The sequence below is a fragment of the Canis lupus genome, chromosome 25 (assembly GCF_048164855.1).
Source record: "Canis lupus baileyi chromosome 25, mCanLup2.hap1, whole genome shotgun sequence".
Lineage (NCBI taxonomy): Eukaryota > Metazoa > Chordata > Mammalia > Carnivora > Canidae > Canis > Canis lupus.
Genome location: NC_132862.1, coordinates 41,229,009 through 41,301,097, shown reverse-complemented (window position 1 = coordinate 41,301,097; position 72,089 = coordinate 41,229,009). Strand labels below are relative to the sequence as shown.

The following is a 72,089-nucleotide window of genomic DNA, read 5'->3' as shown; positions in this document are numbered from 1 at the left end:
GCAAGCAAGACCCTAGGAGACACCTCTTCATTCTTTAAAAGCTTAATGTGTCATCACTCACCTATGGTTAGCTTCTAAGGAGTAATTCCTGGAGCCAAGAGGGTCTGTGAAATGATCTTATAGAGTTTCCTCAGGCCTCAAAGTGTCATAGTTGGAGGCCTCCTCCAACCAGGAGAAGAAAATGAAGGATAGCTACAAAAGTTCACCAGAGGGAGGATAACATCCAACAGCACGTGAATGAATAGCCAGGTTAGATGGGGATGTTATGGATGAGTCTTCTCTTTGTCCCAAATGTTCTTTAAGAATGTCCTCTCATCATGCCCACCCCTCCAAGCCCTAATAGTAAGGAAAAATGAAATGAATGGGATCCTGAGAGAAGAGAGGTTTTCTTGCAGTGTGGCCTAGACCCCTATCTCTGATCCTTGCACCACAAGATGATGCTACTAAAAGCTGATGTCCATCTGCACTGTGGGTGTGGCTCTAGGCACAGATAAGGCAGCCCTGATGTTTTCAGACCAGGCTGCCCTGTGTGGCATGGGCTCTGCCCGCCACTCTCAGGGCCAGCAAAAGTCTTTTCCCCAAAAGACAGCCCCTCACTCTCAGGCCCCTTTCCTACTTGCTAAAGAGTTACCTTGTAGAAGCCAGGGTTCACAACAATGTTCTGGCATGTGCAGATGTCTTCCCAACTGTTACTACAACTTAGAGTTTGTCTTTCTGGTATGTTTACTGCACCCCCCTCACACACCCTATCCACCCCTCACTCCTCCTGGTCTGCTTACCCGCCCACCACCCTAAAGAAAAAAGCCTGGGTCTTGTCCAACACGGCCCCCTGTCCCCTTTAACAAGCAAAGTGTGCTGGCATTGCAATTGGTGGTCTTCTCCCTGAAGGTCGTTAATTAGTACAGAATGTAGACTTCAGTTGTCCTGCCAGCCCCGATGAAAACGCAGCTGGCAGGTGGCCGAGACGGAGGAATTTGTCATAGGTTAGATCAGCTCAGGCTCTGAGAACCAAGTGTACAGCTTATGCAAATAGTTTTGCTTAGCATGGATCCTGTGTTCTTATTCCCCCTCCCTCTCCCCACAACTTGTTTTTAAACTGAAGGGCGGGGAGGGAGTGGGGAAACAAGGGAAGGAGGGAGAGCAAGCACTTACTTGCCAGATCTCATTCTAAATCAGAAAGGAGCAAATTGCTTTCCCTAAAAAAGAAAAAGCCAGGGGGAAAAAGAAGACAAAACACCCATCCTTTGGTCTAATGTACTGAGCATTTGAAAGCTGAATTGCTCAATAAGAAAGGCTAGCAGTGAGTGTATTTGGAGCGAGACTATTATCCCCATCAAAACCCATTCATACTCTCTGGGAGGCCTGCAGAGCACCTGGGTGGGGACTTGGAACATTGGGTTCTATTCCTCTCTTGCCACTCATAGTGTCACTTCCTCGACCCTGCCTCAGTTTCCTAAACTTTGGGATGCAGATGATAGCTAGGCTCAGTTAGCCAGAGCATCTGGGCACCCACAACTCCCAGAAGAAAGAAGGCAATGGTGGCTTCTCTCAGCACATGTATTTGACTGACAATCCAATTCTGAGCTATATGATGGGTTGCATCAGTTAACTTCTCTGAGCTTCAGATTCCTTATTTATAAAAAAAAAAAACAGGGAAAACACGCCTTCTCTCATGTTGAAGCAGTGTAGCTCCATTTATCAAGGGCTTAATTAATATTTAATGAAAATGAATGAAGCAAGATATTAAGACAAAGTAATAAGTGTGTTGCCTGATGGGTCACTGATACTCAGTTCAATGTTGGCTGAATCTTGACCGACACCCTAATAATGGTGACAAGACCAAACACCAGTCAATAGAATAGTTGAACGTCAAGGAATCAAGTTGGTTCAACACTGATTTTATTGAAGATGAAGATGAGGTGGAAGTAGGGGAAGAAAATTTCAGGGTTAACCTAGGACAAGATTTCTCGATCTCACTTATTGATATTTGGGACTGGATAATTCTTTTTTGGGGGGTGCTATCCTACTCAATGAAGAATGGTTAGTAGCATCCTCCACCTACTAGTTGCCTATAGCAGCCTCTCCCATTATGGCAACCAAAAATGTGACATTTCCAAATATTCTCTGGAGGGCAAAATCTCTCTTGAATGAGAACTACCCCTGAACTAAGCTAATTTCCTCCAGGCAAGCAGATTTGTAACCCGGTGAGCTCCATGGACTGTGGGCATGTGATTCTTACATTTCAGCTGCTACCTAACACTAAAGCAGAATAAGAATAGCAGTTCCTTTCTTAAGGGCTACTGTAAAAACCAAAAGAGAATGTGATCCAGATCTTTGTGCATATGAAGAATGGAAATGATATCTTAGACTTCTGGTTTCTGATCTGGCACATAAAGAGTTTAGAAGTCATTACTCCATCCCTACAACTAGTAAAAGACTAAACAGACTAAAAACAGATCTTCGTAGATCCATCAGAGAAGTGAAGTCACAAGGCAAACCACTCTCCCAAAATTGGAGGGATGGACAGGCAAATACAGAAAATCACAACTTATTAGAGCAGAAACCTCCATGGAAGCTAGTATCAGAGTTGGAGAACCTAAACTGTAACTAACAAATTGCTAGGGGCTCAGGATGGACACTTTTGTTAGTTTTACTTCCAGGATCGTGACCAGGTACTCACAATGACTATCAGAGAAAAATCTCCTAGTGCTTCTGGCAGGGGAAGGGAAAAAGGAATCATTTCGAAATGCACCAGAGAATTCTGTTCTTCCAGGACTATTTTCAAGAAAAATTACTTTACCAGAGTCTAACGTACTAAGGTCTTATGAGAGGTGAACCAATAGGGGAAGGGAAATATCTAACTACAACCTGTTCTGGACCTCTATGTGGGGAAGGAGAATAACCAACTCCACCTACACTAACCTTCCTCATGGGGGAAGGAAAGTACTAAACTCCAGCTACTCCAGACATCCTGTCTCATCTAAGGCATGGGATTTGGGGAGGAGTGAAAGGCACTTGTGAAGTTCACAGTCCAGGGGCACAGGCTCACTAAAAGACAGACCTAACCATAGGACTATAGAAGCCTTCCCCTCCCCCCCACACCTCACCACTGACCACCACATTATTAAAAACTTGTGTACTACAGTTCCTTTTATCCAGGATATCATGCCCAACCAGCAAGAAAATATTACAAGACACACTAAAAAGCAAAAAACAAAGTTTAAAGAGATGGATCAAGCATCAAAACCAGATGTGGCAGAGACATTAGAATTATCAGAACTAAAAAAAAAAAAAAAAAGAATTATCAGACTAGGAATTTAAAACAACTACAATTAATATTCTAATGACCCTAATGAATAAAGTAGATCAGCAATGTGTGCAGAGAAATGCAAATTTTAAGAAAGAAGAAAAAAGAAAGGCTAGAGATTGAAAACACTTTAACAGAAATGAATAATGCCTTTGATGGGCTCATTAGTAGATTGGACACAGCTGAGGAAACAGTTTCTGAGCTTGAGGATATCTCAATAGAAAAAATTTCCAAACAGAAAAGAGAAGAGAAAAAAAGAGTAAAAAAGAAAAGAGAGAGAGAGATTTTCCAAGTCCTGTGGGACAACCAGAAAAGGTGTAATGTATGTCTAATGAGAATACCAAAAGGAGAAGAAGAAAAACCAGAACAAAGAAATATTTGAAGAAATAATGACTGAGAATTTCCCCCAAAATTAATTTCAAACATCCAGCCACAGATCCAGGAAGCTTAGAGAATACCCAGCAGGATAAATGCCACAAGAACTACACCTAGGCATATCATATTCAAACTGCAGAAAATAAAAAATAAAGGAAAAAAGGGAGGAAACACCTTATCTATACAGAAACAAAGATAAGAATGACATCTCAGAAACCACACAAATAAGAAGAGTAGAATAAACATTTCAAGTGTTAAGAGAGAAAATCCCAACCTAGAATTCTGTATACTTTGAAATTATCCTTCAAAAGTGAATAAAAAATAAAAACTTTCTCAAATAAATATTAAGGAAATTAATTGCCAGTGGAGCTACATTGGAAGAAATGTTAAAAGAAGAACTTCAGAGAAAAGGAAAATTATGCAGAGCAGAAACCTGAATCTTTGAAAAGATTTTTTTCTTTATAAAGAAAGAGCATTAGAGAAAGTAAGATAAAGGCTTTTATTTTTCTTATTCTTAATTAATCTAAAAAATAACAGTTTGTTCAAAATAATAATAGCAACACTGTATTAGGTACATCACTTACATCTAAGTGAAATGAATTACAGGAATAAAAAAAGAATGGGAGGTAGGAATTAGGATTGTTTTGCTATTATGAGGTATTTGCATTCCAGGTGAAGTGGTATAGTGTTATTTGAAAATAGACTTAGGTTAATTGTAAATGTATATTGCAAACTCTAGGACAACCACTAAACAAACAAAAACCAAGTATGATATTGTAAGAAAGGAGAGAAAATAGAATAATATAAAATGCTCAATTTAAATCGCAAAAGGAAATGAATTTGATACCAAAACCACAGGTAACAAAACAAAGATAGATAGGTGGACAACATCAAACTAAAAAACAAAGAAAATAATTAACAAATTTAAAAGGGAATTTATGGAATGGGAGAAAATATTTGCAAACCATTTAAATGATAAGGTATTAATTTCCAAAGGAACTCTTACAACTAAGTAGGAAACAATATAAAACAAAACAAAATAACCTAATTTTTAAAAGAGCAAAAAACTTGACTAGGTATTTGTCCAAAGAAGGATACACATGATTAATAGATATATAAAAAGATGCTTAACATCACTATCAGAGAAATGTACATCAAAACCACAATGAGGTATTTCCTCATACCCATCAGGATGGCTATGATAAAAAGAAAAGAACAAGTGTGACTGGATGTGGAGAAATTGGAAATCTCTTGCACTGTTGATTGGATTGTAAGATGGTGTAACTGGTATTGAAAACAGTTTGGAAGATTCTTTAAAAAATTAAAAATAGAACTCGCTCTATGATCCAGGAATCCTACTTCTGTGTATTTATCCAAAAGAATTGAAAGTAGAGTCTTGAACAGGTATTTGCAATGTTGATTACAGCATTACTCACAATATGCAGGAGGTGGATGTGTTAAAAAAAAAAAAATGTCGTATACACATACTATGTAACATTAGCTAGCCTCATAAAAGAGGAAAGTCCTATCATATGGATGACATGGATGACTACTGAGATATTTGCTTAGTGAAATAAGCTAGTCACAGAAAAATTGCTGCATGGTGCTACTTATATGAGGTATCTAAAGGTGTTAAACCCATAGAAGCAGAAAGCAGAATAGTGGTTGCCAGGGTCTGGGGGACGGTGAAATAGGGCTTTGCTGTTTAATGGGTCTATGCTTTTAATTACTCAAGGTGAAAAAGTTCTAGAGATCTTCTGCTCAATGATGTGCATATAGATAACACTACTGTACACTTACAAAAGTAAGAGGATGGATTTCACATTATGTGTTTTTTTACCACAAAAAAGGCAGAAAAAAAGTGGAAGACAAAAATAGACAAAGAACAAGGACAATGTATAGAAAGTAGAAATATATCCAGTTGTATCAATAATCATTTTAAACCTCAGTTTTCCAAATGGATGCAGAAGGATATACCTTGCTAACACTAACCAAAAGAAAGCAGGAGTAGCTATATTAATTTCAGACAGAGCAAACTTCAGAGCAAGGAAAGTTATCAGCAATAATGAGGAGCATTACATAATGAAAAAAGGGTCAATTCTCCGTAACACAGAACAAATCTTAAAGTGCATGCATCTAACAACAGAGCATCGAAATTCATGAAGCCAGAACTGACAGACTGCAAGGATAAATAGATAAATTCACTATCAGAGTTGAAGACTTCACCACTCCTTTCTTGACAATGAACAGATCCAGAAGACAAAATCAGGAAGGACATAATTGCACTCAACACTATCAGTTGGCTGGATATAATGAACATCTATAGACTACTTCATCCAATAACACTGAATACACATTCTTCTTAAAGTCACATGGAACATTCACCAAGATAGACCACATTCTTTGCCATAAAAATACACCTTAAGAAATATAAAAGGGGGTACCTGGGTGGCTCAGTGGTTGAGCGTCTGCCTTCAGCTCAGATCATGATCCCCGGGTCCTGGGATTGATTCCCCCATTGGGCTCCCTGCAAGGGAGTCTGCTTCTTCCTCTGCCTATGTATTTGCCTCTCTCTCTGTGTCTCTGATGAATAAAGAAATAAAGTCTTTAAAAAAAAGGAAATATAAAGGAATAGAAATAACAATGTCTAGTCTCAGACCACAATGGAATTAGACTAGAAATTGATAACAGATAGGTAGAAAATCCCCAATACTTGGAGATCAAACAACACATTTCTAAAGAGGAAATCTGAAGAAAAAATTTAAAAAAAATTTTTGAACTAAATGAAAATGAAAATAAAACAGTCAAAATTTGAAGGATGCTGCAAAAACAGAGCCTAAAGGGAAATTTATAGCAGTGAATGCATATATTAGACCAAAAAATGAAGAAAGATCTAAGATTAGTAATCTAAGCTTCTACCTTAGAAAACTAGAAAAAGACAAATTAAACCCCAAGTAAACAGAAGTAAAGAAAAAATAAAAATCAGAGGAGAAATCATTGAAATTAAAACAGGAAGTCAATAAAGAAATAAAATCAGAAGCTAGTTCTTTGAAAAGATCAATAAAGTTATCTTCTTAGAAGGGCTAACTCAGAAAAATAAGAAGACTCAAATTTCTGCTATAAGAAATGAAAAAGAAGACATCACTACAGACAGTAGGGGCTTTAAAACAATAAGGGAGTATCATGAACCACTCTATGACCACAAACGTGAAAACCTAGATGAAATGGGCCAATTCCTTGAAAGACACAATCTGCCAAAGCTCACACAAGAAGAAATAGACAATCTGAATAGACCTACATCTATGAAAGAAAATAAATCAATAATTAATCTTCCAAAACTGAAAATACTAGGCTCAGATGGGGTCACTGGTAAATTTTTCCAAGTATCTAAGGAAGAAATTATACCAATTCTCTGCAATCCCTTCAGAAGAAAGAAGCAGAGGGAATACTTCCTAATTCATTCTATGAGGCCAGCATTACTCTAATAGAAAAACCAGACAAACACATTATAAGAAAAGAAACCTATAGGTCAATCTATCTCATGAACACAGATATTAAAATGTCTATAAAATATTAACAAATTTATTCTAATGTATTAAAAGAAATTACATACCATGACCAAATGGGATTTATCCCAAGTATGCAAGCTGGTTCCATACTAGAAAATCAATTAACAGAATCCTTCACAACCACAGGCTAAAAAAGAAAAATCACATGATCATATCAATAGATACAGAAAAAGAATTTGAGAAAATCCAACACCCATTCGTGATTTAAATGATCAATAAGCCAGAAATAGAGGAGAACTTCCTTAACTTGATAAAGAGCATCTGTGAAAACCCTACAGCTAAAACCATATTTTAATGGTGGGAAAATGGAAGCTTTTCTTCTAAAATCAGGAAAAAGGCAAGAATGTCTCCTCTTATCACTCCTTTCAACAGCATAATGGAAATCCTAGTTAAAACAATATGACAAGAAAAGGAAATAAAATGTATAAAGATTAGGAAGGAAGAAATAAAACTGTCTTTGCAAGTAACAAATTGCCTATGTAAGAAGTCTGAATGAATACACTAAAAACTCCTGGGGGAAAAAAAGTGATTTTAGCAAGGTCACAGGATACAAAGTTAACATGCAAAAGTCAATCACTGTCATATACACCAGCAATAAACAAGTGGAATTTGAAATTAAAAGTATAATACCATTTACATCAGCACCCCAACAATGAAAAAGTAGCATAATATTCCTATTCAATATTCCTATCAGAGAAATGCCTATTCAAGTTCTTTGCCCATTTTTTAATCGGATTATTTGATGTTTTTGGCTCCCTACTTCTGTTCTAGGAGTTCTTTATGTATTCTGGATATTAACTACTTATAAAATATATTATTTGAAAAATTTTCCGCATTCCATAGATTGCCTTTTCTTTCTGTTGACTGTGTTCCTTGAGGTACAAAAGCTTTTAATTTTGACGTGGTCTCATTCGACTATTTTTGCTTTTGATGCCTATGGATTTTCTCCTTTTTTTTTTTTTTTTTTTTACAACTTTTTGTCTCAGGGCAGATCTCAGTCAGTACCTACACCGAGTGGCTAAAACTAGGATTAAAAGCTTGTAGTCTAACTAGCTTAAAATACCAAAAGACAGAATTTTGGGAATCCATTGCATCTGGAAATTGAAGAGAGAAATCCAGGAATGGAGAGAGCCGCAAATGAAGAGCCCAAAAATCTGCATATAAATGCTGACTGGTTCCTGATTTACAAATCTATGTAGCAGACTCCAAGGAGTCCTGCTAAAAGTGAAATAATTTATCAGTGGTTTTGGCGGATACTCAGAGGACACAGATCATAGAGTACAAGTCCACCTAAATTAATTGCCCACTAAAACAAAATAATAAACCTTCTTCAGAGGAATACAGGATCTCTACCACATATCAATAACAATGTCCAGGGTATAATATAAAATAAATAGAAATACAAAGAAATGTGAAAATGTGACCCCTTTTCCAAAGAAAAGGCAATCAATGGAGGTAAACCTCAAAATAAGGTTGTACTTGGCAGATAAGTATTTTAAAGCCACCATTATGGAGCACCTGGGTGGCTTAGTGGTTGAGCATCTGCCTTTGGCTCAGATCATGATCCCAGAGTCCTGGGATCCAGTCTTACTTAGGGCTCCCCAGGGGAGCCTGCCTCTCCCTCTGCCTATGTCTCTGCCTCTCTGTGTCTCTCATGAATAAATAAATAAAACCTTTTTTTTAAAACAAAAGCCACTACTATACCTATATTCTAATATATAAAGGAAAATATGCTAATATGAAAGTTAATAGAGAATAGAAACTATGTAAAATAACCAAATTGAAATATATATTTAATAAACATACACAAATTTTTAAATTTACTAGATGCGATTAATAGTTCTCATCACATTTATTTAACATTCTACTAGAAGTCCTAGCCAGAGCAATGAAGCAAGAAAAAGAAATAAAGGGCATGAAGTTTGGCCAAAAAAGAAAATTATTTATCTTTCTAGAAGGCATGTTTGTTTACATAGAAAATACTCTACTATATAAAAAACAGTATAACACTAAAAGTATGAAAAAAATTGATAAGTTGGACTTAATAAAGTTAAATTTTTCTGCTTTGTAGAGGACATTGTTGAGTCAAAAGACAAGTGACAGTGCAGCATAAGGAATATAGTCAATGATGTTATAATAGTAATGTATCAAGACCAATGATAGCCACACTTGTGGTGAATATAGCATAATATAAGACTTGTTCAATCACTATGTTGTACACCTGCAACTAATATAATATTGTGTGTCAATTATCCTCAAATATATACAAGCCACACACTAGAAGGAAAATGTTTGCAAAACATGTAACTGATAAAGAACTTATATGCAAAATATACAAAGAACACTTAAAACTCAACAATAAGAAAAGAAGCTACCCAATTAAAAAGAGGCAAAAGGTTTGTACAGATACTCATTAAAGAACACACACAGATGGTAAATAAGCATATTAAAAATGCTACATATTATTTATCATTAGAGAATTCCAGCCAAAAGAATGAGAAACCACTGCACACGTACTTGAAGGCCTTAAAAGTGAAATCACAATAACAGCTGCTGGTGAAAATGTGGCACAATAAGAACTCTCATTCATTGCTGGTGGGGATGCGAAACGGTACAAACACTTAGGAAGACAGTTTGGCAGTTTCTTATAAAACTAAACATTTATGCTACTAGATATTTACCCAAACGATTTGAAATTTATGCTCACACCAAAACTCTCACACAAATATTTATAGCAGCTTCACTCATAATCACCAAAACCTGGAAGCACCAACGTGTCCTTTAATAGGTGAATGATTTGACCAAACTGGATATGCAATAGAATATTAACCAGTGACAGAAATGAAACAAAAAGTGGCAAAAATACATGGATGAACCTTAGTAACATGTGGATAAATGAAAGCCAGTTTGAAAAGGCAAAACTATAGCAATGGTTACCAAAAAAAAAAAAAAAAAAATCAATGGCTACCGAGGCTTTGGGGGAAATGAAAGGGGTCAAATAGATAAAGCCCAGGTTTGGCTTTGTTTTGTTTAAGGCAGTAAAACTATTCCATATAACACTAATTGTGGATGCAAGACTATGTATTTGTCAAATCCTATAGCTCTTTATAGCAAAAAAGAATAAATCTTAATGTGTGCAAATTTAATCATTTGAGAGGCTGGAGAACGCCAAATGTGATAAAAATAATATAACTGTAACAAATGAATGAAACAACCTTACTGAAGAGAGTAGGTAATGTACTACCTTAAATAAATTTGGAAATAAATGGAGTCTGTAAGACTAAAGGAAAAAGAAACTGTACATAACCACTGTACTCTGATTCTGCTATACATCTATCCTGGTACTAAGCAACTAAGTAAATGAAAAGTGAGTTGTGGGGGGCCAGGTTTTTACTATTGGCGTGGGAGATTACAGATAAGCAAGAAGAGGAGGCTAAATAAACCATGTTGTAATGGATGAGAGTTGGAGACGTTCGTATGAACTCATGTTCCCAAGCAGCTATGCATAAAAGTATTTATAGATACGTATACATGCATAGGCCAGGATATGCACATGTATCTCCTTGGTCTGCCTGAAAGTAATGGCACTTCAGTAGCAATGGGCAGGCACACCTTGCACCCACACCTTTGCTTCTAACACCATTCTCCAATAAAAGGAACCAGGCTTCTTGAAGAAATAACTGACTTTTGTATTGGGTCAGAAAATACACAAAATGAGCATGGCAGTTTTTAAGGGATTATAACTTATAAGAATTATACATCAATAAGAATAAATGGATCTGAGCAACATCCATGAGTTTTAGTGCATAGTCAGTATGATGACTATTTTGAATGCTCTGAAATATTCTTGATTCTAGGCTGTAGAAGTTGCAGAATAAGTAATTCTGAGTAAGACAGATATCAACGTACTTAAAGAAAAACAAGCCCTTGCTTTTATAAATGTCTCTCTTAGAACACAAGTTGTCCCATTTTCTACTGAGACAGAGATGAATAGCTGCTCTTCCTGAATGTGCATGTTTTGGATTTATCAGAGTTATGAAGCCTGGATCCTAAATTCTAAGAGGTCTATCCTGGAAGGCAATAAGAACCATTGGCCCTCTGAGAGGAGGGGCTTCTTGCATTCTAAATACTATGTGTTTTCTTTCTTGAAAATGAAACCAGGGACGCCTGGGTGGCTCAGTTGAGTGTCTGCCCTTGGCTCAGGCCGTGATCCCTGGGTCCTGGAATGGAGTCCCACATGAGGCTCCCTGTAGGGAGCCTGCTTCTCCTTCTGCCTGTTTCTGTCTCTCTGTGTTTGTCTCTCGTGGATAAACAATAAAAACTTTAGAATATTAAAAAAAATGAAACAGATTCATTGCCCTCAGTCTCATCTAATCTGCTCCACATAAAACTACATAAAAATGTACAATCATTTTATTCTTTCATCTCTCTACTTCAGTTTGCTTATCAGTAAAATGAGGATAATAAAACTCACATGATGCTGTTTGGTACTTAGTAAGTGCACAATAAATATAAGTCTCTGTTAATTTTTTACATTAGCCTTTGACACAGCCCTACAGAACTGCTTAGTAGTCTCCAAACAAATTATGTTCTTCAGAGCATCTGTATTTTGGATATGCATTTTCTTCTACCTAAAACCTCTTGTCCCCTCTTTTTCTTTTACTGCCTGGCAAACTCGTAGTCATCCTTCAAAGCCCATCCCAAATATCTCCTTTGTGATGTTCTCCTAGTTTTCAAAGCCAAAGATAATTTCTTATTTTCTATATTTTTATAGTACTCAATACATACCTCCATCATGGCTTTACTACATAGTACTGAGAGTTTATTAAGCCCAGCAATGAACTATGCATCCACATAACCATGAGTTCTTACATCTGGAAGCCATGCAAACAATGTTTATTGGGGAAAATGAAGTGACAAAAGGATAGAAAGCAAAATGATCTGGTTGCAAACTGAGAAAGACTTAAATTTAGACTTTATTGTAAAGAAATGCCCACAAGAGGGCAAGAGGTACTCAAGAATGATAAAAAGAGGTCTCAGTTGGAAGGGCACACTGAAAGTTTTAGCCCTGGAATTATGACTCAGTGGCAACCCAGAAAGGACTGCACTCCCACTAGCTTGCAGAATCCACAGAAAAGCCATGAGATCAGTGGTTCTTGGCTTCACTGCCTTCCTTCTTGGGAGATGTCTCTCAGGGTTTCAGCATACCCAAATACCCAATACTCAATACGCACATTTCCTGCGTCTGTTCAGGGATCCCTACCCAGTAGGCTTGCCATTCTCAATATTGCTCTGAACTGGATCCATCACCTTACTTGTTTGATAACCCATCTACTCAAAGCTTTAAAAAGATCTATCCATGGGTTTAAACAACTCTATTGAGATATTGTTGACATATAAGAATTGTATATATTTAAGATGTACAATTTGAGGTTTTAATATATGTACACATATCTACAGAAAAGTTGAAGGAGAGGGAGGTGTAGGGCAGATCCAGAGGACTGTCATCTTATGTCCTGCCTTAAGGATACTGTGCTCTTAAGGATACAGAGAACTGCCATCTTTAGCTCTTTGCTATTTGGAGGCGCTTTGGACTCTTCCACCTATGTACTAGACTGGCCCAACCCATAGGAAATCTTATTTCAGTAAAGTTTAGAATGACTACTATGAAAGTGGCTTCTCCATATCCCTACTCCTAGGCAAAGATGTGACTAACCATTCAAATGTTTATCATCTTGCTGTTAGTTGCCTTGTCAGTGCAGGCTAGGGTCCAAGCACCAATTCTACTCATAAATGTCTTGCTTAAATGTCCATGGATGGAATCTCAAAATAATATTGGATTCCAGACCAGCAGTAATCCATCAGTGATGATAATAGGCTCATTTACATCCTTGAAGATTTCTCAATCATCTCTTCTCTGAACTGAGTAATTCTGGTGTCTTGCTTCCAAAATCCCATGTTCTGCATATTTGGTCAATTCTGGAGCTTTCTTTTAGATCTCTTGTAGGCCCTCATCCTGCATATAGTTGTAATCCCTTCCACTGCCTTATAAACAAGCACTCCAAACCATTAGTCCACCACATCACCCATTACTTCTCTCAGTTTCTGTATTGATAGCTTATTGAAATCCTCAGTAGAAGTAGAGTATCCAGTCTGTGAATATTTTTTAATTTTTATTTATTTTTTTAAAGATTTTTATTTGTTTTAGTCATTTTTACACCCGATGTGGGGGTGGAACCTAGAACCCTGAGATCAAAAGTTGTGTGTTCTTCTGACTGAGCCAGCCAGGAGCCTCTATTTGTTTTTATTTTATTTTTATTTTATTTTTTAAAAGATGTATTCATTTATTCATGAGAGACACAGAGAGAGAGGCAGAGGGAGAAGCAGGCTCCTTGAGGAAAGCCCAGTGTGGGACTCCATCCCAGGACCCCAGGATCACCACCTGAGCCAAAGGCAGATGCTAAACCACTGAGCCACTCAAGTACTTCCCCCCCACCCCAATTGTTTTAAACAGCCCTGGTTGACTTCTTCTCCGAGACTACAAGTCTTGCTCCTCTCCCATCAGTTGATTTGCGATTGGTGACACAAAATAATTCTTCCACGACTCTAGGCAGAACATGCATGCACACAGAAAAATCATTACCAACATGACATTTTTAAAAAGATTTTATTTAAAAAAATAAAAATTAAAAAATAAAGATTTTATTTATTTATCATGAGAGACAGAAACAGAGAGAGAGGCAGAGACACAGGCAGAGGGAAAAGCAGGCTCTATGCAGGGAGCCCAACATGGGACTCGATCCCAGGTCTCCAGGATCACGTCCTGGGCTGAAGGCGGTGCTAAACCGTTGAGCCACCTTGGCTGCCCCCAACATGACATTTTATAAGAGTAGTAGTGACAATAACACCACCCCCAAATGGTACTGTCTACATTTCTTTTTTATGAGAGAGAGAGAAAAAAAGTAAACAGTTAATATCATACAGTGTTTTAGAGCAGACAGTCTTTTCATATCTATTTCAGTACTACACTTCTGATTGATTTATCATTTCATAGTCAATTGGCTCCAAAAGTAAAACAATCCTATGTATTCCAATGCCTAAGAGAGGAGTTTGAGGCAGATAATTCAAGCTGAGCCAGACACAAAGGTGACAGAGCAGACACTCCTTGGTTCCCTTAAGCTATTTTTCTTCCTTGGAGGAGGAGCTGACAGTGGCTGATACTAATTGTTATCTAGAAGGAGAAGATGAACAGAGAAAGTGTCTCTTTCTCAACAAGGTATCCCTCTTTTGGTTTGGTGGAGGAGATTCCTTTGTCTGCTGGAACCCCACAGAAAGAATGTGGTAAGTGTGAATGGTTGTGTAAGAAGGACCCAGAGCTGACTGTGGTAAGCCTGTGGATGTAAGAAGATGGAGAGGCATTGAGATGGAGGATGATGTGGGGAAAAGCAGCAGAATGGAACTTCAGTGTAGGTCAAGTATTACAACCATGGCATGAGGTAGTTTAGAGGAAGAGAAAGGCTCTTGGCCCAAAAATATCCCTTCTACCAGCCTGAAAGAATGACTGGAATGACCTCATTACTCATCCTGCTTCTTTGATACTTTAAAAGCCTCTTGATAAAATGCAAAGATTTAAACTAAAAGAAGGGTTATATTAAGCTTAACTTAGCTCTCAGCTAAGCATCAAGAAATGGGATGGCTGCAGTAAAATATGGAAATGACTAAGTCTTGTCTTAGATGTCAGACAGATAGGCTCTGACTAGTGGGGGTAAGTTAGGGAGAATGATCAGGAGAGATGCCTGAAGTAAGGATTGCCAGAGCAATGGATGCAATGTGAGAATAACATAAGTTGGGGGATATGAGGTTTAGGAGAGGTGGACTGACATCTAAGACAAGACTTAGTCATTTCCACATTTTACTGCAGCCATCCCTAGTCAAAGGTGAATCTCACTTCACATGTCATTTACTCAGAGAAATCCTGAGCTGTGGGTCTGGGTCAGATTCTCCACGCTCTCTTATATTCAGGGTGCTTATCTCAGGCTGTAGTCACACACTCACAGTAGGAAGTTTCATTGATTAATGTCTCTCTTGCTTGCTGGACTGTAGCCTCACAAGAGCATAGACAATATGGGGGAGGGTGTCTGGTGTTGGTTCTCATTTTATTCTCAACATCTCGCATGGGGCTTCCCATGATTAAATGCATGAATAGACAAACAAGCCAGAAGAACACATTGCACAGCAAAGTAATTGCCAAGTGATACAGCAAAGGCAAATAGCCTAGGAATCTGGAAAAAGGAAAAGGTCTGGAACACTGATACTGTCATGGAATCATAGAATCTCGTAGCTGAAAACACATTGGAGATTGAACACTTAGCTCAACTTTAGCTAAACGCTGTGTAACTTACTACTTGCAAGGCTAGATCTTTCCATTTTTGGAGAACTTTAATCTTTGGAAACATCCATCCCATAATGAGCCAAAGATTACCCCTAGTTATCTCTACTTGTTTCTAGTTCTGCCTTCTGGAATTAGTAATTTAATAACAATAGCCAAAATGTAATAAAGACTATGTACCAGGCCTTGTATTAGGAATTTTGTGTGTCTTTTATCAGTTAGCCCTTGAAGTGTTCCTATTATTAGTCAAATTTTACAGATGAGAAAACTGAGGCTTAGACATGTTCAGTACCCTGTGCAAGTTCACACAGCTAAGTAAATGGTAGAGCCCAGGATCCAAACCTGTCTGTCTAATTAAATCCAAGCTCTTACCTTCCACACTCCATTAGTGTCAGAGTAATTGCTGTCTTTACATGACATCCCAAATATTTGTCAGTAGCAGTGATATATGTCCTGTGACAATTCTAACTATATTGTTACTCAGTTGTTCACATGTCAAAATAACAACAACCACTGAAGTACTTAACCATGTGCCTTGCACTGTACTAAATTCTTTAATATACTATCTCACAACATCTTATAGAATAGATATTAATATTCCCCTTTTACAAATGAAGCTCAGAGACTTGGAGCAAGTTGCCTAAGTTGAGACAGATAGTAAATGATAGTCAGGATTGAAACCTGGAATGGATTCAATAAAAGGGAATGTTTATTTATATATTTGTTTGAATATTGTTTCTCAAGTTACCATCTTGACATGGCTTAAAACTGAGATCCTCTTGAGAACAAATTTTTAAAAACCATAAACTTAACTGATAGAATAAGAAATCAGATTATTGAAAAGAACAATAAAATAGATTAAACATTTGCCAACTCTGATTTTAAAAACCACGTATTTTTAGAAACTTAAAAATGAGAAAGGAAACATAGCAAAAGATACACTAACATTACATTATGAGAGAATGCCATATATAACTTTATAACAATAAACTTTAACTTAAAAAAATGGATGATTGTCTAGGAGACTTACTCAAAAGGTGTAGAAAACCTAACTTAAAACAGTAATCACATCAAAAATTGAAAAGGTAGTGAAAGATAACTTTAAAATGGCATCATGGAATACTATAATTTCCCACTTTCAGCAATGGAAGCTTGTTCAAGCCTGTTTTAGACCAAACATGTCCCTGAGAACAACTAGAGGAGCGGAATTAAATGACAAACAAACAAACAAACTACTCAAGGCACTGAAGGGCTACCAGGGCAGCAAATATGTATGGGAATAAGAACCTAGAGAAAAAGGAAGTCCAGATTGATGAGTCCAACATTTTATATGGCTCTTCCTCTAGAGAAGTTTGATAAAAAAAAACTATAGCTGAGAAGCCAAGTAGAACTTCCAGCACCATCTCAATGTTTGGAGAGCAGTATTTGAAGTTCAGAACAGCCCAGGAGGAAAGTCTTGGTTATCCTCCCAGGTTTTCAGTTGGGATTCTCCAAAGGCTATACCATGGGAGTAGTGGTGAACCAGAATTAGACCAGCCCTCACAAACACTAAAACCCATCTTCAAATCTCTGGTGGAACTAGTTGATGAGCCCGCATCTAACTGTCTGCAAAGAACAGTTATATAGTAACAGAACATAGTAAATTCTATGCAGGAAGATATCATCTAGAAACTCAAATTATCTCTCCAATATTTTATACAAAATATTTGTCTAGTACTCTACTTCCCCCTCTCCTGTCAAATAAACAAGCATTCAAAACAGCAGAAAGAGGCATAGCAAACAATATAAATGGACCCAAAGGCATTCAGATAGTAGAGTTATCAGATAGACTTTTTAATTTTTTAATTTTTAATTTTTTATTTTTTCAGATAGACTTTTTAAAAAAATGAATAATATGTAATATAAATCAGGACTGTCCACTTAAAAATAAATATGCAAAATAAATCAAATGAGAAGATGTTAACTTTGGTACAGAATGGAAAAGTACAAAAAAGATTTTTTTTTCAAAGATTTTATTTATTTATTCACAAGAGACACAGAGAGAGAGGCAGAGAAACTGGCAAAGGGTGAAGCAGGCTCTATGCAGGGAGCCAAATGTGGGAATCGATCCCAGGATTCCAGGATCATGCCCTGAGCCAAAGGCAGACGCTCAACCCCCGAGCCACCCAGACACACCTAAAAAAAAAGATCTTTATATAAAAATGGAAATTTATAATTTAAAAATTCAATATCTGAAATTAAGAATTTAATAGATTTGACAGGAGATAAGATTAGATTAACACCGCTAAAGGAAGAAATAATTAATTGAAAGATATGCAAAAAAAAAAAATCCAAACTCAGGCAGAGAAAAAAGATGATTGGCAATAGACAGAAGATCACATAAGACCACTGGAATGGGTGAAAAGACCTAGTATACATTTAACTGAAATCCCAGGAGAGAAAAAATGAGGCAAAAAAAGTATTTGAGGAAATACTGACTGAGAGTTTCTCAGTGAAATAAAACAGCAAGCCATATATTTAAGAAACCCTTTGAACATTAAGCAGAATAAACCAAAGAAAGCCATACTGAGGACCATTATAGGAGAACTTCTAAAAAAAAATCTTAAAATCAGAAAAGGAAAAAAGACATATCACTTTCAAAAGAGCAAAACAACACTAATACCTTACTTCTCAACACAAATTATAAAAGCTAAAAGAAAATTGAATGATGTCTTCAAAAGACTAAAGAAAATAATTGGCAATCTAGAATTCTATGTATGGCAAAATATACTTCAAAAATAAGGATGAAGTAAAGAAATTTCAGACAAGCAAAAATTTGAGAAAATTTACTAACAAACTTAGACAAAAAGAAACAGAAAAAGGAATTTTTCAGGTTGAAGGAAAATGGTTTGAAGTGGAAGCACAAAAATTTAGAAAGAAATGAGAAACATAGGGAAAATATTTGGGTAAATATAAATAAATATTAACTGCATAAAAATATAATTTTAAAGTTCAAATAAACATGAAATTAATTTACCAACAATAATAGTACAGAGATACAAAGGGATCAATGGAGTTAAAATGTTCTAAGGACCTGCAATTGTCCAGAAAGAAAAAGTACTCGTTTATATTAGCCTAAAATAAGATAAAGATTGCAGGTTATAATCGGTAGGGTAAGTAGTAAATACATATATGTGTGTATTCTTTTAATTTGTTAAATATATATAAATATTAACAAATAACATATACATAGTTAAATAGATATATTTTACAAACTAATAGAAATTGAATAAAACTAATACTTTCCAAAAAGTTAAAAAAAAAGAAAGAAAGACGTGGAACTTGCTATTTCTGGGACTCCAGTTGCAAATATATTATGCCTTTCACTTATTCTATTGTCATATGCTTTTTCTATATATTATGTACTCTTTTGTTTCTCATTGCTTCCACCTTTAATTATTTTCTGACATATTTTTCCATTGAGTCATCCTCTTCTCAGCTGTGTCTAATCTGCTGTTAAGCAGTAAGATGATATATTTAGACACAAATGTGTCATAATTACATTAAATGTCCAGCTGACAAAACAACTAAGACTAGATGAAAAACAAAACAAAATCCAACTCTACATTCTTTACATAATAAATACCTTAAATATCATGATACAGAAAGTTTAAGAATAAATGGATGAAAAAAATAGCATAAAAACACTGACCAAAATAAGACTTATAGATGTATTAATATCAGACAAAGTAAAGTAAGCAATATAGAGATATCTAGTTAGTGGAGAAAAAGGAAGATATTTCAGTATGATAAAGATAGTCATTTTTCTAGGAAGATATAAAAATTGTACATTTGTATTTACCAAAATAAAACCATAATCTCAAAATATATAAACAATTGACAAAACTTAAAGGAGGAATAGACAAACTCACAACTACAATGGGAGATATTTGGTGAAATTTTTATCAAAATATATTATATACAAAAAAGTACACAAATTATAAGTGTAAAGCTCCATAGTGGGATTTTAACAAGCTTTTTTAAAAACTATAAAATAAGCAGACAAAAATCAATAAGTACATAAAAGATTTAGACAACATAATTAACAAATGACTTAAGTTGCATATAGGTACTATACCAAATAACTGTAGAATCCATTTCAAATGCACATGGACTTGGCAAAGCATATATACTAAAATTGACTGTATGCTAGTTTGTAAAGCAAGTCTGAAAATATTTTCAAATTATGCAGACTATGTTCTGACCACAATAGATTAAACTAGAAAACAATAACACAAAGGTAGTAGGAAAATCTCTATAAGGGATGCCTGAGCATCTGCCTTTGGCTCAGGGAGTAATCCTGGAGTCTCAGGATGGAGTCCTGCATCAGGCTCCCTGCATGGAGCCTGCTTCTCCCTCTGCCTGTGTCTCTGCCTCTCTGTGTGTGTCTCTCATGAATAAATAAATAAATAAAGTCTTTAAAAACAACTCTATATAATTGAAATTAAGTAATATGCTTCTAAATAACACATAGGACAAAGAAGAAATAATAGATATTTTTAAAATTAAATTATTATGAAAACATGACATGTAAAATATGTAGGATACAGCTAATAGGGGAAAGTATAGCCTTAAGTGCATATATTCAGGGGGAAAAAAAGTTAATTTGAAAATCAATGATCCTATATAACAATAAGAAAAAAGTAAAAAACCAAGTGGTGGAAAATGGGCAAATGTCACAAATAGACATCTACTAAAAAGTATAGCCAAGCTGCCAAAAAAGTGAGGAAACATGCTCAACTCAGTTATCAGGGGTGGCAAACCCACTGAAATGCAACTAAATACCCACCAGAGTGGCTAAAATATTAGTTTAAAAAAGACTCATAATACCAAGGGTAGGTGAGAATATCAAATAACTAAAATTCTCATACAGTACTTTTAGGAATATGAATTGATATAACCATTTTGGAAAGGAGCTGTTAGGACCTATTAAAAATCAACACATGCATACTGACTGGTCCTATTTTTTCATTTTTAGTAGAAATGTGTATGTGTATGCCCAAAAGACAGGTACAAAAATGTCCAAAGTAGGATCATTCATAATAGTCTAACATGGAAAACTATTCAAATATCCCTTAGTAACAGAATGGATAAATAAATTGTGGCAAATTTTATATAATGAAATATCATATGAAAACTAAAATGAACAAACTCTTGCTTCACACCACAAGATGAATCTCACCAAGCAAAAGAACACAAAAGTATGTTCATTTATATAAAATACAAAGTCAGTCAAAACTAATCTCTGTACTATCTTCTCAATGTTTTCTATAAATTTAAAAATGTAATGCTGAGTGAAATAAGTCAATCGGAGAAGGACAAACATTATATGGTCTCATTCATTTGGGGAATATAAAAAATAGTGAAAGGGAATAAAGGGAAAGGAGAAAAAATGAGTGGGAAATATCAGAAAGGGAGACAGAACATGAGAGACTCCTAACTCTGGGAAACGAACTAGGGGTGGGGGAAGGGGAGGGGGGTGGGGGTGGGGGTGATTGGGTGACAGGCACTGAGGGGGGCACTTGATGGGATGAGCACTGGTTGTTATTCTATATGTTGGCAAATTGAACACCAATAAAAAATAAATTTATTTTAAAAAATTTAAAAATGTACTAAAAAGTAAAGTCTATTTTAAAAACCAATAAACAAACCGTATAAACAATACAAATTGCAAAAGACCAGGAAGCCTTGCCTGGGTGATGGACTGGAAGAGAATTTTCAAATATCTCTTTTTTGTGTTTCCTGCATATTTAAAAATTTTTATAATGAACATGTATTACTTTGTGCATTAAAAAAAATACAATTTAAAGCCAAGGCAAACACAAACTAGCACATTTTTGTCTCCTCCTCCACCCACTCACTCGTTTTTGGACCTTCACACAATCTGTCTCGTTATAGGCAAAGGGATCAGCTCCAGTCTTATCAAACCCTAGGAGAGGGGACTAGAGTGAGACAGTAAAAGGGAAAGGTGAAATTATGTAAACAATACACTTAACACCTATGCTCATCACAGGATTTGTATGATAGCCAATCTCAATGTCGATGAACACATGAATGGATAAACAGGTGATAGTAATCTATACAATGGAATACTACTCAGCCATGAAAAGGAGGGAAGTTCTGACACATGCTACAATATGTATGAACCTTGAAAACATCATGCAAGTGAAAAAACCAGTCACTACAGATCACATAATGTATGGTTCCATTAATGTGAAATATTCAGAATAGAACCCCATAGGGTCAGCGAGCAGATTGGTGGTTGTCAAATGGTGGAGGAAGGGGGAAAGGGATAGTAACTGTTTAATGGGTACGAAGTAGGTTTCCTTTTGGAGTGATGAAAATATTAGGAAACGAGCTAGAGGTGGTGGTTGCACAGCATTATGCATGTACTAAATGCCACTGAATTGTTCCCTTTAAAACGGTTAATTTTGTTATATGAATTTGCAATAAAACTTTTTAAATATTCTATAAAATGGTAAAATACAAAAAGAAACCGTAGAGAGTGAACCGCTTTGGGCCCTTCGTCTCCCTAGGGCAGTGTCCACACCAGTTTTGAAAATCCTCCGTGACTTGTGAGAGAATACACATTAAAGGCAGAATCTCTGGCTCACAGTCCGAGGACTTCAAAACCCACTTGCAAAGGAAAGGTGGGCACGTGTGCCAGATGGAGTTAGAACAGTGGAGACACAGGCATGCAAAGTTTCCAGGAAGGCCAAAATAGCTGGAGGGGAGAAGACAAACTCCCAGGTCAGAGTGCCAACTCCAGAATGAGGAAAGATCTGGATTTGCCTCACAGCCCTGTTCCCAGCTGCAAGAACCTCTTCCTCTCTCTGAGCATCAGTTCTCCATACGTAAGATAGGAGTACCAACATACCATGACCTTATCCAAAATCGCCAATTCCCCAAAGCTCTGAAAGTAAGTTCTACCACAAGTTTGGTGGAAACTCATTGGTTGCACAACCTGCCTGACCTGAAGTCAAGCTATATATAGTATTTATTTATTCCACTAAATATGAATATTCATACATTGCACCATAGAAATATGAATGCATTTGATTAGAACATGCTGCCCCAGACCCAAATGTACTATATATTTAATAATATATTGTACAGGCACCTCATTACCTTCCTAATGTCTGCAAAACTAAATAAATGAAACAATTAATTCCAAAACTCATTTGGCCCTGAGGATAAGGACTGAGGACCTGTAAATGCTAAAATGTATTAAATGTATTAAAATGTATTAAATGCTTTTTCTAGGCATGGTGCTTCATGCTTTGCCTACATTTTCTCATTTGATGCACATAAAATCTGTCACAAACTTGAACTCAGTAAATGTGATGGTGTTAATGTGGGAAGTCTCCATAGAAAAAGTCTCCTTCCATCAAGGATTTAAATGTTACAAATTGGGAGGCGGGGTGGTGGATAGCTTGGGAAAGGCTGCTACAAAAGGTGGGAGGAGTAGGCTATTTCATTCTCAATTTTCCCCCATCCCAAGCACTGAGGAAAGAAAACAGTTGGCCACAGGTTATAAACCCTTGGTGAGGAGTTTGGATTTGCTAATGGATGGTAGGAGGGCCTGAGGAGGAAGGGCCATGTGTTGTGGATTTCACAGTCCAGCTGGAAATTGGATTTCTATCACTTCCCCTCACTCCAGCCCTTCCACACAACATCAAACGAAGATAAAATATAGACATTACCATGATGGAGAAAAACCCTATGTGGGTAGTTCTTTAAGGATACTGAATACAAAGGCTACATTCATTCAAGCTTTATTTAAAAGCTATCCTTCTCTAAGAAACGGCACATATTTAAATCTTCACAATGTCACATCAAGGCATTCCTGAATAATTGAGAGGGCAAAAAGAAAAGTGCTCATTTTGCGGAGTCGAAATTTAGGAGCACAGATTCAAGATCTTGCCCAAGGTCACAGATCTGCCGAGAATAATGCCAGGGAGAGGACACAAACATCCTTCCTTTCAGCAATAGATTTATTCACCACCCTAAGGTGAACTTAGAAATTATTGAATCAAGAACAGTTCTGACAAGGAGTCTTCAGAGAAGCCTCGCTCTCAACACCAGTCCCCAGCACTAGTGTTCTAAGTGTCCTCTTTTGTTTTAGGTTATCTTATCTCAGGTTAAAGCAGGACATAGAGATCCAGAAAGGTCTCAAAGGAGAGCCCATATGTGATTGGCAATGAAAGGCAGGGGGGTTGTACTTCTGTATCTCTGAATGTATGGCATGAGACAGAACCAGACTCCCAGCCTAGCTCCTTGGTCCTCATGAATGATTTCTGTCATCAAATAAGAGGATTTGACAGCTGATCTGTAAGATGTTATTTAAGAGTTTTTAAAATTTGACTCTGGATATACAGAAAAGTCGTGAAAAATAATACAAATTTGTATACGCCCTTCATCAAGATTCCTCAAAAGTTAACATTTCACCCTATTTGTTTTATTATTTTCTTTCTGTGCATGCACGTGTACACATGTGTAAACTGTATATGTGAGTAAATTACAGACATGACACCACTTCACCCCTATATACTTCAGAATATCTTTCCTAAAAAGACATACTCTAATATTACTAGAGTATAATTATAAAAATTAAAAAGCATCAATCACAACTACTATTTACAGACTTTATAAAAATTTCACCAATTACTCCAGTGATACCTTTTATCACAAAAGAAAATCCAGACACTTATTGTGTTCTTTTACCATGTCTCTAATTTAGTCTTCTTTAATCTAGAACAGCTCCTCAGTTGGCGTTGTTTCACGCCATAGACATTTTTGAAGAATATAGCTCAGTTCTTTTGTAGAATGCCCTTTGAGTTCCATTTGTCTAATGTTTCCTGGTGAAAGGTGATGAGATTTTATATATTTGGCAAAAGCATCACAAAGAGTGACGTGATATTGTGTTCTTCTTTAGTGGATCATTTCAGGAGGCACAGAATGTCAATTTGTCCCACTACCGGTGATGTTAATTTTGATTGCTTATTTAAGGTGGTGTGTGTCAGGTTTCTCCACAGTAAAATGACTAATTTCCCCCTTGTAGTGTCAGTGTCTTACATGGGAAGAAACAGATTATGTAGAATTCTAATACTCAAACTTTCACCCATCAGTTTCAACACCCATTGAGATTTCCTGTCTAAATCAATTATTATGATGATGGTTGCCAAATGCTATCATTTCTTCTATATTTATTTATATCACATTGCACTTACAGATTCTTGCTTATTAATGACTCATATTCCTTTAGTATTATTATTTATCTTTATACCCCAATTGTCCTAGATTCTCTAAGACCTTCTTTATCTCTAATATTCTATGAGAAGACTAACAATTACCTGCTATAAACATTCATTATGTTTTAAGGGTGATGTTTAAATTGTAAACCAAATGTTGAGCCACTCCCTAAAATTCACCAAAAGAAAGAGACACCATGGTTGAGTGCCCAAGCCCTGAAAAAATGGATTGAAAGCTTTGAACTTAAGTGTTTATGGGGTAGAGAGAAAGCAACTATGTGATGGGGGGCCCTTAAGGACAGCAAAGTCCATGAACTGTAGAAACCTCGCTGATAGATGGTTGGTTTGAGTTTCCTGTTTCACTCAGGTTGTAGCTGAAGGGTATTTACTTAACCTTTTCTGCAAGCTGAGTCTGATCAGCCATGCATCCCTTCCATTCTCAGATTTATTCTAACTACCTCCAGTTGGTTCCCACCCTCCCCAATTCTCCCTCTAATACCTTCCCCAACTAGCAGGAAATAGAGCCCCTGGCTCTCACGTGTGACGCTGTTCAAGCATGTTGAATGGCACTTGCAACTCCTGGGGCTGGTTCTTGTAAAAACAAAAACAAAACCTCACTGGGTAGGAGAACCCAAACGTAATCTACCGGGCTGAAGCATGTATGCCCTTTGTGCTGGGTCATTCACTGGCCACCCTCACCTCAATTCCAACCTTTAGGTAAACTATAGAGTTATTAGTTCAGGCTGACAAGGAACTGTTCTCTTCTTACACTGGGCTCCACTTAGGAAATTACGGCATGCCTGAAAACATGCAGAACAACTTAATCCCTCCGCCAAAACCCAGCCATCTAAATTGGTTTAATATCTTTGGGCTGAGGCAGTGGCCGGCTGGTCATAGGCGCCTGGGTAACCTGCGTTTTCTGTACCCTCTGGACAGAATGAAGAGGTGGGGCAAATGGGAGGGAGCCGCCTCATTCCCTCCGGTCACCCTTGGAAACTCAGCTTAGTGGCCTGGCAGCACTGGAATCTGCACATGTGCTTTGAGGAGGCCAAGGAAGCCTGCACTTTAGTGGTGGCATTTAGATATTCCTCTGAAATGCTAATGAAGAGTTGATTTCAGAATTGCTAACAAAGTTCTCAGACTTGTTAATGTATCATTCCCTCTGAAGGCTAGAGACAGCAGCACTAAACAAATGGCTTGAAGAACCCAGAAAGGAATTATTGCCTAGCTGAAAGACTTCCAGGGAAAGACAGTTTCTAGCTCTCCTTGAGGCCACATTCTGCTCTCTCAGGCCGCTGGCAGGCAATACCTTGTTTGTTTCATGTAACCTACATCTCTCCAGCTGATTTTAACCTAATTTCCAGCTCATCACCCTTCTCAAAATACATATCCAAAGGCCCCATATCCTTTCAAGTTACCCTCGTCTTCTTAGATTAAGGAGAAAAGGTGAGAAGGCAATTGTGGGATGAAGACATGGAAATCGACACTGAACACTACTGGTGTCATGTTCTGTACACTATGATTGCATTTGAGCTTCACGACAAAGGAGGTAGAACCAAAGAAATTGAGGTTTGGAGAAAATGAGTGACTTGCTAGAGCTCTGAAATCTAATCTTCTTTCCCTGTTCTGAGCTGTCTCTGATGAATTTATAGTCAGAGGTTGGCTACAAATTTTCTGTTTGACTTTTAGGAAATTGTATAATTTCTTTGAACCCGATTTAGCAACAATAGATAGGGATTTGTGGATTTGTGTGTGTGTGTGCAAATGTATACATAGAGATAGACATGACTATCCATATGAATATACATACATGTCAATATATACTTGTGTACACACACACACACAGACACACGCACACATAAATCCCAATCTTAATGTTGAAAAAACAGGTTCAGAGAAATTAACTGATTTGTTGAAAGTCATACAGAAAATCCTTCTGAGAGGGATAAGGAGATATATATATATATCCTCCATCTCCTTATCTCCCCACTCCTTAACTAACCCACTTCAATTTGCCTTCTATTTCATCATTCCAGGAAACAACTTTTACCAAAGTTATCAGTGACCTCCATGTTATTGCTTCCAATGGGTATTTACAGTCCTTATTTATTTCATTACATTAGTTTCAGATGTGCAACATAATTCATTATTTGTTATATATCATGAAATGATCACCATAACAAGTCTAGTTAACATTCATCACTACATATAGTTACAATTTTTCCCTTGTAATGGAAACTTTTAAGATTTATTCTCTTAGCAACTTTCAAAATACACAATAGAGCATTACTAACTATAGTTACCATACCGTACACAACATCCTTGGGACTTATTTATTTTTTAACTGGAAGCTTACACCTTTTGACCTCCTTCACCCATTTTACCCAACTCCTATCCCCCGCCTCTGGCAACCTCCAATCAATTCTCTATATCTCTAAATTTGTTGGTGGTGGTATTGTTTTTGTTTGTTTGGTTTTTTTTAGATTCCACATGTAAGTGAGATCACATGGTATTTGTCTATCTCTGATTGACTTATTTCATTTAGCATAATGCCCTTAAGGACCATCCATGTTGTCATAAATGGCAAGATTTCCTTCTTTTTTGTGGCTGAATGACATTCCATTATATATAATATGTATATATAGATACCAAATTTCCTTTATCCATTCATCCATCAGTGGACACATGGATTATTTCAATGTCTTGGCTAGTGTATAATGCTGCAATGTACACTGGGGGGGGCCTGCATATATCTTTCAATTTAGTGTCTTCATTTCCTTGAATACATACCCAAAAGTGGGAGCACTGGATCATATGATAATTCTGTATTTAATTTTTTTTAAGATTTATTTATTCATTTTTAGAGAGAGAGAGGGAGAGCATGAGCACACGAAGGGCGGAAGGGCAGAGGGAGAGAGTTCCAAGTAGACTCCATGCTGAATGCAGAGTCTGTCTTAGGCCTCAATACCAAGACCGTGAGATCAGGACCAAAGCCAAAACCAAGAGTCGAAGGCTCCACCATATTGCACCACCGAGGCACCCCCTATTTTTATTTTTTGAGAAAACTGCATACTGTTTTCCATGGTAACTGTACCAATTTACATTCTCACCAGCAGTATACAAGGGTTCCCTTCTCTCGACCTCCCACCAATACTCGTTATTTCTTGTCTCTTTGATAAATAGCCATTCAAACAGATGTGAGGCAATATCTCATTGTGGTTTTGATTTGAATCTCCCTGATTAGGGATATTGAGCACCTTTTCACATACCTGTTGGCCATCTGTATGTTCTCTTTGGAAAAATGTCTATTCAGATACTCTGCCCAATTTTTAATCAGATTGATTTTTTTGGCTATTGAGTTGTATGAGTTCTTTATATATTTTTAATATTAGTCCCTTATCAAATATATGATTTGCAAATAATTTCTCCCATTTAGAATTCCTTCTCATTTCATTGATGATTTCTTTTGTGGTGCAGAGCTCTTTAGTTTGATGTCATCCCAGCTGTTTATGTTGCTTTTGTTGCCTTTGCTTTTAGTTTCAAATCCAAAAAAATGATCACCAAGACTGATGTCAAGGAGCTTACTGCCTATGTTTCCTTCTAGGAGTTTCATGGTTTCAGGTTTTACATCCAAGTTTTTGGTCCATTTTGAGTTAGTTTTTGTGTATTAAGATAATGGACCGGGATCCCTGGGTGGCGCAGCGGTTTGGCGCCTGCCTTTGGCCCAGGGCGCGATCCTGGAGACCCGGGATCGAATCCCACATCGGGCTCCCGGTGCGTGGAGCCTGCTTCTCCCTCTGCCTCTCTCTCTCTCTCTCTCTCTCTCTGTGACTATCATAAATAAATAAAGAAAAAAATATTAAAAAAAAAAAAAAAAAAAAAAGATAATGGACCAGTTTTGTTCTTTTGCATGTGAATGTCCAGTCTTTCAAACATCATTTATGGACAACACTGTCGTTTCCCCATTGTATATTCTTGACTCCTTTGTCATGAATTAATTGAGAGTATATGTTTATTTCTGGGCTCATTTTCCTGTTCCAGTTATATAGGTGTCTGTTTTTATACTCATATCAAACTGCTTTGATATTATGCTAATATCATGCTAATAGTTATTGTGCTAATAGTTATTGTGATAAAGTTTGAAATCAGGAAGTATGAGGCCTCCAGTTTTGTTCTTCTTTCTGAGGATTACTTTGTCTATTTAGGGTCTTTTGTGGTTCCAAACCAATTTGAAGATTGTTTGTTCTATTTCCGTGAAAAATGTCATTGAAATTTTGATAGGGAATGCATTGGATCTATAGATTGCTTTGAGTAGTATGAACACTTTAACAATATTAATTCTTCAATCCATAAGCACATATCTTTATTTGTATCTTCTTTAATTTATCAGTATTTTGTGATTCTTAGCTACAGATCTTTCACCTGCTTGATTAAATTTATTCCTAGGTATCAGAGTCTTTTTGATGGAATTGAAATAGGATGAGATTTTCTCAACTTCTATTTCTAGTTGTTTGTTTTCAAGGGTATAGAATCAACAAATTTTGGTATATTGATTTTGTATCCTGCACTTTACTAAATCTCTTTATTAGTTCTAACAGTTTTTTGATGGAGTCAGAGTTTTGTATATATAATATCATGTCTTCTGCAAATAACGAAAATTTTACTTTTTCCCTTCTGAATTGGATGACTTTTATTTCTTATTCTTGCCAAATTGTTCTAAGGCTCCCAGTGAAATAATGAATAAAAGTGGCAAGAGTGGGCATCCTTGTCTTGTTCCTGATGCTAGAGGAAAAACGTTCAGCTTTTTACTATTGAGTATGATGTTGAGTGTGAGTTTATCATATACAGCTTTTATTATGTTGGGGTACATTTCCTCTCTACCCACTATGTTGAGAGATTTTACCACAAATGAATACCGAATTTTGTCAAATGTTTTTTCTACATTTATTATGATGATGATACGATTTTTATCCTTCATTTTGTTAATGTGGTGTATCATGCCACATTGATTTGAGCATGTTAAACTATCCTTGCATCCCTGGAATAAATCTCACTTGATCATGGTATACCATCCTTTTAATGTATTGTTGAATTCAGTTTCCTAATATTTTACTGGTTATTTTTGCATCTATGTTCATCAGAGATATTGGCCTATAATTTTCTTTTCATTAGTGTCTTTCTCTGGTTTTGGTATCAGAATTATGCTGGCCTCATAAAATGAGTTTGGAAATATTTCCTCCTCTCTATTTCTGGAAGAATTGGAGGAGGATTGACATTAATTCTTCTTTAAATATTTGATAGAATTCACCAATGAAGCCATCTGGTCCTGGACTTTTGTTTGTTTTTTGTTCATTGTTGTTATAGTCCTTATTTTACTTAAACTCTCTGGAGCATTTGACCCCTTTCTTTCTAAGATTACTCTCTTCTCATGACTTTCACCACCCAAAACCTCCTAATTCTCTTCCAACCTCTCTGGCTGATATTTTTCTTTCTCCTCTATGGGCTTTTATCCAGCAATTAAATATTGGAGTTCTTTAAGAAATTCTCTTCTCATTCTATATTCTTACCTGCAGATTTAATCCTTTAAAGATTTAATCCTTTTTCCTCATAGAAAGAAATACTATTTCCCTCATAGAAATTTACCTTTAGGGGTGCCTTGGCGGCTCAGCCATTAAGCATATGCCTTCAGCTCAGGTCATGATCCCAAGGTCCTGGGATCCAGCCCTGCATTGGGCTCCCTGCTCAGTGGGGAGCCTGCTTCTCTTGCTCCCTCTGCTGTTCCCATCATTTGTGCTCTCTGGTTCTCTCTGTGTGACAAATAAATAAATAAATAAATAAATAAATAAATAAATAAATAAAATCTTTTTTAAAAAAAGAAATTTACCTTTAATTCTATATCTTTTCTCCTATAGCCAGGTTTATATATTTAAATCCAACTGACTCTCCCACTTACATGTTTGAAAGCAACTTGAACTTGAAATTTCTAAAACATACTTATTTTTCAATATTTTCTATTTCGATGAATGGAAACATTATCCACCTAGTATGACAACTTGGAAATTAGGTGTCATCACTCTCCTTCGTATGTAATCTATCACTAAGTTTGCAGTCTCCTCTTCATTTCCAGCATCACAACCCAACTTGACTAATAGTATTTCTTACCTGGACTCCTGCTGATCTTCCCACTCTGGTTCTCCTTCAATCTGTTCTCCCCACTGCAGCCAGAGCAAGTTTTGTGAAACTTGAATGTGATAATGTTATGCTTCCTACTTAAAATCTATTGTAGCTTTCCTTTCTCTCACTATAGAACCCATACTACTTGATATGGTCCACAAAGTCCATCAGGTCTTCCCCTCCTGACTTCTCCAACTCATCATACCCCTGTTCTCTTCCTTCTGTAAGTTCCAGCTACATCCACCTTTTTTCAGGTCTCTAAATTTGCCTTGCCCCTACCCTTCACAGGGCCTTTGTATATGCTGTTCGTACAGGCTACAATACTCCTCTCCCTTCATCTTAGCTACCCCTATAGTTTATTTTAATATTTTTATGAGTTCTTTCCAGTCATAATTTCTTCAGGGAAGCCTTCTGTGATCTCCTTGACCTAGTTGAATCTCCCTGTCATATGCTGCCATAGCATGAATAACAGTAGAAACTCTCTTAAACAACCTCTATTTTACTGAATTTCCAGATTCACCAACTCTTTCCATCTTTCTGTGAAGTATACTGATTGATGCCCACAGTGCTTTGAATGCTGGAAGCAGGTAGGCCACTCTTTAATATAGTTGGGTATTTCTACTTCTCTCTTGTTTAGTTTTTGCTTATCAAGAGTCTTTTATATTTGTTCCCAAATTGACTCTTGTTAGTTGTACGTGCTAATTGTAAATTATATAAATGAATTTAATATTACATAAGCCAATGAAATGTGAAAGCAAAAAGGTATTCATTTATATGAAAACAAAGTTAATAATTTAGAAAGACTTGATAAGGATAAGACACCAAAACTTGCTTTGGAATGAGTGAAATAATTATAAAATATTGGAGAAAGAATTATAAAACTATAGAAGAATTCTGTGGTCAGATTTCTTTTCAACTCTATTTTTAATTTTCCCTTCCACTTTAAAGAAATGAAAACAGGAAATCACAGATGATGCATTAAGGGTGGGTTTTATATAAAGAAGATGACAGAGAAAAGGCATTGACTCTGTATCAAAAGATTCATGCAGATGTGTGTGTATGTATACATATATATGTTCTTGGTTAAAATAAATATTTTGGTGTGTATATTTTTTATGATTCCTAAGATTTACCTTCTATTGAATTGTTCAAGACCTATTCAGGTAATTACACTGGTATATGTCCATCATGACTGATCATAGAATCCAGAAACCAATGTAAAATGAAAATGTGGGGTTCTCTGTTCAAAACGTATTAAGGATTTCAAGATGGTGACAGCAGAGCATTAAACCAAGTGTGCGGCCTGTCCAAGTGTAGGGCTCTGTAAGCTTGCACAGATCACATACCATGGAGCCAACTCTGATTCCCATCTCCTAGCACAGAACCTGGCATGTAGAAAATGATTCTTTAACTTAATAGGTATTCATTGAGAGCCTTCAATGTGCCAGGCACTGCTCTAGACTCTGGAAATACAGTATAGAACAGAAGAGACAAAATCCCTACCTTTGTGGAGCTTAATTTCTATTGACAGTGTTAGGAAGTTAGAAAAGATATGTAATAAGTGATAAAGAAGTAAAATATGTGGCACATTAGAAGATGTTAAGTGCTATGGAGACAAAACAGGGTAGAGGAAAAGGGAGCATAAAGGATAATATAAATATTTTTTGCATGAATGCAATGAACTTCTAACCAAATTCAAAGGAGAATAAAATGGTAAAATACAATCAGAAATGGAAAAAAAAAAAAACAGATGCAGGGAAAATAAGAATATAAGCAAAAAATCAAAACCATAATCAAAAATAAAGTCAGTTATATTTAGGCTATAAATTTGGTTCTGAGCTTCCTGGTAACCAAAGCAAAAAATAAGAGATGATCAATCATACAATTTTTATTATCAGAAAGGAGCAAGCATACCAATGTCCTAAGGATTAAAACAGATAGCAGTGATATCTCTTACTTCCTTATGGAACCACATGAGATTGTAGCTGTGAAAATAACTTAAACAAACATCAGGTACTATGAAGTACACAGAGATATTGCTATTGGAATACTTTCACAAGATAACAGAAAATGTTCATTGTAACATCCTTGTTTTTCCTGGAAATGTGCTGAATAAATTCACTTTTGTAGGCAAAGATACTTTCAATAGGCTAACATCTTGAAGTTGAAATCCAACAATCACTTCAGCCTACAAACAGGTCAACCAGTCTGTACAAGTTCTACAACGTCTCTTCCTGACCCTTACTAGAGGAAGGAGACAGCCCAGTGCCAGGTGGGCAGTGACATTATACAAGATGTCCTGGATCCCCCTGCTCCCCTGCTCCTCCCTCAGCCCCAGTTTCACTTTGATTGTGGCTAGAGCTGTTGCACCTTTACTTCAGTTCCTCCCTTACAACCCCAAGACCCTAAATAAATATGGCCCCAGGGCCCCCAAGCAACCAGATGGTCCATCCTCAGCAACATGGACATGTCTTCTCCACAGAAAGACCCAGAACCAAGAAACTGCTGGCTAAAAGCAGAAAAAATAGCCACACACACTCACCTTCCTACCATCCATCCCTCCTTCCTCAGCCTCTTTTGTTCCCATGTTTTAGTCTTTCTCTCTGCACTCTTTTCTCCTCACCACCGCCACCATGTACTCAGAAGTTCTATTTATCCTAAGTTTCACAGAGACAGGTGGTTCAACAGGACGGACAACTGAACAGAGGAGGCAACATGAATAGATGAGTCCTTTGTCTCTTTGCCTTTCTTTGTGTCTACCACCCTGTGTGTCTCTCCCCCATACACTCACAAGCCAAGTAAATATCTGCATGTACTTCAGAGAGAGAGTCTGATGAGAAACAAATAAAAATTACCAGCTACTTTGACTAATAGATTGTCTTTTATCTAGATGGAAAAAAAAACCCAAACCACATTAGGTCAGAAACACCATAAGACCCTGAAAGAGGCTCAGAGAAGTTAATTTCGTGACTATCTGTAACATTCTTTTGAACAATGAGCCTACAAGTTCCCTCAGCCACCTGTTTGAGGCTCTTCAGATACCAAACATCAACCCGTGGAGAACAACTAGATCCAAAGAGAGAACTCTCTAAGCATTTCCACCAATGCTGTTGCCAGACTGTGACTGGTGCCATTTGAATTTCCCCATAAAATGTAAAAGAAAAAGAATTGCCCACCAGCCACTGTTTTTGGCATCAACAATTGATAGCAACTCTCCCATGGATATCCACTTAGGTATTGAAGATACAATGTTAATGAGGAAGAGCTTGCTGCGCACAGGATTTCTATTTTAGGCCTCCTGCTAGTAAATATAACTCTGTTTACACTGACAGGAGTCTGGGACTTGCTCTAGCTTCACAATGGCTGTTTGAAACACACCTTAAATGTGGTCTTTGAAACTCTGCGCTGTGGTACATGTGGTCAGGTCTCTTTCTTTTTCTCTACCATGGTGGAATTGGAAACTTCTTCCGTGGCTTGTATCATGATCACGTGAACAAGATAAGGCCTTGGGGGCTAGCGAATTCCACCACTCACGCCCCCACCACAGGTACTCTTGTATCTGATCATTCAGAAAGCACATTTTCTCCCCACTGTCTCCTTCTCGGGGAACCTGTATCTGCCAGCATCACGCCTTCCAGGACAAGGCCTCGACCTCACTTCCTTGTTGGGGACCCATGGCACTCAGCCACAGATCTTTGACCATGTTCCCTGGGCTGGATGCTTGTGGATGCCCAGTTGACATCAGCCCCAGGAGACCATCATGGTTGACTAAGAAATTTGTGAAGTTTTGCAGTTTGCTTCTACCCTGGGGTGTCCCTACTGAGCCATGTCATTTTTTCACACCTCTATCTCCTTTACTTGTCTCCAGATTCTGTTAACGCACTTTTAAATTCTTTTCTTCCTCCCTTCCTGTTGCCACTGCCTTAGGCTAAGTCCCCACTATTGTCCATCTTTATTATTACAATAACCTACTAACTTTCTTGCCACCTAGCTCTGGCTTCTAATCTAGCTTCATTTTGCCAACATAGTTACCATTCTACTTTTCCTGTATAACCCTTAGTACCATAACTTACCTTCCAAGTCAGGGTTTCTTAACATCTGCCGTATTGACATTTGGGGCCAGATAATTCTTTATTGTGGGTGGCTGGCCTTTGAATTGTAGGATAACAGCATCTCTGGCCTCTACCACATGCTGCTAGTAGTATCTGCCCCCAGTTGTGACAACAAAATTGTTTCCACACAGCGCCAAATATCCCCTGAGGGGCAAAGGTGCCCAATGTTCTCAGTCCTTCTTAACATATCCCTCGAGTTTTATTAAGCAGAAATTCAAATTTTGTTCCAAGTATGTGTTTATCTCTATTAACAATTTTTCCTTGACCCGTGGATTGTGTAGAAATGCTTTAAATGCTGAACATACGCTGTTACTGCTTTAGTTACCTTTTTGTTGTTCATTTAGAACTTACTTTTATTTTGGTCAGAAAGGGTGAGTTATGCAGTATTTATGCTTTGGCCCTTTGTTTGAGACCTGCTTTGTGGCTCAGAACCTTCTAATTTTTTGCAAACATTTCTTATGTGTTTGAAAGTCTATGTTCTGGGCAGCCCAGGTGGCTCAGCGATTTAGCTCTGCCTTCAGCCCAAGGCCTGATTCTGGGGACCCAGGATCGAGTCCCACGTCAGGCTCCCTGCATGGAGACTCTGCCTGTGTCTCTGCCTGTCTCTGTCTCTGTGTCTGTCATGAATAACTAAGTAAAATCTATATTAAAAAAAAAAAAAAAAGAAAGAAAGTCTCTGTTCTTCAGTTGTTGGGTGCAAGATTCTACATATGTTTAGCAAGATAGGCTCATGTCATTCAGTTCTTATAAATTAAAGCCAATTTTCTTTTAAAAAAAGATTTATTTATTTATTTTTGAGAAACAGTGAGGGAGTGGGGGAGGGGCAGAGGGAGAGGAAGAATCTCAATCAGACACCCCCCTGAGTATGGAGCCCGAGGCAGGGCTCCATCTCATGATCCTAAGATCAAAACCTGAGCCGAAACCAAGAGTTAGACGCATAATGGATTGACCCACCCAGGCACCCCAATCAATGCCAATTTTTATGTCATTTTATTTATCAATGACCAGAAAGGTGTATTTTAAAATATCCTATAAGGAAAAGAAATTTTTAAAAATATCCTATGAAGATTTGTCAGCTCCTTCTTGTAATGCAGTTGACTTTTGTTTTTATATATTTTGAGAGTATTTAATACAAATTAGCATTTGTTATATCTTCTGATGAATCATTCCTTTTATCACTATATAATGATCTCTCTTTTTTTTTGCCTTAAAAAAAAGACATTTACTCTGTTGCAGTTGTCATAGCTACAGTTTTGTCTTGATTAGTACTGGCCTGGTATACCTTTTTTCCTCTTACTTTCCACCTTTTTGAATCCTTCTGGTGTAGGTATATATTTGGAAAACAGCAGAAGTAAGTTTGCTTTTTGCTTTTTTTTCCCCACATCAAACCTGACAATTGTCTTTTAACTAGTGAGTCTAATCCATTAAATGTATTGTGTTTCCTAAGATATTTGGATTTATTTTCACGATTTCTTTTTTGTACTATTTACTTTGCTTTATGAAAACCTTTTCTTTAAGTCAATCGGAGAAGGACAGACATTATATGTTCTCATTCATTTGGGGAATATAAATAATAGTGAAAGGGAATATAAGGGAAGGGAGAAGAAATGTGTGGGAAATATCAGAAAGGGAGACAGAACATAAAGACTCCTAACTCTGGGAAACGAACTAGGGGTGGTGGAAGGGGAGGAAGGCGGGGGGTGGAGGTGAATGGGTGACGGGCACTGAGGGGGGCACTTGACGGGATGAGCGCTGGGTGTTATTCTGTATATTGGTAAATTGAACACCAATAAAAAATAAATTTATTATTTAAAAAAATAATATTACAGTAAAAAAAAACCTTTTCTTGCTTTTTTCCTATATTCTTTTGTTGATTTTTTTAAAAATATATTTTTTAATTTATTTACTTGTTTGTTTGTTTATTTATTTGACAGAGAGAGAGAACAAGCAGGGGGAGTGGCAGGCAGAGGGAGAGGGAGAAGAAGTAGGCTCCCTATGGAGCAAGAAGCCCAATGTGAGGCTCCATCCCAGGACCCCGGGATCATGATCTGAGCTGAAGGCAGACACTTACTGAATCACCCCTCCTATCTTCTTTTGGATCAAGTTTTCTGTATTTCTCCCTCCATTAACCTCAAAACTGCATACTCTTTTTTTTACTCTTTTTTTTTTTTTTACTCTTTTCATGGTTAACCTTCAATTTTTGTCAAGCATACTGGCCCTAAAGTCTAAAGTTAATATCTCTACCTCTTCCCATATGATGTAAGGAATTAAGAATGTTTTATTTTTTTTTAGAATAATAAAAAATATTTTACTAAAACATAAGATTTATAGAAGTTTCCAGACAAGCCATACAAAATGGTCACAAGCTTTTTCTTGAAGGAAGGATTCTACACTTGACAGCAAAGTCACAATGTTATTAGTGAGGGCTGTGATGTTTGTTTAATGTTCCCATTTTGGTTCAAACAATCAAGCTTGTCCATCTACAGTGTCTAAATAAAGTTAGACTTGGCTAGAGAGCATATTATAAAGAACTGGTTAGCTGCTTTTAACCGATGCAATTAGATCACCATAAAAAGGGGGAAAGGAGCCCATAAAATTAAAATAAAACTACCTCTCCCCTTCAAAAATAATAATAAAGAAAAACACCCACACCCTTGCAGCTAACCCTGACAACTACCTTCATGCACAGTGCTTTATACTTAAACCATGATGGGGGAAATGAATAAAAGCGGAGAGGGGCCACTGCTTTTATATATTTGGAAAACAAATTGTTGTTTCACAACAATCCAGATGGTACTTCTAGCCACTGCTCATGCTTTACAACAGTGAATCAGGACAAGACATAGATTTGCTAATGTGCATTTAATCACCAAAGGACTGAAGATGTCTGGGCTTTTATTCTGTATGTTTCTAAGACTGTGTCCATTAAATGCAAACAAAAAAGGAAGAAGTCTTGGCAGAACAGGAGAAGTGATGCACACTTGATGATCAGATCGATTTTAAATATATTATTCATGGCATATAGCCTAGTCCGTGCTCTAGCTGTTTCTATGGCTTGGGCTTCACTGGTCTTCCACTGCTCCACTACATCCTTTGCTAATGGATCATCTGGATTGAGAGCACTTAACAAAGCCTGGATCCATAGCAGAACTGTGCGGATCTGCAGTGGGGACCACTTATCTTTCAAAATATCTAAACATACTCTTCCCAACTTGTCTACATTAGGATGATAAATTTTGGTCATGAAACGTACTTTAGGGGCTGCCATCGGGTATTCTTCTGGAAGGAATAGTTCAAGTTCAAAAGTCCCTCCCTCAAGGGGGGAATCCTGGGGGCCAGCAATGACCACATGAAAATAACGGGCATTGCTCTCATCTGGTTCTGCTTTAATGCCAGGAACTGGTTCTGCCAGCAAACGCTGGGTCTCCTTGATAATCCTGCGGGGCAGCCCGGCCGTCCTGTCAGATCCCCAGTTCGGCCTCTGCTCTTGACTCCGGCTCCGCTCGCCTCACAGGCCAGAATGTTTTAATGTTACGTGTTATCACCATCCAGCATTTTAGGCACTTCCATCTGACTTTTCTACATCTAAATTTTGTTGTTGTTGTTGTTGTTGATGTTATTGCTATTTTTGAGCAATGAATGCATTTTTTGGCTTTGCTTAGATGCTTACCAACCTCTCTGAATTGCTTCTTGCCTCTGAATTTTTTCCTATGGGTCCAATTTCTTCTTTCCTAAAATGCATAATTCTAGAAATCCTCTCCATAAGGGTCTTTAATAGTAAATTCTCCTGGTTATTGATTGTTGAAGGAGATAGAAATGAAGATTAATTTCTCTCAGCACCTTAAAAACGTTATTCCACTGATTTCTGGCTTTCATTGCTGCTTTTGAGAAGTCAATCATCAGTCTAATTATCATTCCTTTGTAAGCAAACCATATTTCTCTCTTGCACTCTTAAGATCTTTTTTTTAAGATTTTATTTTATTTATTTATTTATTTTAGATTTTATTTTTTAAAGTAATACCTTCACCCAACATGGGGCTTGAACTCATAGCCTGAGAGCTAGAATTGCACACTCTACCTAGTGAGCCAGCCAGGGTTGGCTCTCCCCATTTGGGGTTTTTTAATTTTTTTTTTCTGTGATGTTACTTAGTACAGATTTAATTTTATCTTTCTTAGAACTCATTTCCTGCCTCTGAAGATTCATTTTTTTCATAGATTCTAGAAAATTCACGGTCTTTTTCTCTTTGGTTATTTCCTCATTTTCTTAATATTCTCCTCCTGAAATTCCTATTAGTCATTTGTTTACCCTCATTCTGTCCTCCATGTCTCATAATCTTGTTTTTGTATTAATCTTTATGTAATCTTTATGTCTCTGCTTCATTTGGAGGAGTTTTCTGAAAGCTGCCAGTTCTTAAACTCTAGCTTTTGCTATGCAGATCAGTGTCAACTACTATACTTTTGTTTTTCTAAGTTCTGTTTGTTTTTTCAAACTTGTCTGGGGTTTTTTGCATAGTGTTTTACGATATGTTATTTTTTTCCATTTTTCCCTTTATATATCCTTAATTATTATTATTTATTTAAAAATTTTATTAATTTATTTGTGTGTGAGAGAGTATGAGAGAGAGACACAGAGTCAGCATGAAGTTGGGGAAAGGCAGAGGGAGAGAAACAGGCTCCCTGCCAAGCAGGGAGCCCAAGGAGAGGCTCAATCCTAGGACCCCTGGATTATGATCTGAGGCAAAGGCAACCACCTAACCAAATGAACCACCCAGGCTCCCCATCTTTAATTATTTTTAAAAGATACTAGTGTACATTGTCTCACCAATTGCTCTACTTTCTGAATGATGATTCTTAGAGCTCTATAACAATTGTTCATGTGTCCGCTGATGTTTGCCAGTGGTGAGTTGTGACACTATAACTTCAGAGCTGAGAATTCACTACATCAATCATGAGAATTCTGAATGACCTGCACTAAGCTTGTGTCCCACAGGGCCATTTTGTGTATCATGAAGTCCCAGTAGTAATATCTGCCCAAGATGACTTTTCATTACCTCATTGACCTGGAGACTCCTCACCACTCAGGTAATGTAAATGCAAACCCTTGATCCACCCACATGAAGGTGAGCATGTGGTGATGAGATTATTAGGGACGCTTCTTTTTTCTACTCAGCCAGGCTCAACAGATAAGGTTATGTGGCATCTCCCTTTGTAGGTGAACAGAATGTTTCCTTATAAGCCTTTTTCTAACTTTACACGAGGCCTTAATTTTAACTCTCTATCTGGCATAGACTCAAGGCCTCATATTCAATATTTCTGTGTACCTAAAAAACCCAATCAAAATTTAAAACTGTAAAATTCTGAAAGCTTAAAAACTCAGTCCTCTCTGTACTGCCTCAACAGCCAGGATTTTCTCATATCTGTTCAATTGCTGGCTGCATTTATTTTCAATTTAATTTATTTCAAATTCAATTTGAAAATTTCAAATAAATTCAACATTTATTTTCAATTTGTTTTCCCCTGGGGGGAATCTTCCTTATTTTCTTGTGATTTCAGCTTAGCATGTAGATAAAGTTTTAAAAATATTTTGCTTCATCATTTCTAAGAACTTTGAGAGGAGAATTTTCAGGTCATCTAATTTGCCATATTGTAGGAAATGGGGAATTCCCCCCCTCAACCAAGACATAATAATCCAAAGCACTAATTTGATTACTCCCTATTACCTCGACATTAAAAATCAAGCTCTTTAGTGTAATCTTTAGGAAACCTTTGGTCTGGCTCCTAAATGCTTTTCCAGTTCCATTCTCTTCTGAAAAGAATGCCCTATATCCTAGCCACACTGACAATTCATGATTACTTCTGGTTCTATAAACTTTCACACATCTACAACCAGCAGACTTAGGCTATGCCACACCCTTCTCCTGAATGGTCCTTCTCTCCTTTCACAAACTTCTATTCCTTGGCCAAAGCAAACTTCAAATATTGGCTAGATTGTAAAACCCACTTCAACTTCCCAAAACATAATGAATCAAACCCTCTACTCCCACTGCATCCAAACATACCTTACTTATAATCCTCATCATATTGACCAAAGTGTTTTTATATATTTAACTAGATTTAGATCTTTTAGAAACCCAGATCAAGATTTTATCCATCATTCTCAACATATAGCACAATGTCTGGCATATAGTAGACACTCAAAGATGTTACAGCAATTTTCTTGAATACAAGCCTACTTCAATTCTTCCCTGGAGAAATATAGCTTGAAATGACAACACTTTTAGGTGTTATAAGCAGTCGTATTATTGAAAATCTCCACATACTTGCTAATTGTCAGTGGTACTAGAGCAAATGTGTTCAGTATAGCCCCTGCCTGTAATTTTTATTAGAAGTTAGTTCTGATTTATGAATAATTCCTGCTTCTGTATCTGAATGAGTAGTCACTTATCTAGGAAAGACACTATAGCTACAAGACATAGGATAACCACACAAAACACAACCAGACCGTCTAACGCGTTGTAACTACATAGTGTAGGACTGGCATGGAAGCAAGTGTCCAATGAACACGTGAATGAGTGGACAAAAGGTTATATGATAAATAAAAGGTACTTTAACCAAATGGCAGGCAAAGAAAGTTACAAGACTTGTCTGACTCCACTGCTTGTATTGTGTCTTACTCATCTTTGTATATGTCTGGCATACAGTGAATACTGGAAAAACACATGGAAATGAATAAATGATTTAAAAGACTTAATCAGGCTGAGATACATGAGAACATTCCAGATCTAGAGTTATGGAAAGAGAGAAAACAAAAGCCCAACATTTTCAATGAAAAGGAAAAAATTAACTTTTATTAATCTTTTGAGTTTTGTTTCATTCATGTATGCTAGCCTTACTTGTTTGATCCTCTTGTCTGTCCATCCATTCATCCATCCATTTGTCATTCATTCACTCAAGAAACATTTGCCAATCATCTACTGTGAGCCAAGCACTGTGCTTTTGGCTTGGAATTTTAGTTTGATGTTGAGAAAAACTTGCTGATTTTCTGTCAGTAAATGATTACTAGGAGCATGCTAGGAGCTAATGTTTCTTAAAACTTTCATTCTGTGATCCATGAATTCATTCATTCACTCATTTAGCAAATATCTTTGAGGATATCCTCTCTGCCAGACACTGTGTGAGGCACCAGGGATTCATTCCTTATTTTACGTATTCATTCATTCATTCATTCATTCATTCATTCAATAAACAATTCTTAAGTACCTAATAAAGTGCCAGGCATAGATAGGGTCTTTGCTTTCAAGTACTTACATGATAATAGTGGTAAGTTTCAGGCAATAGACAAATAAATAAGCTAGTTTATATAATGATAAGGCAAAATAACAAAATTGGGATGTGCTAAAGAGTGATGTATGTATATCTACATTATTGATGTGGTCTCTGACTTCAGAGAGCCAGAGATTTATTTCTAAGGACATAGAGCTATTGCCAGATGATCTGAGTGCTGCCTACCTGGATTCTTTTGACATGCAGACCCCTGTGTAAGCATATATGAGTGTGACCTGGCCTGGAGGCAGAGAATCTAGTCTTGGAGAGAATGGAGCCAGAAGGACAAGCCCCACATCGAGGCCTCTCTGGCCTGCACAGCATGTCACCAGGGACAGAGCTCCTTGCCCTGTGGCCCGGGCTGACCTGCTTGAGCTGTCTACTGGGAGGGCAAATATCTGCCTTCAAGCCACACACCACGCCCTCCCTGGTTGGGAACTTTGACTCAGTGTTGACCTGGTTTTGAACTAGTGACCTAGAGGTGAATGACTCCATATCTCATTACTAATTCCCCACAGCCACTTGGTTCCTCCTGCTAGCCACAAGAAAGAGAGTTTGGTGAGGACAGGGACAGAAGTCCAGCCAGGGGCCCTGAACCCATCAGCCACAGCATCCACCCCAGCTTTAGCCCCTGCCATCTGGCTTCCTGCCATTCCCCCCATCCTTTAGTCTGGTCTGACTGAACAGGTTTTTGGAAGAGGCCAAGGTCACCCTGGGGCCGACCTCCACAGATGGATTCAGCCTGAGACTACAGCTGCGGTCCAGCTCAACCATGAATGCCCAGGGCCAATACATACTCCTTCATCGTGGTGGATCATCGTTAAGCCAAATGAGGTCTGGGACTCAACCAGGTAGGATGTGACTAGATCCAGAAACTATAAAATCTCCTTCCTTGTCTTGACTTCCCCTTTTCTTACCCCATTCCCTTCTATACCCTCAATTTCCTCACTTCCCAGTCTTATTTGTTCTTCAGGCACTCTTGCCTTCAAGAGACCATCATCACTTCTCTGAGGTTAAGGTTCAAGGAAGATGAGCTCCACATGGGAACCTGGGCACATACTGGTGAGAACACATGACTGGGAAACATCGCAGGGACTCAGTCAAGAAATGTCAGCAAGTACTGGTCCCCACAGTTCCTTGGGCCAAGGCTTAGCACTCTCAGGAGAAAGCCAAGATGTAAAGGAGCACTGGTTCTCCAGAGGAACCAGGCTGGAACTGTTGGAGGGTGAGTGGGGGGGGGGGGGTGGTTATGGCATCAGAAGCACTGAATTCTTGCTCTCTCTTTTTTTTTTTAAGATTTTATTTACCTATTCATGAGAGACAGAGAGAGGGAGAGGGAGAGAGGCAGAGACACAGGCAGAGGGAGAAGCAGGCTCCATGCAGGGAGCCCAATGTGGGACTCGATCCTGGGACTCCAGGATCACACCCTGGGCCGAAGGCAGGCGCTAAACCACTGGGCCACCCAGGGATCCCAGCCACCCAGGGATCCCTTGAATTCTTGCTCTAATGGGCATATTACTTTGTGCTTCATACTGTTGCCATTCAAGTTGGCATAAAATGCATTCTTTTTCGTGGGGGCTTATGATACGAAGTGAAAATGCTTCATCTTTTTTAGAAAGTATGGTTTTAACCATCAGTCATATTTTGAGTATGCTTCTTCGAGAGCATGTATCACCTTTTACTGAACTATTCTCTTCATGCATTTATTTCCTCCACTAGACTGTGAACTCCTCAAAGATGAGGGCTCTTGCTTGATCATTTATGTAAGTAAAGGAGTAAATAAATGATGAAGGTGACGTTTATGTAGGTAGCCCATACAGAGGGAATTCAACTTTTATTCTTCATCTTTTTGGATTTATCTCAGGGCTTATTTCAACTACCATCATATCCAATAATTCAGACACTAAAAATAATCTGGTATAAAACAATTAATATCAACATCTACTTAAAAGATAAATTAAGGTGTGATGCTTTGGTTTGCAATACATTAATTTAAAATGGTGAACTTCATGGGGCACCTGGGTGGCTAAGTCAGTTAAGCATCTGACTCATGATTTTGGCTGGGGTTATAACCTCATGGGTAGTGAGATGGAGCCTCCTTAGCAGGGAGTGTGCTTGAGATTCTCTCTCTCCTTTGTCCCTCTCCTCCCAGCTCATGCACGAGCACTCTCTTTCTCGCTCCCCTTCTTGCTCTAAAATAAAAAAATATTTAAAGAAATGAGGTAAAATGCTGAACTTCAAAACTGTGTATGGTTCCATTCAGATAATGTTAGCTTGCTCCCAGTCTTGAATGTAATCCTCAGGTTACAAGTGAGGAGAAATGATTATCGCCAGAAATCAGATGGCAACATGTTTCTTGTGATCACAAAGCACAAAATATTGGCTCTAACACACAATCAGATTGTGTGTCTCCTAGGAGCTTATTGTCCACCATCCTCAGATGCATCCTTGGACTTGCCAAGCTCAGACAATCAGAACCACTCAAGGGCATTTTGCTCTTTATCAAGTGGCCAGCATTTGAGCAAGGACTTTATAGGGGAACAATTTCTCTAAACTTAATATCCTTTACCCTGCTTTCACTCCCAGCTGTAATTCATATTAGGGAAATCACACTTTATACTGGACATTCCTCTGAACGCAGAAATTCCTACTATTCTTAAAGAACAAAAAGCCACAGTGAGGAATAAAAGACTTGCCTGGGTTCATTTGGTACTGACCTCTTACTATGACTTCTATGCCTCCAAATAAGGCCCCCCCCCTTATTTTTTTATCAGTCCTTTTGACCCTACATACACAAAATTCAGCTAAATATAGTAAATTAATTTACATAGTCCATTTTCATGCTCACAGAGAGTCAAGGTTATTTTATATCACTTCACTTTCTCTGTGATCGAGTCACTATCTTTCCCGCTTTGGGCCTCACTTTCTTCATCTTTAATAGAAAATGAGCAACTTGATGATTTCAGAGTTTCCCTCTTGTTTGGAGTCTGTTTTTTTCTATTCATCACAGTATTCCTAGTTTCTGGCATGATCCCTGGCATAGAGGGAAAGCTTAATAAACATTTGTTGCATTAGTGAATTAATCCAATTATGTAGTAAATCCATCAATCACATGATATGAAGAGGGAATAACAGCTTAGCTTTAAGTCCTAACCGTGCATTAGCTTACTGGGTACACTTAGTCAGTTGCTTCCCTATTGTAAGGCCAGAGAGGAAACAAGATTTACCCAACATCATACAGCCAGTAAGAGCAGAGCTAGGGCTAGGACTCAGGTCTTCTGAATCTCTTCTATAAAAACGCACTGCTTAGAAATCAGATGTTTAAAAAAAAAATCAAATGTTTTTTTTTAAATTAGGAGAGGGCATCATGTTCTATAGATGATTACTTTTCTATCCAGACCCTAGATTTAGAGCAAAAACTATAAATCTGAAGAACAACACATATGCCTTCAAGAAAGGGGGCCTCCAAGGGCGCCTCTAACCAACAATTTCTTCATACCTGCCAAGTGGAGATAAGCAACCACCAAGTGAGCTAGGTGATGTGGGCTGATCTGACAGCCCTGCTCACCCAGGGTTTGCAGTTTCCTCCTAGACGCAACTCATGTCTAGGCTGGTGACAAAGGCTTCTACTTTACTATCTCCTAGTGTGGGAGCCAGAATCTAGAAAGGAGCCTTGAAAGCAGGTACTTAAGTAAGAACAGTTTCCTTGGACATAAACATTCTGTAAGAGCAGAGGTGGCCTCCATTCTTATTGACAGTGACCCTGGTGGCCAGCTCTCTGCTTGACGTGACCTAAGCTGAAGTGAGGATGTCCCAGTGTCATTTGGGTTCTTTCTGTAAGTTCCCCTTTACCTTCAGCTTTCCCCGCTGCCCTGCAGGTAGGATCATCTTCACCTTCTCCTTATCTGGAACAGCCACTCTGAGAGTAGGTTTGAAACCAGACCCCAGGACACAGTCTCACTAATGAGAGGAATCACAAATTTTGCTGTGAAAGGCATGAGATTTGGGGTCAAACAGACCTGGACTTGCATCCAGTTTTGCTGCTTATTAGCTGTATGACTTCAGGCTAGATATTTAATTCTCTCTTTGGTTTACTCTGTCAAATACAAATCATAACAGCTACTCCATAAGATTTTTGTGAAGATTAAGTGTACAATAGTTCTAAAACATCTAATGCAATGCCAGAAATACAATAAGTACTAAATAAATACTAGCTAAACAATTCTTTGGTGCCCTCCAGCTCCGTGAAGTCCTGAGATCCTTCCCGGGAGTTTAAGAGCTCCTTGAGGGAGGGAAGGAGAAGTGAGGTGGGTTATGGATCCCCTGCTCTAGCTACAGCAAATGCCCTATTATCTGCGTCTGTTTCCCTTCTAAGCAAAGTGAAATCTCTGCTCTGGTTCAGTCCCTTTGTGTAGCAGATGAGGAAGCAGAGGCCTGGGGACCTTAGAAATGTCATATGGCTATTCAAGATGATGCTGGGAACTAATGTCCTGTTGTGGCTGAAAGCACAGGTTCTGCGATTAAGCTGTTTGGGTCAGATGTCTGTTCCATCAGGGCTTAGCTATGTAATCTTGAACTAGTAGCTTATCCCCCTTGTACCTCAATTTCCTCATCTTGAAAATTAAGGATAACAATGCCTGCTTCCAAGGTTTTTTGTGAAGATTAAATAAACTTTTATATCTCAAGTATTTAGAATGGCATCTAATATATAGTGATTGCCAAGCATTAGTGATTATTATTGGAAGACTTGACCCCACTTCCACAGTCTAATAAAATTTAACTATGAATAGGATACTGACGTTTAGTCTGTGCACATCCTTCACTGCAACCTAGAGATGAAAAGAGCTTTTGCTGGCTGTGACCAACTTGGACACAACTTCAAATATCATGTCTCCTCCAGCCCTAAAGCTTGCCCCAACCACCTTTGCTGAGAGAATGGTGAATAGATTTAGTTGAATGAAAGGGAAAAGATCATTCAGGACAAAAAAGATGACATGAGAAGAAGAAAAGCTCTATTCTAAGCAACTTCTTCCTCAACATATATTACGAGGAAAAAACTTGCGGAACAGGGATAAGTGGGATCGTTTGGGCACCATTTTGACCACTAGAGGTCAGTGGAATGTTTGCTAACAATGAAGTGTGGGTTCCTGTGGAGAGGTAGTGTCCACAGCAACATTAGCCTTAGTACCACTACCACCTTCCCTTGGTGGATCTGAGTTTGGTCTGCTTTCCAGGAACCTATACCATGCACATTTGTTCCCTTGTCTCTTCTGTAACCAGGCAGCATTCGTAAGTATTCTGGGCCAAGGTCAGAGGGTGTGGTACACTAAAGATTTCTTTCTCTTCAAAAGCCAACCTGCCTAAATGTTCAAGACTGTCTTCATTTTCTAACAAATACAGTCCAAACTCTTCAAGGCCCTCGCGAAGTTGGCTTCCCTGACTTCTATCCTTCCATCTTCAGCATCATGTCATTTCATCCTCTCTACCTGTCTCTGCTCACTCTCTGCTCTCATCACAAACCCATTTGTAAGACCTTTGCTATTCTCAGATGCCTGCATAAAACACCATAAATCAATCAGTATTCTCCACACCAGATATTCTATAACATGCTGTCCCTATCCTATGCTTGTTACCACACACTGCCGTGTATGACAGTTGTTCTTGCAGTTGCCCTGGCTCATCTGCTAGACTGTAAGCTCCTTGAGGTCTTGGACCATGAAATATTGATTTTTTTTTTGTAAATGCACAGTTTCTAGTCTAAATGTGATGTCCATAACTATTTGCTGAATGAACATATGAGTCAAAGAATGAACATGGCCACTGTTCAAACACAGAACATATTTTTCACTATAGCTTACAGTCCCAAACTAGGATGCAAGAACCTCTGTGCAGAAAGAAAGAGATCCAGAAGCTTCCCAGAGGCTATCCACGTCAAGCTGCATCAAGATAAGCTGGTGCCTCAGTATCCCCACTTTGCTGTCATTTACCCATGGTCATGTTCTCTGCCTTTTCCTGGATACAAAATTAGGTTACATATTCTCACCTCCCTAGCAATTAGATTTCATCATGTTACTAAATCGTGGCCAACATAATAGAAACAAAGTGGTGTGTACTTCCTTACAGCTTGGCAAATAGAAGCCTACAAGGTACCATCCCCTATTTCTTTCCCCTAAAGAAAGGACCAAGAAAAGATGGAGCTGGATATATATATATATATATATATATATATATATATATATAACCCCATGCAAAGGTCATCTGCTGACTATGAGCAAGAAATTAACCCTTTGAGAATTTTTATTTCTCAGTATCTGCTTCATTTGGGAATTAGATTATAATTTTTTACCATGAATATGGACTGTACCTTTTGGGTTCCATTGTTTCAGTGGGCATTAACAGACTACTTTAAAAGTTTCTAAGATAAGAATCTCTAACAATAACATACACTGGCACATAATTTTTTTAATTTAAGATTCATTTGGAATTTTTGTCTAGCATAAAATTTCACCTGAAGTAACTTTGCCTAAAAGAGTCATTTTGATGAACTATAATTTCTGAAAACTTCCTTTTTTATTAGTTGAGATAGCCCCTTATTTTACAACAAAGAGGATTTTGTACATATAGTGTGGATTATTTAGTTTAACTCTGGCCAAAGCGATTTTTATATGTTTTTTTTTTAATTTCATTTATTGGGTCGCCTGGTGGCTCAGTGGTTGAGCGTCTGCCTTTGGCTCGGGGTGTGATACCGAGTCTGGGGATGGAGTCCCGCATCCGGCTTCCTGCATGGAGCCTGCTCCTTCCTCTGCCTATGTCTCTGCCTCTCTCTCCCTCTCTCTCTCTCTCTCTCTCTCTGTGTGTGTGTGTGTCTCTCATGAATAAGTAAATAAAACTTTTTTAAAAAAGATTTTATTTACTTATTCATGAGAGACACACACAGAGAGAGGCAGAGACATAGGCAGAAGGAGAAGCAGGCTCCATGCAGGAAGCCCGATGCGGGACTCGATCCCAGGACTCTGGGACCATGCCCTGAGCCAAAGGCAGATGCTCAACCGCGGAGCCACCCAGGCGTCCCAGCAATTTTTATATGTTGAGACATTTGTACACTGCTCAGTACAAAAGCATCATGAACATATTAGTCATTTAACCGTTGAGAATATTTGAACTTGGTACTGCTTGGTACTGAATATACTTAAATCAAATTCTGGAATCTGGGGCTTGGTATCCAAAAGGGAATTAGAACATTTCAAGGTATAACAAGATTCATATTTGAACCTTAGTATGTATTTTTCTCTTAGTATTACCAATGAATGAAGCTCTAGTAAAGTAACCAAATGAGAAGGGAAAGAATAAGAAAATGAAAAATGAAGAAAACAAAACAGTGTCACAGGGAGGATGGTTTTAACTTGAGAAAGACTCATAGTCACGATAGAATGTCCCAAAATTCAAAAATCTGCTTCTCTGCCAAAATCATTGCATTTCTTGGTTGATATTTGAGTTTTAAAAGGGTCAAATCCTTTTATCTTCTGTATCTTTAGAAAGCAGCAAGAGAAGAAAGCATGGGTCTCATCCCCCAGAGAGAAAATTGTCACTTCTTAATTTTTTACAAAATTTTCTTGTCTTTTCAATCAACTTTCTATCAAATGTAAATACAAATTTAAACCTAGACTTTTTATAGGATTTTCCCTCTTCATCCAAGTGATGTCACAAATCAGTGTAAAATCAATGATCCAAGATGCTTGGTGGATAAAAATAATCCTAGTTATTTCTGGAGGGTGAATTGACATAAAAAATTGCATTGGTTACAGTATGTTCTAGACCTGGTTCTATTTGACTGTATGTGTACGATGATGCAAAGTTGAAACCGAGCTGGGAAATTTCATTCTAGATCTCACTAACTACTGGAATCAATGTTTTAATTTCTTAGTGGAAACTTTCAGTTGCTTGATTCTGTAATTGAGAATTTTTTTACTGTTCGACATCATTTATGTTGTATTACAACACATGTATAAAAAGTAACCTGTGGATTATGCTTTTCCATAACTTTTTAAATGTGTGTATATATATGTAATGTATAATGTATATTAAATGAATTCAACATGCATAAATATTTTTTTAACACAACAGTGAACTATTTGCACCTTTTGATAGTGCTTCTACTTACTTGCTTTGGCATAAAGAATGAACCTCTGTATCCAGATAATGTTATCTGGAATTGCTCTTAGATGTAATGCCAATTAATGTGAAATCACAAATAAACAGTACTTTAAATACAAAAAAAGAAATTAACTTTTTGATAGAGCACAAGCATAGCTCTCTGGGCTACAGGAAGGATGGTGCCTTTGAGGGATTCAAAGGTCAGGGATTCTTTTTTTCCCTTCGCTGTTGCAAAACAGATGAATCATAGAACTTTAGAGCAAGAATGAATGTACCTAACCCTCAAATTTTATTTAACAGATAAACAAATTCAGGACCAGCGAGATGAGTCAACTCGCCCAAGGTCACACAGCTACTTGGTAGCAAAAACAAGATTAGAATGTAGGCCTTTTTCTCCTTCTATATATCAGGCTTTCAAGGGTGTCCCAGAGTAAGCCAAACCAATTCCTGAGAAGCCAGAGCACTCAGTTGTTATATTTCTGCCTTGCAGCATAAAATAATTCAGGAGACTGCCCAACTACTGAGAAAATGCCAAGCAAAGATATTAAGTTTCTATATGATAAGAAAAAATAATGGCTTGCAACCCTGGAGCACTAGGAATCCAAGATTAAAACATTAAGCCAAGTGTGGCAGGAATTGTGGCTAGAACACGAAAGATGTTTGGGAGAATAGACGATAAGTTAGCTGTAGGAAAAAGGGTCCTAGAAATGTCCTTTGGCTCAGTTTTGAGCCAGCCCCTGGATCTCATCTCCATAATGACTGTATTAGTCTGGAGGACCTGTACAGGAAGCTTCCATCTTCTAAGAGAATTTATAAAATAATCATGAACAAAATGTTGGTAGAAATACGGACGGTAAAAACATTGTGGTTTGGTTTCAGATGGAAGTAAGGAACACATTATTGGAAACCAGAGGAAAGGCAGTCCTTGTTATAAAATGCTAAGAGCTGGGGCTCCTGGCTGGCTCAGTTGGTTGAGTGTCTGCCTTTGGCTCAGGTCATGATCCTGGGGTCCCGGGATCGAGCCCCCGAGTCAAGCTCCCTGCTCGGCAGGGAGCCTTCTTCTCCCTCTCCCTCTGCTGCTCCCCCCTGCTTGTGTGCTCTCTCTCTCTCTCTCTTTCTCTGTCAAATAAATATATAAAATATTTAAATAAAATAAAATGCTAAGAGCTTGGCTGAATTGTGTTCGTGTTCTAGTGTTTTGTGTTCTAGTGTTCTTGTGCTTTGTAGAACTTGCAAGAGATGAAATTTTCTATTTAGCTGAGGAGCTTCCTAAGCAAAGTGTTGAAAGAGTGGCTTGGTCCCTTCTAACGGCTTACAGTAAAATGCAACGGGGAAAAGTCATTGGAGACAGAAATGTTAATCAAAAAGGAACCAGAACATGGAGGTTTGGAAGATTCTCAGACCATACATGTTGCAAAAAATAAAGTTTGCTCTGAAGAGATCTCTAACAGTGTGGCTGAGCAACCACATAATAAAGGATCATGAGTGCAACTCATGAGTCTAATCTGCCTTTTCAACAGATGCCAGAGGAGATGGCATTATACCAGTCAAGACCCTGCCAGTTTGAACTAAAGGGGACAAGGAAAGTTGGGAGGAAATGCATGAAAGCTGTTGGACTTCTTAGATCCTACAAGATGAGACCATAAAGCTATTTGGCTATGAATTTGCGCTATCCTTCCAGAAGAGGGAAGAAGGGCCCAAAGGCAATTCAGAGGGGATCCCTGGGTGGCTCAGCGGTTTAGCGCCTGCCTTCGGCCCAGGGGGTAATCCTGGTGTCCCAGGATCGAGTCCCACGTCGGGCTCCCCGTATGGAGCCTGCTTCTCCCTCTGCCTGTGTCTCTGCCTCTCTCTCTCTCTCTATGTCTATCATGAATAAATAAATAAGATCTTTAAAAAAAAAAAAAAAACTATTCTCAGAACAACAACAACAAAAAGGCAATTCAGAGATCATCAGGGCTGCCACTCCCACCCCAGGCCCAGAGTGCATAGGCCCAGGGATCTGGAGGGAACAGGCAGGGGCAAGGCTATCTCTACCTCTTTGTGAAAGAATGGGACCACTGCAGAGAGCCACAGCATGGGCTATCCTCCCCACCCCCACAGAGAGCCACTGCACATTGTGCAGCCATGGGTATGATGCTGCCACCATGGTGAGCCTAGAGGGCGGAGTGTTGAGCCAAAGATGATTATTCTTGAACTGTAAGATCTCATGGAATTTGCCTTGCTAGGTTTTGGACTTGCTTGGGACCCATTACCCTTGCCATCTTTCCAATTTCTCTCTTTCGAACGGGAATGTCTATTCTGTGCTTGTCCCACTATTGTCCTTGAAAGTACATCTTATTTGGTTTTATAGGTTTACAGCCAGAGGGGAATTTTGTCTCAGGATAAAAAAAATACCTCAAATCTCATTCAAATTTCATTTAGATGAGGACACCTGGGTGGCTCAGTGGTTGAGTGTCTGCCATCGGCTTAGGGCATAATCCTGGGGTCCTGGGGTCCTGGAATCGAGTCCTACATTGGGTTCCCTGCAGGGAACCTCTGCCTATGTCTCTGTCTCTCTGTGCATGTGTCTCATGAATACATAAAATTTTTAAAACAAATTTTCATTTAGGTGGCATTAAATGAGACTGAGCTTTAGATGTTAGAGTTGATGCTGGAATGAGTTAAGACTTTGGGGGCTATTGGGATGAACTGTATGCACTCTGCATGCAAGAGGGACATGATCTGGGGGGACAAGGGACAGAATTCTATGGATTGAATTTTGTCTTCTTCAAAATTTGTATGTTGAAGTTCTAACCTCCAGTAAGATAGTATTTGGAGATTGGGCCTTTAGAATGTAATTGGGCTTAGAAGCTTAGATGAGGTCATGGGGTAGAGCCCTCATGATAGGATTAGTGTGTTTATAAGTCATCAGATCTCTCTCTATCTCTCTCTCTCCCTCTCCCTTTCCTTCTCTCTCTCCATCTCCCTCTCCCTCTCTGCAAGGACACCATTGTCAATCAGCCAGGAAGAGGGCTCACACTAGGAACTAAATCCTCCAGCACCTAGATCTTAGGTCTAGGTCTCCAGAACAGTGAGAAATAAATGTTTGCTGTTTAAGCCATCCTGTTGATGGCATTTTTTTATAGCAGCCCAAGCTGACCAAGAGGGGTTTGCTAAGGTCCTCACAAAGAAAACCACTGGTTATGCAACTGACAGTAGACAAATCCACAAATAACATGGAGAGGGAGAAATTGAAAAAAACACATGGATCTTGGGATAGAAATCAGAAACACAAGTCATAATTTAGCACTAGTATCTTTATAGGGGTCACAGATACCTGAGGTATTTGGGTTTTTAAAAAGTGAGGTTAAGTGCTGAGAGATCAGGCATCTCATATGCTTTTCAAAACCATTTCTTTTAGGAAGTCTTTCCTAGCCTCCCACTGGTTTCTCCCTGAAGGTTTAGGAATTTACAGAAATATTCCCCACATCATCCACCAAGCCCTATCATGCAATGTAGGCAGGAATACATATTATTTTCTTGTCCCCACAGAATGACAGCAAAAGCAAAGTGCTCATCTCCATCTCATTCTGGGCTGCCCTGTACGTAGCAAAAACCTCTCCCGTGTTTTGTTTTAAGGCACTTTATATTATCTTCATTGACCTTCCTCACAAACGCTGTGAAGTGATTGGTACCACTAGTCCATCTTTTTTTTTTTAGTTTTTATTTTATTTATTTATGATAGTCACAGAGAGAGAGAGAGAGAGAGAGAGAGGCAGAGACATAGGCAGAGGGAGAAGCAGGCTCCATGCACCGGGAGCCCGACGTGGGATTCGATCCTGGGTCTCCAGGATCCCGCCCTGGGCCAAAGGCAGGCGCCAAACCGCTGCACCACCCAGGGATCCCTAGTCCATCTTAAAGATAAGTACATCAGGGCCCAAACAAGCTAAGTAGCTTGCCTAAGGTCATACCATTAATAAATAAAAGAACTGGGACCCCAGCCCAAAGTATGTAACTCCAGAGAATATACATTTAACGCCATGTAGCACCTCTCTCCACGCATGTATGTAAGTGTGTATGTGTGTGTACACACGCACACAAGTGAAAGGCATACAGTGGGAGGACAGGGGAGTAATTTCTTTGTGTCTATTTAAACTCTTTGAATAAAAGTTCCACATTAAGGGGTTGATTTCTATTACTTATTAATAAAATCACCTTTTTTGTGTTAATACTTGTGTTTAAAAGATACTTACTATTGAAAAACTCTTTCTTCCTGAAATGAAGACTGGGGAAAAGATATGACACAGAGGCAATGGCATTGGTGATTGCCATTCCTACTCCTTCATCCATTTATTCTGCAAATGTTCATTGAGTCCCTTTCCTATGCTAAGCATAGCATAGGTGACACAGGCCTCCCTGGATACAAGACCTGGTCTCTGCACTGGCCATCATCATGCTCTAGACTCTACAACTGGAGTTGATCTTTCCATGAGGGCTAGTTAGGGTAGCTTCTGACCAGAACTCTCTAGTACCTGTGTAGACAATCTTTGTGGCAGATGGAGCCTTTGCCCTGGCATTCAGTGGCAACAAGAAAAGAATGTGTTTTCATTCTTCCCAGGCTCTACCTGGGTGTGGTGGGTGCTGCTGTCACTAGAAGGCTTCTGTAAATAAAGCCTGCTTAATCTCCTTAGCCGGATGGTGGTGTCAGCCGGCTTGGAGCCGGCAGGAAAGCGGCACCATGCTTTAGATTCCCCAAATTGTTAGAGGCCGTGGGTGAGCCACAGCAGATCCCACATGAACAGAGGAACCTGTATTGGCTTGCCCAAGGGAGGGGAGTAGAGTTCAGGGTTTTCTCTCTGTCTGCTGATCTGGGCATGCTCTGTGAGGCGTCTTCACCAATACAGAGGAGCTGAGCAAATTCTCTGGATGCCAGGAAATTGAGCAGTTTCCAGGAGCACCAACATTGCCACTTCCTCCCCCACTGGATAATTCTCCAGGATTTACACAAGAAACCTGAAATTCTCAGCCTGACCGTGAGGCTCACCACACCATGACATACCTGGGGTTGTGTAGCAGTGGATCTCAGAAGCCTATACAGCTTGTGGAGCCCTCTTTAAGAAAAAGAATATAAGATACCTAGGGCCTTTCCCAGGGTCATAGAAGGGGTCTGCGGCAATGAGGGGGACTGAAGCTCAAGCTTTATTCATGAAAACACCCACTTTTGCCCACACTTACCTTTCTAGGTCTTTCTCTTGACCTCGACATGAATTCCTCCATTCCAGCCAACATTTTTACTCAGTGAGCATCTCCCATATCCTGTCTGGCATTCTTACTTATGTTTCCATGAGATAAGCCTGTATGTAAAATGATCAGTAACTCTTTGAGATGCTTCATTAACAACAATAATTTAAAAAAAAAAAAAAAAAAAACAATAATTTTTAGAGTGACTATTTCATTGGATGCCTTCTCTGTCAACATTGTGCTAGATACTTAACATCTTGTAAGATAGGGATATATTAAATAGTATTACGTTCACATTGTGTGTTATACCTTAGAGATGTTAAATGGCTTGTCACTGGCCCCACAACAAGCAAGTAGCAAAAAAAAAAAAGTGTAATTTTAAAAATTACATTTTCCAACTTCAAAGTCAATGCTCTTTTATCTACACCAAACTGCCTCTGTTCCTTTCTGTGTTCCCTATAATGGCCCCCTCAAAGCACAGTGCCAGACATATGGTATTGTTCTCCAAATCACTCATACCTGGATGAGAATGTCTCAGAGGAAACAGAGCCAAATGGTTGTAATTTGGTATTAGAAAAATACTAGACCTCTTAAATGTTTACTATTTAATGGTTATTAATTGGCTGTTTTATCAGGCATCCTATTTCTGCTTTCCACATGCACTGGCCCAGCCTGTGTGTATCAGTTGGCAATACTACAATGATGCTGTGGGGGCCGGGGGGGATAAAAGTCTGAAACTCAATGGCATTCAATTATAAGCATTTTTCTTGCTTCTGCATCTATAGGTCAGCAGGGGCTCAGCTGATGTAGGGTGACCTGGGCTTGCCTTGGCTTCTAACCTGCTCCACATGTCTTTCATCCTCCTTGGGCCAGTGGTTTTCCAGCGTAAATTCATCCCAGGACAAAGGTGCACAAGAGGGCAAGACCAACCATCTAAGTATATTCAAGCCTTTGCTCATGCTATGTTTTCTAGCATGTTGGCCAAAGAAAGTCAACATGCCAAGCTCAAAGTCCGGGGCAGGGAAGAACACCCAGCCTACAATGAGACCACAGCAAGGGAGAGACATGTTGCAGGGGGTGTAGGGCTGAGACTACTGATCTGTATACCACAGTGTAGAGTCAAAGAGAAAAATGCCTGCAACTCATGTCAGAACTCTCAGTATAGGTTTCCAGTCCATTCAAAATATCATTCTTTTCAAAATTCTCCAACCATTTTAATTTCATATACAAATAAATATATGCTATGTAACAGTTTCAGAGAAGAGGGGGAAATAGGGCAAGCACTGAAAAGTCAAAAATACTGGGTCACCCAACTTCCAAGAAAAGCAGACCAAGTTGAAATCTACTCTTGGAGACTATAAAGGCAAATCCTTGGGAAGGAAGCCCAAGCTCATTCCCAACTGTCCTGGTCTTATCTTGAGGAGCAAGCACTCCCAATTCTCCACCAGAAAAGATTGGTAAGGAACTTTTCAAGTCATTTGATATCAAGAAGTGAGACAGTTTGCATTCTTTCCCTGGACCATACTCTGATTAAAAATATGGTGTCCTACCTATATTTGAGCTAGCAATCTGTCTGTTAAATTGGACTAATTCTAGCCTGGGGGGATGTCAGGTAGACAGAGGAAAGCAACTGGAATGCACTCACAATAAAACAAAGGAACAAAAGGTGGAAAGGCACATTGGAATTCTTGAGGAAGAACCCCATACTTAAGTTGTCAGGAAATGCAATCTTCTTTTAAGACTGTTTTGTCATTGTCACTGGAAATTAATGTCAATGATCACTTTTTAAAATATCTTTCAAGAAATACGTGTAGTAACTATGCATTTTTCCAAAGTCCAGAAATAGATGCACCAAAATAGTAAGGGGATTATTTTTGTATAATGAAATTATAAGCAGTTTTTTATTTCTCCTTTATTTTACTTTTACCTTCTGTTTCTCCTCTATTGACCTCATGTTAATTATATAATAAAAAAGTGAGGGAAAAAAATAAAATAAAATAAAATAAAAATAAATAAATAAATAAATAATAAATAAAAAGGTGAGGGGGAGGTTAAGAGAGGAAAAGGAACAAACTTAATTTTTTTTTTCCAGAAATGGACAGTCATGGAGCAAACGTGTTTATAATGTATCCCAAAGCATAGTCTTCAGACACTGGTTCCCCATGCTATTCATAGTTGTGTGTTAGTGGTGATGGCTTCTGAGATAAATAAATCTGGGGAGGGTTGTCTTAGAACAAATTAAAACTTAAAACAAAGAAATGAAAAACCTGCAAGAGTGAATAGTGAAGAATAAGCAACATTCCCAATCATACTACGCAAATGATTCCTCCTTCACAAAGTAGCTCTCCAGAGCAGCACCCCTTTAGAATTGTTATTTGAGGCTAACATTGCCAGAGTATCCATTCTGGCTTAAAGAATGACAAGTCATGATTGGATTGTTTGTTTCTTTGGTGTTGAGTTTAATAAGTTCTTTATAGATCTTGGAAGAAGATGTGGTTTATGTATACAATGGAATATTACTCAGCCATTAGAAACGACAAATACCTACCATTTGCTTCAACGTGGATGGAACTGGAGGGTATTATGCTGAGTGAAGTAAGTCAGTCGGAGAAGGACAAACATTATATGTTCTCATTCATTTGGGGAATATAAATAATAGTGAAAGGGAATAGAAGGGAAGGGAGAAGAAATGTGTGGGAAATATCAGAAAGGGAGACAGAACGTAAAGACTGCTAACTCTGGGAAACGAACTAGGGGTGGTAGAAGGGGAGGAGGGCGGGGGGTGGGAGGGAATGGGTGACGGGCACTGGGGGTTATTCTGTATGTTAGTAAATTGAACACCAATAAAAAATAAATTAAAAAAAAAAAAAAAGAATGACAAGTCAGTTAGGCAAGGCAAGTAGACTGGATGGTAGCCAGGACACCTGTGCAGGTCTGTATTGCCCTCCCTTGCACTTTGTGGACCCTCTCTCTCAGACCATCCCCCTCCATCCTGTACACACTCCCCTCTGCCCTCACAGAGCTTCAGTGTCAGAACCAACCTGGCAGCCTCTCCATGTGCAAACTCCTCAGCTAGGCTAGATGCTGCTCTTGTGTACTCTTGTAGCAACCTGGGCTGCCCCTTTACATAATATAGATCATTCATTTTTCAAGCCATTATTCATTCAACATGGAGTGCCTTACACGAGCAAGACACTGTGCTAGGAACTACGGACACAAAAGAAAAGCACTCTCTTCACCTTCTTGGAGTTTAAATTCTATTCAGGAAATTTAATAGGGCAATAAAAGAATCAATAAGAATAGTCATGAGTTGGTAGTTGTTAAAACTGGGTGGTGAATAAATGGAGTTATTTTTACCATTCTCTCAACTTCTTCAAATGTTTAGAATTTTCCATTAAAAACGGTTTTTTTTTAAATAAATACAGGAATCACAAAAATGCAAAATTATATCTATGTCAAGTTTCCCAAAGAAGACGTAGATGGTGCAATAAGAGCACATAATGGGGAGATCACTATAGGTAAGGGAGGTTTTCCCAGATGAAGCAAAGAGTGAGCTGATTTCAAAAGAAGGAACAGTCACTGAGAAGCCGAAAGACAGAGGGAGGAACTTGCAGCAGAGCGGAACAGCAAGAGTGGAGGGCTTGTCGTGGAGGGAGGACCACACACAGGGGCTGAAGGAAGCCAAAGTGACTGGAGCCCTGGGGAGGAGAGAGAAGACACTGGGAGAGGTGCCAGAGAAGTAGGGGCCAGACCAGGTCTCCTCCTCCACTAGCTGGGGACCACCAAAAGGAGCGCTAGGTCCCTTTGGTTCATCTGTAGCCTTGAATAGTCTCTACAGTGTCTGCAGAGCAAATGCACAAATGAATAAATAAAGACTGAATGAACAGACCATGGTCAGACAGAGGGGAGCCAGTGCCAGGTGCAGCTAGGTGGTCAATGTCCTCAGACGTTCTGTCCTAAGTGACCCCCTTCCCTGTCTATCCATTTCCACCTCTGAGACTAGCAGTGGTTGACATCAGAGAGCCAGTATTCCCCACCTCTGATGTTTCCCTCCATATGAAAGCACCTCCACCCAGAGCTGTCATAGGGCATCCTTGACCCTTGGCCTCTCTGCATTCCCTCACTGGACGGCCACTTCCTCTTCTTCTGCTTGCAGGACAGCTGCCCACAGAGCATGCTTTCTGCCCTGCTCCTCCATGTCCTTGGATTGACATGAGGCCTGTCCCCAGGGAAGGCAGTCTGCCCACTGCTGGTGCTTTATATTAATTAGCCCCATTGTCCATAGATATAAACCACATTCCCTGAAAAATCAATAATAAAGCGATGGTTTAGCCCTGATCACTTCCTTCTTTGTCTTAGATCTCTGATGGTTCTGAATTGAGATGGAAAAGAGGAGTTCCGTTTATGGAGCCCTCCCAGAGACCTCTACATCGACACTTCCACTATCCCTCCAAGGGAACATCACCCTCTGGGGCTCCCAGCATTGGCTTGGCCACCTGTCTTAAGACCTCAAGGCCACAGCCCTACTTCCCTCAAGCTTCCACTTAGACTTCCTATCTCTGGCGCTCCTAGGTGGCTCAGGTGGTTATGTGTTTGCCTTCCTCAGGTCATGATCCCAGGGTCCATTGGGCTCCCTCTCCCTCTGCTCCTCTCCCTGTGTGCTCAATCTCTCTCTCTCTCTCTCTCTCTCTCTCTCTATATATATATATATATATATATATATATATATATATATATATATCTGTCAAATAAATAAATAAAATCTTTAAATTTTTTTTTTAAAAAACCTTCCTATCTCTGCTTTTGGTCCTTGCTGGAAGAACTGACTCTCATTCTGTCATTCATTTATTTACTAAGTAAGGTGGAGAAGGTTCCTCCTCCCAGGGGCCTGCCATCCAGGGAGAATCAACCACAAGAAAGAAGCATACGTAAAAAACAAGATAATTTCAGAGACTAATAACTACCCTAAAAATAATATAAGGCAGAGTGCCTGAGTGGCTTAGTTAAGCATCCTACTCTTGATCTCAGCTTATGTCTTGATCTCAGGGTCTGAGTTCAAGCTCCACATTGGGCTCCACACTGTGTGTGGAGTCTACTTTAAAAAAAATATATATATATATATATATGGCAATGCGATGGAGAGTATCTGTGGGCAACTTCAGACTAAGTACCAGGAAGTGGTATTTAAATGGAAACTTGAATGAGAAGAAAGTAGCCATGCAAACATCTAGAGAAGGAGCATTCTGGGCAGAGGGAACCATATTTGCAAAGGGCCTGAGGTGGGAATGAGCTTGATGTGTTTGAGAAAGAGAAATAGAGATGCTATGGCTGAAGCACAATGAAAAGAGGGGAGCATGATGGGATTAGAAATTAGGTTCAGGGCCAAGCTGCACGGGGTCCCCTGTGAGGCTGTGGTGAGGAATTGGGAGTTTGGGTCACAGTGCAATGAGAAGCCATTGGGTGCTTTCTTAACTGGGAACTCCGAGAACTTTGGTGTTCTTGACCCTAGACTATACTCCCTCTAGCTTGAACCCTCTTTTGGAATATATCACGAAGAACCCTGAGCCTTTCCCATGGTGTTCACTGTTCTCGTAATGGATGGTTACTCTTGTCAAGTAGAAAATGAAATTATAAATCATTAAGAATTCAAGTTCTACCCTTTCAGTCATATCCATGGTTGCTTGTTGGGCTTTTCTTAGTTTGTTTTTGTTTTGATTTTTAAGCATTACAGTAAAGGGTCAATGCGTAATGCAAACAAGTGAGTCAGTGACAGTAAAGTATCAGACAGTTCTGAAGAAAAATCTTTGGGACACCTTCAGGTCTCCAGACTGGGCAACCCCCTACTCTGTGTATGCATCTTTCTAGTCAGGGGCAAACTCTGAAAAAAATAAAATAATATGCAGCAAGAATGGGCAGGAAAAACAAAAGGGAGTGCCAATTATTTCAGTTAAAAAGAACAAAGAAACTGGAAGTGCATCCTCCAGAGAGACATATTACAACACTGATGGGGAAACCCCCTCCTTAATCAACGAAGCACTCTGAAAAGCAGACCTGAGCAGAGAGGAGGGGAAAAACATAGATAGTTTCTAAGTTCCCTTGTGGAGTTTATTGTTCAGAGCAGATATTATTGGGGAATGTAGGTGGTGTGGGTGGGGGAGCAGGAGAGAATCTCATGTTGGGATTGTACCACCCAAACTGAAAACTCCACTTTTCTCACTCTGCTCTGTCAAGAACCAGTTCCAGGCACTAAAACAAAGAGGCATCCTCTGGAAGCCCCAAACCCTTAAAGCACCTCCAAATTGGCTTTGCACTCGATAACTTGATTGGCTATAGAGTCTTCAGGGTCACCTGTCACTTCCAGTAGATGAGGATGAGGCTTTTGTCTCTAGTAAGCAAGTGTCCCAACCAGAAGAAAGCTTCAGGGCTCATAGTCTCCCTCTATCATAGGCAAAGTGGAACTTCCCTGATCTTAACAAGTCCCGAGATCACAGGGATCTCTAATTTGTACACCTTCAGAGAAACTCAGTGAGGTAACCCCCTACTCCCCTAAGCTGCAAACTTTCTAGATTCACATACTTCCCAAATAGTTACTGTGCAGCTGGAGGCAAAAGGTTTCAGAATTATCTAGAGCACTTCTTCCTTTGATCTGTGTGCCATGCTATCAGGAGCAGAAATCAAAAAGAAGCATTCTGCTTTGCTATGCAGCCAAATGAGGAACCTCTAAATCCCCTGGAAGGTCCCCCTTGCTTGAAGTGCCAGCAGGGCAGCTTGGCAGGGAGCCCAGCTGAGGAGGCTGTTAGCCTCTTCTTCTTGCCGTCAAGATCTCTATCTACAAATTGCCTTATGAGACCTGCCAGACAGAGATGGTGAGAGAGAGCTGTTGGGGAGACCTGGATAGGCCAGGTACCAGTGCAATCAAAAGTGAACAAAGCTATTACGAAAAGCAAGGGAGGTATGCAGGAAAGCCAGAATGTCCCACACTTGTTTGAGTTTAGTTCCTGTCTGGACTTGAGGCAAGACGGATGGGGTTTCTGAAAATGCCCCTTTCCTTTCCCTCTTTCCAGGTTCAATTCATTTCGATCCAGCAAACTTCTACTAAGTGTCTGGAATGCACCAACCTGACTCTGAAGGTAAACGGATGTCTATGGCAGTGTTCCCCCCAAGGTGGAAAAATGGGCTAGCTAGAGCAGGGCTCGGCAACCTACAGCCCCCAGGTCAAATGTGACCCACTGCCTGGTTTTGTATAGCCTACAAGCTAAGAATGGTTCTCACTTTTACACCTGTGGTTTTTTTTTTTTTTAATCAAAAAAGGAATTATACAAAAAAAAAGGAATTATATGTTGTGGCATATGAAAATAATATGAAATTCAAATTTCAATGTCCATAGATGAAGTGTTATTGGAACACAGCCATACTTGTTCATTTACCTACTGTCCATGGCTGCTTTTGCCTTACAGAGACAGAACCAACTAGCTGCACCAAAGACCATCCGACCAGCAAAACCTAAAACATTTACTCTCTGGACCTTGACAGAAGTAATTTGCCAACCCCTGGACTAGAGTTATGTCCCCAGCAACTTTTGCACAAAAGGTCCATTTCCAAAGTTAAGGAAAATCTCATGCTGTCTAAGTATTCTCACATATTCTATTATTTCTAACAAATGATGTAATACCTGGTTTCACTGCCACTCTGCTATGTTTATGTTGAGTTTTTTAATATTCTGGTGGGGCTGAGGGGAGGGACTCAGCCTCCCCTGGTTTAGAAGAGAGATGGGAGTGAGTTCAAGGTGAAGAGGCAAGTACTGGTGGTGGTGAAGTGTCCGGGGCCACATGCAGAGACCGCATGGGTTCAAATCCAAGCCCACCAGTAACGAAAGTACGACGTTGGGGAAGTTGCTTCACTTTGCTCTGCCTCAGTATCATCATCTGTAAATTGGGCATAATAAAAATATTTACTTCACAGGATTTTCCCAAAGATTGGTTAATTAAAAGACTTAAAGTACTTAGTAGAGGGCCCATTATTATTAGCGTTAGCTAGGATTATTAGTGAGAAATGTCATAACTCCTTCATTTTGTAAAGCTGCGATACTTGCACATTATCATTTAGTGATTAGTGATGCTGGCTAATGTTTACATTGCTCTTCTAATGAAGGCAGTTTGCTTGTTTGTTTTAAAACAATCTTTGGCAACAGGTAAAAGGGAATTTAACTAGTTATAAAATTAAGACAAAATCTCTCTAGAGAAAAACCATCAAAAAGACATGACATAAGTTTTTTTCCTACAGTGTAGACACAGACAGGGGCTAGCAGACAGCCAAGCCCAGCAAGATAAGCAGGATGTGTTTTTCTGTTGAACATTAAAAGAACTTTCTTGTGGCATCAAAACATAGAGCATAGGGTTAAAAAAGTTAAAGACACGTCAACCCTGATAGACACCCACAACAGAATAGAAAAGCTAGTTAGTGGCTGTTAAAAATAAATCTGGGCACTCCTAGTCAGTGAGCATTTTATTCAGAACTGTTTGGTAAATGTGAAGTTAAATACCAAGTCTCTTGGTGCATTATATGATTTTGAACATTGATCTAATTTGCACAAGTAGATACTGGAGAGTTATTTAAATGGGAGATAAGAGTGTAAAAAAGAATTACATTCTTGTAGAAAGAGCACTGAGGAGCCAATTCCACGTTTCTAACTTCTCTTCACCTGCCGGAAGCTCTTGAAGCCTGTATACCCAAGGGCAAGCACCAGCACTCTTTGAGATGGCAGTTCCCCTAAACTCACGGCAAGGGCTAGGAAGAGGAAACCATCATCCTCTGCAAGGCTTGCTGTGTAGCCCCCATCCTTCTGAGTGACGGTCAATAGCACAGTGTGACAAAGAGGGCGGTGACTGTGTCACAAAGAGCAGCCCTTCCACCAGCAGCTGTGTGACCTTCAACCAGCCATTTCCCTCTCTGGCCTTTGCTTTCTCATCAGACAGAGGAAGGGAGTCGACCCGTTGAACTTTAGGTTTCCTCTGAATTATTTAATAGAAGCCATGACCTTTAAGCTGCAAACTGGCAACATGACTCTTGTCATCTCCGCTACTGTATTTGGTCAACTCTTGAGGGTGGGTAGCCGGGGCAGGTGCAGGCAAAAGGAATGAGTAAAATGACAAAGGCAATTGACAGATATTCTAAAAACTTTATTTTCTCTTTCTCTGAAAGAAACTCATAAGAAACCAAGAGGATTGGCTTCAGTTTGACCTTTCTGCCTTCTATTAAACATCCGTCATGGGCTGAGCAGAGTGTGATATGGTCCCCAGTGGATGAACTGCTCAAAACTCTGTTCATGGCAGCCTTCTGTATTAATTAATTGCACAATGGCCAAGATTACTTGGGTAATCCATGGAGATCCCTTTAATGATATCATCTATGGCATTTATGATTTTGGAGGGACCATAAGTTGGTATGTCCCATTTTTTCCCCACCCTCCTCTCTTCCTACTGTCTACCTGCCTATGTATCTGCTGCTTTCCTTTGCCTTTACAGAGGTCAGACTATTTCTTACATGTTAGGATATGACCTGCAGGGGACTCTGGGATGATAGAGACCACTAGTTGCAGTCCCATTGCTTAAACAGAACAATCATAAAGAAAAGCCTGAGAGGAAGAATTTGCTGCTATCCTGTTGGAGCTTCACTTCTCAGACCTGGGGAATCCATCACACCCCTATTTTTAAAGAAAAGAAAAAAAATAATAAATATCCTCAAAGAGAGACCTACCCTGGGAAGAGGGCTACCCCCTCCCAAATTGTGTATCAGGGCAACTATTAGGCAGGGTGGGAGTAATCAGAAGGCAAATCAGACTTGAAAGGTAAATTACTGTTTCGTAAAAAAAAAAAAAAAAAAAAAAAATGAACCCATGCAGTGGTACCTGCATCCCTCAGGGAAAAGTATTGCCTGCAGAAAAGTGAAGATTAGCAGCTCCATAGGGGACGTTTTTGAAGTATTGGAGCAGAAGTTTTGAAGTACTGGACTTCCCATCCTTGAGAACACCTTTAAACCCCATGAAGACAGGATTTTTTTTTTTCTTTTTTATCTTTGCGTTGGTTGATATTACCAAAGTACTCGGAACAGTTCCTGCTACAAAGTAGAGAGAGTCTGTCCATTTCTTGACTATGATGAGTGCTGCTAAAACCCAGGAAACTGTCTCTTTCCATTTACCTGAAGCTTGCTGAAACCCCACAGTATGTGGAAGAGAAACAGGTACCAACAGGTGCTAGCAGAGACTGCTCCTTCTTGTGTACTGGTATCCTGAGTGGGTATCTGAGGTCAGTTCTTCAGGAAACACTCTGAGCTGGAGGTTTACAGAAAGTTTGCCAGGCAGTGTTGGGGGTTGGTGGGGGGGTGGTGAGTAAAGAAAGTAGTACAGTCCCAACAGCCTCAGATGACCCGATGTGGGGTTCTGGAGATAAGATTAGTTCTAGGAGTTGTCCTGCCCTGAGGAAAAGGGGAGCAGGTCTTTATATACCTTTACATACATGTGTGTCACTGGATGTGGGCTGCCCCTGTGAAGCACATGAGCTTGGGTAAGGTGGCTTCAGCAAAGGGCAATTCCTAGAGATGGGCCAACCACCCACACTTCCAGCAGCTGAGAGAATGAGTGCTTCACCCTAGAGTGGATTCTGGGCAGTAAGTCACAGCACTCAGCACAGTAGGCTTTCCCTGGAAGTTTGCAGGAAGGGAAATTTTCATTATCTGAGTACCACACACTGATAGGGTGGCTGACTCACCTGGGGTTCCATGGTAGAAGGACACAGATTTCAATTCTGGCTCCCTTAATCTGCTGATGGGAAAAGAGGGAGACCACAAATAGATAGGAAGCTGCAGCACTAGGCATGGACCCAAAGAGGGACTAGAGTTAGCATCACTACAGCTTCTGGACACCTCTCCTGACCACTGCCCTGACCAATGTACTCCAGTCTTTTGTTGCTGTTGGTGTTCCTCCTTTCAGCTCTCTGCTCAAGATCTTAAGTATTTGGAAAAGGGATCAGATTGGTGTAGTTTAATTCATGTACCACCCCTTGGCATGGAAGGAATGGTCCCACCAAAATTGCACACGGTGGGGGTGGGGTGCCCCGAGGAAGAGGAAATATATGTTGAGACACACACATACATTCACATGCATACACACATACACAAAACAGTGGGAAATAAGTAGCTAGGTGGAGGCTTTCTTTTCCCCACCGAGTCAAAAAGGTGTGAACAATGGACTGAGACCTCACACTGGTGCAAAGGGGATAGTAAACACCTTGGCAAGAGTCAGATCACACCTCCAGGTCACCAAAGCAACAGCATTATAAAATTAGCATGACGAAGGGTGTCTCGGTGGCTCAGGCGGTTAACCATTGACTCTTGATTTTGGCTCAGGTCATGATCTCAGGATCTTGAGATCAAGCCCCCCATTAGTCTCTGCACCATGCATGGAACTTGCTTAAGATTCTCTCTCTCCGTCTCTCTCTGCCCATCCCTTACTTGTGGTGGCTTGCACAAGCACACACACTCTCTCTCTAAATAAATAAAATGAAAGAAACATGATGAAGCTCTAATAATCTAAAGAAGTTTTCATCCATAAAGGAGAAGGAAGACGAAAAGGAGGAGGAGGAGGAGGAAAAGAAAAAGCAATGTCTTCTAGCTGGGAAGTTTCACATCACAGTTTTCTAGAGAACAAAATACTGACATCCTTTTTCAAGATAATGAACAAATAAAAATCAGACCCTCCCTGCAATTTTTTTTTTTTTTGCTGCCCTTTGCCTTTTTTTTTTTTAAGATTTTATTTATTATTCATGAGAGACACAGAGAGAGAGAGGCAGAGACACAGGCAGAGGGAGAAGCAGGGAGCCCGAAGTGGGACTCGATCCCAGGACCCCAGGATCACACCCTGGGCCGAAGGTGGCACTAAACCGATGAGCCACCTGGGAGTCCCTCCCTTTGCCTTTTGAGTTGAGTGATCCCACAGAGGTTAAGACTAAGAGAATGACAAAGGAATGGAGTTTCTGTTCATTACTCCAAGGGGCCATTGCATGTGGGCCAAGGCTCACATAGTGTAGTGTTCAGACGCTGCGTGGGTGCTGGAAATTATATTTCATGCAGCTATTTCTCCAGGATGCAAAGAGATCTCGTCATTGAGCCTAGCACAGTGTCAGATGGAACAGGAGCTCAACATGTGTTGGGAGTTATATAGGGAAGGGAGGAAAGGGCCAGGAAGCTTGTCCTTGACCCACCAGCATTTAGAGGATCCCACATCTTACTCAGACAGGATCTTCCCTGACCAGCAACTGTGTAGAGACATCTAGAAACAGACTTGAGGGAAGGAAAGCAGGGATTATTGAGGAATCTCCCTCTGATTATCAGAAGAGTGTAAGTTTTAGTAAAGCATAAGGTAGATGACATTCTGAGAGTCTTGCACTATCGATGATTTATTCAAAGAACTAACTACTAAAGGGCTAACCTGAGGGGAAGGCTTGGAGTAATGAGAATATATAAGCCACTTCTAATCTAATAATTCTATGCTACAGACGAAGACACTAAGGTCTAGAAAAATAACGTGAACCTCCACTTCTGGCCAAAATGGAGCAGCACAGGCCATATTTACCATTCCACTTAGAGCAGACAAAACAATCCTCCAGGATCAACATCTGCCTCTCTCCTCTGAAGACCAACTCAGGACTGAAAACAGGGCTAGGACTAGCGTGAAGGAAGTAAGACATACCTGCACAAATGCCTCCTTAAATTTTGCACCCTTGACCTCTGCTTGTCTGAGGGGATGATTACGTATGGTTGAGGTAAAGCTCCAGGTAAAGAGGCAGAGATCTTAACTGGGTGCTCTGAGCTTCACTGCTCATTTGGTTTGGGTTTGAACTTTAATAGCATTTACATTCATACCAGCCCCCCTGCTTCTTCCACCTGAGCCTCCCCCACCGAGAGTGCCTCCCCACCTCCCCATCCCCAGTGTGGCTGCTGCCTGGAGCCACATCCTGGTTGGGGTCACCTCCCCCAGTGCTGTCCTGCCAGAAGCTCACTTCCCTGTCTTCCTGGAGCATTGGCCACCTGACCATCCCTAGCATCCATCCCTGCTTCTTTTCCCCGGCACAGACATTGTACTCATGGCTCCTGTCATTCACTTTCTGCAGTAAGTAGTCCAAGTATAGAGAAATTTCCAGCAGAGTGGACTGGACTGGCCCTTTCTCTTTTGTGCAGATGATAATTTGGGGTGACAGGTGGAGTTTGGGAAAGGTGTGGTGGAGGGAGTATGCTAAAAGGCAGTATAGATGCCACTGTGGTTAGACATCTGTTTTCTAGCTACCGCGGGACAGTGGAACTGCCCCTCTCTCTAGAAGTCAAAACAAAACTTAGAAAACCCAGGGCAAATAGCCTTTCTGTCCCATACTTCCCAAGCCCCCACCCCCACCCCACCTCCCTTGCTTTGCTTGTAGCTCAAGTCCTCTGCAGATACCAGTTTCTAGCCAGCACCCCGGGTCACCCTCTGCCCAGATGGAGGGAGGACAGATGCCTTTCCCTTATCACAACCAAGGACGTGACTTACCATAACAGAATCTTGGGTTAGGAAGGCCCCCTCAAGGGTCATTTCATGAATTCCCCTGTCTCCAGCTAAGTTTTATTGTACTCCTCTACAGATAGCCCCTTGGCTGTCTGCCCTGAAGTGGCCCCTGCTTATTCATACTTCTGTTCCAGTGATGAGCAACTCCACGAGTATGTGACAGACAGTGACCACCTTTTGGAGATCTGGATTAGATGTTATATGCTCTAATGCAAGATCAGTTTCTCTTGTCTTATTCCTTGTAGAGACAGAATAGAAAAGGCTGGAGGAGGACCAGAGGAAGGAGTGGAAGTCAAAATCAAAACAGTTGAGTCCAAGGCTAAGGGCACTAGGCTCCATCTAAACCCTTACTACTCAGAGAGTGGTCCACAGACCAGTAGTATCATCAGCTTCTGCTGAGAGCTCAGGAGAAAAGCAGAGTCTCTGGTCCCACCTCAAACCTAATGAATCTGCTTCTGCATTTTAATCAGGATCTCCAAGTGATTCATCTGTACATTAAAATTTGAGATGCACCGGGCTAGGGCTTGTTCTCCATTACTCACTGCCAGCTTTGGGACAGGAACCTCAACCGAGAGCAAGATCATGTGTGTCCAAGTGTCTGAATCTCTTCCTACACCACACACACTTCTCTGAGCTGGTCCCAGCGATCCAACCCCAGTCCTGTGACTTTGAAGGTAGGTAGGAATGTTCCTCCAGGTGGATTGATCCATCTGTCTTTGCTCACCTGGGAGAAACACCTCTCCCCCGCCTCACCCCCCACCCCCGTACCCATGGCCTTGCCAGCTACGCCTCTAACATCACCCCACTTTGGAGCTGTCTTTGCACTTAGTACAGGGAACTCCATTTTGTTGGGGGGTGATTTTTTTCCCTTTAAGCGTGTGTGATTCATTTGAATTGCTTTTTTTTTGTTTTTTTAACAAGGGGTTGTTATTGTGTCTCTGAATGACACCCTTGTGGCCCCTGTAACCCCAGCTCCCTTTGATGCAAGGCCTCTGTTTTATAAGCATCAGGGCTCTGCCACCCGGACCTGGTGAGGCATATTTAAAGCTGTTTAAATTGACAGACCAGGCAAACAGGATTAACTCTGTGGGCCCAGAAGGGGAGGTGGGGGGCTGGGGGTGAGCTACAGAATGGTTTACATGGATGAGCAAAAGGACAGCCGGCTGGGCTGGGAAGGGGCCTATCACCGGAGCCAGCCAAGAATTCTCTATCTGGGAGGTAGGCAGAGAGCTTGCAATCTGCTGGTGATTGGATTAGGCATGGTGTGAAATTCGGAGCAGGGCTGCGCCGCTGGGGCTGGGGCCCAGGCTGCTGTGGGGCCAGGCTGCTGAGGCCCCGCTGAGGAGACCGTGTGGGGAGGCCTGTCCCTGCCCCAGCAGGCCTTGGAGACCGCCTCAATGTCACAGCCCTGGAGGCTCCCCCACCGCTAGGCCCCCTTGTCCCCACCCCACTGCATCTTCGCCTTCCGAGCATTCTCAGGGAAGGCAGAGACTGCCTGGCCCCTATTCACAGGGCTCCTGTCCCCATGGCCTAGAGTGAGGATCCTGGCCTTTCAAGTCTCTGAGTCCCCAAAAGCTGTCTCCTGAGATCTTTCTTCGCCTTTTCTTTGTCACTTTCTGTGCTCTTCCTCTTTTTTCTTGTTCCCTCTTGCACAGTCTGGTTCATTCAGCAGGATTCCACTCCATCTGGATTTGTTCAAGAGCCCAATTCAACTTGTGTTTTCCTCTTTTTCAAGGATTGGGATGTTCTGATTAACATCTTTGAGGATTTTGAACCTTCTTCCTGAAGCCTAATCAGGCCACTGGGGCTGTGGGGAGTGGGTGGGTGGGTGGGTGGGATTTATCATCGCTCAAAGTTGACAAGGTTTAAGTCTTTCTGGAAAAGTCAATGACACCAGGTGCAAGTCTAAAAAGGGGGGAAAATGTTGAGAGGAAGAAGTTGTGGGGACGAAAATGGATTTTATGGGCATTCCTAAACCCACCCCTAGTGACAGGGGCTCTTTTCGTCAGGAGACTGGTGGTGAGGCAAACCGATGGCCAGAGTGTGGACACCTGGATCCTGGGCAGAGGCCTGAAGCCCGTCACGCCCCTACCAACCTCTGACTCTTGTCACAGGAAACAAACAAACCTCCCAGCAGCCGTCATGCCCACTCCCAGAAGTCTTTCATTTCTGACTCTGGCAAAGTACAATTTTGGTCAAGCTACTATTCTTCTCCACATCAGTTTCACTGCGTGGGAAGCAGGGAGGCTAGTGATCACATTCCCTCATCTGCTTTGAAAAGCTACCAATCTTTCGATGCGTGGGAGACCTCCAAAGTTCATCTGGTTATATGGCCATAGCATCTTGTGGCTGGAAAGGATCATAGGAAAAAAACTCCATGACTTTACAGATGATGAAACCAAGAGCCCGGGGGCCAAGCATCACTCCAAAGTGCCCATGATCTCACCAATTAAATGACCAGCTCTCTCAGCAGTTGAGGAAAGCTTGAAATAGAACAAAATCTCATGTGCACTATGTAGTGTTCTTTTCTCTTCTGCCCGCTGGCTCCAAGAACACCTGAGCACAGTTTCGGATTAACCTCA

General features: G+C 39.6%; 1 protein-coding gene across 1 annotated transcript; it reads right to left on the bottom strand.

Moving 5' to 3' along the window:
• Positions 1-37,995: 37,995 nt before the first annotated feature.
• On the bottom strand, positions 37,996-71,651 carry LOC140616716 (ubiquitin-conjugating enzyme E2 N-like). The gene is made up of 4 exons (XM_072797432.1): positions 71,635-71,651; positions 68,659-68,704; positions 64,605-64,755; positions 37,996-38,723 (listed from the first exon to the last, which is right to left on the bottom strand). Exons 1-4 carry the CDS (start codon positions 71,649-71,651, stop codon positions 38,083-38,085), a joined length of 855 nt encoding a protein of 284 aa, XP_072653533.1. The 3' UTR covers positions 37,996-38,082.
• Positions 71,652-72,089: the final 438 nt, after the last annotated feature.

What these genes read in the sequence shown, in the direction of transcription:
- LOC140616716 (XM_072797432.1), bottom strand. An exon ending in TTAAGGAGGCATTTGTGCAG is followed by an intron (nt 64,756 to 68,658) that starts GTATGTCTTACT and finishes ACCGTCACTCAG; the next exon opens with AAGGATGGGGGCTACACAGC. An exon ending in CTTCCGGCAGGTGAAGAGAA is followed by an intron (nt 38,724 to 64,604) that starts GTTAGAAACGTG and finishes CTGGCCTGTGAG; the next exon opens with GCGAGCGGAGCCGGAGTCAA.